Here is a 72,089-nt window from a genome sequence, read left to right as displayed (position 1 = left end):
TGAATTAACTAGCAGAAGCAAACAAATAAAGCAGCATTTTATATCTACCATTCTTCTTATTATTCAGCAATGTTCTTTAATGCACCTATAGAGAATAGAGTGACACCACATAGACAGGGAAGCAAAATAAGCACATGCCATTTATTCTAAACAGCTGCAGTTAATTTTTGACATGACAAATAAACACAATTAATTTATTATTTTTCACAAACAAGGAAATGCAACATGATGCACGTTTATGAGCACAGATGTTAGTATCCCACGTTTGTCTGGTGTAGATGCAACTTAAACTAGATTAAATTAATACATATACAATACAACTGTTAATTTTATTATTTTATTATGGAAGTGTGACTTCACGAGTCGAAATGAAAAACATTTCTGAATCTCGCTCCATCAACTCCCTCATCTGGTGATTAACCAATCACCACACCACACCCAAAAATTTGGTAAAATTTTTATCTCAAAAGAAAATGGTTCGATTTCATTCTGTTAGTATTTTCTAAAGACTAGTTTCAGCAAAATCTTTACAACTCTCATATTGAGCTCTGCGCAACTCCTTAAGCTCTATTTCCTTCTCTAGCTCCTTTTTCATTTTGTAAATCCTTCTCTTTTCCCTCATGTGTTTCTTTCTCTTGTGTAACATACACCTGATCTTTGTCAAAACTATCACGAAAATTATTACAAACAAAGGTGTTAGAATCTTGCCAAGAACTGATCCACCAATCTCTTGAAACCAGGTTTTGATTGCTTGGAATCTTTTTGAAAGTCGTTCTGAAAAATCATCTTCTTCTAAGGGGACTATTTCTGAATGCAACTCTGTGATGTTTCTAATGTACATTTCAATATTCTTACTCTCATCTGGAATGTAAGTACAGCAATGCTGTACATGTAGAATGCCACAGACTCCTCCTTCTTTTGCCAGGAGTATGTCTAAAGCAAGACGATTTTGCTTCGCCATTGATCTGACAGCAATGACCTCCACATCCACTAACTGAAAACCACCTGCTGTGTCAGTGGACAATCTGTCAACAATTGTGGACAACTTTCTGATTCTTCCTGCATTCAGGGTTATACCTACTAAGGGTATCACTGCTTCAAAGATGTCTCCCAAAATTTCTGAGAAACTTTCTCTTCTATATCTGTTTGCATGGCCACTGATTTCAAAAGAACCTTCTGCATTTCTGTCAACATGAAAAATCTTCTTGGGGAACAGAAGACCAACAAAACATGTCCCTTACCAATGGTCCGGAAGATTATAATAAGCCTTATCTCCACAGATAAAATAAATCCCAGGAAAAATTGGATCTCTGCCACCTTTGAATCCCCAACCCCCCATGATTTGGTAAGTGTCCTCACAGTGGCTAGCTCCTACAAAATAATTATCAAACAGTGTATTGTCTCTCCTAATGCAAAGCTTGCCACTAATTGGTTTGTCTATGTGAATTGCAACATTGTCTAAAGATTTGCCATTAAGCTTAGCATCCTCTTTCTGCCAAAACTTCGATTTGGTCTGTTTGACCATCTCATTTCTCTTATAAATTGCCCTTCTCTCCTCAACAAGGTTCAGGAAAGTCTTTTCCTCAGCTCTCAATTTGCAAGTTAAATTGTTTCTATAAGCATACTCGTAAGTCAACTCATTAGTTACTAAAAAGAAATCCCTCATCTGTTTAGCTTGTTTATGTTTATTTAAAGCATTCTCTATTTTCAGGTTAGCAAAGATCTCATCATAGTTGGAATAATAATACTCCAACCGACCAGTCTGGTAAAATAAGCTAGCTATCACACTGCATGTTATGCCATAAGTAAGAGGAAGCATATTGTATGTCACTCCCTCTGAAACAGAAGCGGGCAACTTCACACAAATATAACAATCCTTGACACCCATGACCTTAACGTACTCTCCCAAAAGCCTTGAAAAAGTATTGCTAGAAAAATCACCAACAGACCTGTCCTGATGAATATCTGGTCTGTGATCAATAACCTTGTTAGCTTTGTGTGTTGCACTATGTTTGTTTTGACTAACTGAAGCTTTGCTTGTCATATTGACCTTGTACCTCTCCTTATCGATCCCGAAAGGAAAGATGACAGCTAAAACTAACCAGAGCAGAATTAATATGAGCACACACACCAGAGTCATCTTACAACATTTCTTAAAAATGGAACATTTTGAAGTACTACGCGACATTACATAAGGCATCTCTTTTTTTTTTTTTTTTCAAAACTTATTTATAAAAGAGAAAACAAAAATTTTCACATTTTTTTTTCAAAACCTCACACCCCCCTTTTTTTTTTTTTTTTTTTAAACCCTCTAACAAATTTTCTTCGACCTTACGTCACAAGTTATTTTCCAACTAAATACAATTTCTTCAACCTTGTGTCACCTAACACAATTTCTTCAGCCTTATGCCAAAAACAGAAACCTAAACTTAATCCTAAATTCTAACAAGTTAGTACTTCAATCATTGTCACTAATTTCCTCCACTTCTTCTTCCTGACTACTGCTATTTATTTCAATCACAGGTGGTATTATTATATAAGCCCATTCAGGTGACTTATATTTCTGATTCGGTTTCAAAATTCTCTTTGTCTTTCTAGAAATTACTTCTATTTTCTTTCCTTTTTCAGCTTTCTTTTCAGGATCCCCTTGACTACTTATCTCATTCACCTGCTCCTTTGATCTTTTTACTAACCTGACTCTCAACCCTCCGTTTTCAGATAGCCAGGTTTCTCCTTTCCTCAGGATTTTTCTTTTTGGTTCAGACTCATTAGATTCTGTTTTCCATGATCTTTTCTTCACTCCTCCTTTTTGACATTCTGCATCACTTTCTCCAGAGTCACTGTCAGAAATTTCAATCGTTGTCCCAGAATCTTCTCTAATCGGCAACCTTACTCTGTTAGGAACAGCACTCCTTCTCCCATCACTGGTACTCGGTAATTCGTCTTCGTCCAATTCTTCAATCACCTTTAACTTCCCAGATTCGGAAATCTTGTTCCTGCTTTCAGAGCTCGTTATTTGCCTTTCGATACTCTTCTGGTCTTTCTTCTGAACTTGTTCAGATTCTTCTGGTGTCTCTTTTTCTTTTCTTGATTCTTTATCAGGCTCTCGCCCTTCACCTGCTTCTTTTTCTGTCACTTCTGCTGATTCATTATCTAATAGATTATTTTCATCTCCAGAATCTATTTCGATAATCTTTAATTCTTTTCCAATCAAATCTCCATTCACAGATGGTTTCTCCAGATGTCGACCACTCTGTCGATCTTCAATATCTGGATTTCTTTCTACTTCTTCTTCAGAGTCTGAATCATCTGTCGTATCACTCTCTTCATCAGAGTTATCAGGTGTAGGTATTGGAATAGTGTGACTTGGATGTATCCACCTCTTCAATCCTCTACACTTTACTGCATTTGTTGTAACAAGGATCACCTGTCTCGGTTTCTGCCACCTCGGGATCAAACAGTTCCTTCTTCGGTGAACTTTTGTTCTGACCCAATCTCCAGGTCTCAGATCATGTGTCTGCACTTTTTCTTTTGATTGTGCTTCAGTTCCCACCTGATTAGACACAGAAGTCACTACGTCAGATAGACGTTTGAAATACTCCAAAATAGCACTGTCATTAATGCTTAACAGTTTCCCTACAGGTACATAAGCTTGCCTCATCACTCTCCCCATAAGGATTTCGTGCGGACTCAGACCTGTCTTTTTATCTGGGGTACTTCTCAAAGTCATCAGAACAAGTGGAAGAGCATCTGTCCACTTTACACCTGTATCAAGACACATTTTTCCAATTCTATTTTTTATTGTTCCATTAATCTGCTCTACTACTCCAGATGCCTCTGGTCTGTATGCACAATGTATTTTCTGCTCAATGTGTAATGCTTCACAGATCAATTTCATCAGTTTGTTATCAAAATGTCCCCCTCCATCACTCTCAAGAGTGACTGGGAAACCGTACCTTGGTATTATCTCTCTAAGAAGCAACTTTGCCACTGTAATCGAATCACAATGACGTGTTGGAAATGCTTCCACCCATCTTGAAAACAAACACACAATCACCAAAACATATTTCAAACAATTGTGTATTGGCATCTCAATGAAATCCATTTGTAATCTGGTAAAGGGACCACCCTCCCGACCAATGACCCCCGTTCCCACCACTGATTTCCTGTTTGGGTTCATTTGTTGACAAGTCAAACACCTCTGACAAAGAGACTCTGCAATTGTTCTAAACTTGGTATTAAACCATGTCTCTTTGAAAAGCCTGATCATAGAGTCTTTTCCAATGTGACCTGGACCATGATACATTCTAGCCATGTCAGCAATCATGCAATTTGGTAAGACTACTCTGCTATCTTTGTAGGTCCAAACACCATCCTCATCTCGTGGCCTACATTCTGCTCTCAACCATGAGTTTTTCTCTTCATCATCAGCTTCATCTTGTAAGTCCCTAATTTCTTCCCATGTCTCAACAACAGATGTTAACATTACAGAAATTGAACCAAAATCTTTGTTTTTTCCCCTATTAAGTCCAAATTCTCTCTTTGCGCAGAATTTAGCCATTTCGTCTGCATAATTATTGCCTCTGGTGATAAAATCTTCACCTTTTTGATGTGCTGCACATTTTACTACAGCAATTTCCTTTGGCAATTGTATGCCATCAATTAATCTCTTAATAAATACTGCATTTTTGATTGGCGAACCTGCTGATGTCATGTAGCCTCTCTGAGACCAAAGTTGTCCATAATCATGCACAACTCCGAACCCATACTGGCTATCTGTTATTATTGTAACTCTCAAATCTTTCGCTATCTCAAAAGCACGAATCAAAGCAATTAATTCAGCCACCTGTGCTGAACGAATTCCTTCTAGACATGATGCTTCTTCAACATCTGCAACTGTGCAGACAGAGTATGCTGCCTTTAAAACACCTCCCTCTGATCTTAGACAGGAGCCATCCACAAAGAGGACAAGATCTGATTCGGGCAATGGCACATCTTTAATGTCCTGCCTTGGCTTGGTACAGTATTCCATGACATCCAAGCATTCATGCTCTACGTCATTTTCATCAATATTCTCAGTGTCAGGTAATAGTGTGGAAGGATTTAAATTCACACACCTTGCAATTGACACATTATCAGATCCCAAAATGATTTTCTCATATTTGGTCAGTCTACTGCTTGTCATGTGCTGCGTTTTTCTTCTTGTAAGAAGAATTTCAACTGAGTGAGGAACATAAACTTTCACAGGAAATCCCATTATTATTCCCTCACTTTGCTCCAGACTGACACTTGTTGCTGCAACTGCTTTTAAACAACCTGGTAATGCCTTCGCAACCGGATCAAGGACTGCTGAGAAGTAAGCAATAGGCTTTCTCATGTTACCATGTCTCTGAATTAACACAGACAAAGCACATCCTTCTCTTTCACTACAGTATAGTTCAAAACCCTTTTCATAATCTGGCATGCCCAGGGCTGGAGCTTCACATAAGCTTCTTTTTAATTTTTCAAAAGCTTCCAACTCAATATCGGTAAGAACAATTGGATCTTTCACATCTGATTTTGTTAACCTCTGTAGTGGCTTTGCAATTACTGAAAATCCACTAATCCATTGTCGACAGTAACCAACCATTCCCAGGAACATTCTCACCTGTCTTTGTGTTTTTGGAGATTGCATTCCGTGAATCATTTTTATTCTCTTGATTGTAACCTGCCTCAGTCCTTTTGCAATTCTATGACCAAGGTATTTTACTTCTTGTTTACAAAACTGCAACTTTGCAGGAGACACTTTGTGTCCTTCATCTGCCAAATGATTCAAAATTGTAATCGTGTCTGTCACACAATTATCTCTTGTCTTTGCCGCGATCAACAGATCGTCAATATACTGTACTAATGTAGATCTTCCTGGCAAACTCAAATCTTCCAAAGATCTCTTTAACAGTTCATTAAAGATAGAAGGACTTTCTGTATACCCCTGAGGAATTCTGCACCATGCGAGGGTCCTACTCTGGAATCGAAAAGCAAAGATTTCCTGGCTTTCTGGATGCAATGGGACAGTAAAGAACGCATTGCAAAGATCAATGACAGTATACCATTCTGCATCATGTGGAATCTGGTAAAGAATGACAGCAGGGTTTGGAACAACTGGGCAACAAGGAACGACAATCTGATTAATTTTCCTCAAATCCTGAACTATTCTGTACGTTCCATTTGGCTTTTTGATCCCCATAATCGGTGAATTACAAGGACTGCTCTCAATTTCTTTCAAAACACCTCGTTTGATGAATTTTTCAATTACAGGAATAACACCCTCAATTGTTTCTGCCTTCATTTTATATTGAGGAATGTTTGGGAAGTCTACTCCCTGCTTCACTGTGATTTTTACTGGATCGACATGTTTCATTAGACCCATCTCATTTCCAGTCAAATCCCAAATCTCAGATTTCACTGTCTCTTTCAATTCCTCTGGTAAATTTTCTTTATCAAAGGTAGGAAACAATTTTTCTTTTTCTGCCTCAATCATTAGCATAGTTAGTCTGTACAACCCATCTTCCTCCATTGTTTGTAACTCAATTCCACCAGGTGAACAATATATCCTGCAATTCATTTTGCACAAAATATCTCTGCCTAGTAAATTCACTGGACTGCTATTACAAACTACAAATCTGTGTTTGTCCTTAAAATTACCTATTTCCACATTCACAGGATCAGTAAGATCAGTCTTCATCTGTTGATTACTGACTCCGACTACTTGGATGGTATCCCCAGAGAGAGGTAGGTTTTCAATTTCCACTGATCTAACAGTAGAACGAGTCGCACCAGTGTCCACTAGGAAAGTGATCTCTACATCATTCACTTTTCCATTTACAAATGGACCAGACTGGTCAACTTCAAGAGTGGCTCCAATTACACACTCTTCCCCCTCTCTCGGGCACCGTCAGAAGCAATCTTCACAATCACTTCCTTTGTTTCCTGTTAACAAAAATTGTCCTGATGCACTTTTCAAATTTGGTCTTTGATTTCTTATTACCTGATCACATCCGCTGAAACCAATTTCTGGGTTGAATTTTTGACTTCCCTCGCAATTTGGAAAAGGGGGCAATGGAATCTGACTCTGCTGCTGGGTCAACTGCTGTTGTAGCTGTCGCTGAAGACTCAGTTCATTCATTTGACGCTGCAGCTGCAACTGTTGCTGCAGATCAACATCGCTCTGCATCTGTGGGTTAAATGATGCATTTTTAAACTTTCTCGGTGGATTTTTACACTCGTTTCTCCAGTGTCCAATCTCCCCGCAATTAAAGCAAGGCATCGTTTGTTTTAATTTTTCAATTTCTGGATTAAACTTTGGCTTATTTTGATTATTAAAATTACTTTTAAACTTTCCTTGACCCTGATTCTGGTTTTGCACGAAATTTCCATGTGGCACAAAATTTCCATTTTTATTTTCCAGGTTTGCTATTTGTTGTTCAGCTACTTTTACTTGTGCCCACATTGCCTTTTCCTTCAGCTTCTTTTGTTTTGCCTCTAACTCATCACTGCAGTATTTCGCTTTTCTCAAAATTTCATCAACTGAATTTGATTGCCATCCGACAATATTATTCCTGATCATATCTCCAATTTCTGGTCTAAGACCATATACGAATCTGTAAATAAAATGGCTCATATCTTTTTCATCTAATTTTTCATAACCACTGTATTGTTTAAAAACCAATAATAATCTTTCATAGAACGAATGAACTGATTCTTTCGACTCCTGGTTTGTCCTGTCAATTTTAACCCAATCCACTTCTTTTGGGGCGATTTTTTGTTTTAACCAGTAAATCACTTTTTCATAGAATTCCATGACCTCGGGTGCTGGAGCACCTGTCTCCTTAACTCTTTCTGGTTCAGCTTTTGGCCAACTTATAGCAATTTTGCATTCTGTCCATAGATCTGATGGGACAACTATGTCAAAAAAGCCATCCAGATCAATCCACAAAACTTTTGAAACCTTAATGAACCTGTCTACCTGTCGGTACCATTCCACAGGTTTTTCCCTCAGCCGAGGAAAATCATTTGTGAAAAGCAAAATGTCCTGTCTTGACCAGGGAACATGTACATATCCTCCGCCTGCGATTTCTCTCATTGGAAATTGTTTAGACAGGTTATCCAACCTATCCAACCTTTCGTCTTCCTTCTTTTTAGTCCATTTCACTCTCCATTTACTCAAGTCACCTAATTTTTTGATGTAAACAATCAATTCTTTTATGTGCAAAATTCTTCCTCCTGTATTGAAATTTTCAATATCTTTTTCTGTAAAATTTAATCTGTAATGCTTTCCCAAGTTTTTCTGTTTGTTCAAATCAATTTCTAACTCATCTGCCAGTTCTTCCAGCTGATCATATTTATTCTTTATTTTCCAATGCATGCTTTTGCTGATGAACAGGAGTTCATCGTCTCTGTAAAATTTTAAACTGTCAGGACCAATTGTGCCAATTATTAATTCCTCGAAAACTGCTTTTAATTCCTCTAAATCTGCTTTTAATTTTGCAACATCAGGTTTTGAAGTCGTTTCTCTCTTCTCAGGTGACTCAGAATCTGACTCTGCACCCACTGGTGTCTGGTTAAAAGAACCTTGATTAAAAGTCAGTTCAGGCATCGTTGATTTTTCGCGATTAATTTCAGATAAATCTGAATAAAATTTTTCAGCTACCTTTTGAATTTCTGCATTTAATGGAATCGTTAAACCTGGCTGTTTAATTTCCTTTTCATCGAAAACAGGTTGAACAGGACCAATTGTTACTGGAACCGTCACTGCTTCCATACCTTTGGTTATTGGCTGAATTAATTTTTCTTTCGATCGTAGGTACTCTGAAGTATTTTCAACTTCCTCAATCCTATCAGTTCTCATCACATTTCTAGGGGCTTCCCTTTCTATTGGAAAATTTCTGCTTTCATCATAGTCACTAGAATTAGTTCTTGTCTCAAACTGTTTTGGAGTTCCAAAAGATTCACAATTATTTGGGTACAATTTTGGAGAGTCATTTACTGGGGGTGCACTAGGAGTGGTTCCAGCAGAAACCATTGGAGTGGACCAAGAACGAGGCTGTCTCAAAGGGGCATTTTTATTATTCGTTGTATAAATTTCTTCTAAAACTGGATCCTCCGTTTCATTATCTATGACTATATTATTTTTCTTTTCAGTTCTTTTTTCACCTGGAGACCCCAGAACCATTTCCCTAATTAAATAGAGACCATCACACATATCTCCCTGTCTCCACATACGCATTCTATCTTCATGCGTTTCTCGTCTGAAACTCTGTGTTTTTGGAGGTCTCTTAATCCCATTCGCTTCTCTCTGAAGTTGAAACATCTCATCCTCCCATTCAACTAAAGCTTCAAATTGCGTTGGTCTAGGCCGTGGAACTAGAGCTGACATTTTCTCTCTCAGATTTCTCAAAACCTTAACATTAAATGAACCATCATCCGGCCAAGCCAATACGCCGTTGTCCTTTGTGTAATTTTTCCAAACATCAAACCACAGGACAGTATGGTAACCATATTCACCTTCCATATACGCTGCAGGTGTCTTGTACTTATGAAGTAATTTACCACCTCGCGTTTCAATTTTCTTGTCTGGTGAAAATAAATTCTTAAATTTTTGAAGTATCGAAGTCTTTTTCTCAACATGTTTAAAGTAATTTTTAAATCAAATCCGCTTAATCAGAAATGATCGTGAATGTTTTCCTGGTTGTTCCGTAACACCAGCCAATCCGTGCGCGAAACACAACAAGCCAATCAGGTTCGAGCTACGTCACCACCTTGCTCGACCAGTAAAAACAGAGCTTTCCACCAAAGCCAATCGGCGTTCAGCTCGACAAAATCACGTGAGCCAATCAGAGCACAGCCTGTGACGTACTGTACCCAATCCCTGCGCAGACCCTGTGACGTACACAACCGCTGCGGTTTCTCGCGTCTCACTCTCAGCGCTCACCCCTCCTTCACAAAAACTTTTCACAGCGCCATTTTAAAGACGCTTTTCTTAATGAAATTTCACTAATCGACAACAAAAAGAACAAACCATTTGTCTGTTTTTCTAAATAAGATGACAGTTTTTCATACACACAAGAGATTCTTTACGTGGAATAGACGACGCTATTCTCACAGAATATACATTTGCCGATAAAGTAAACCTTTACTCTACCCTTCACGCACGTAACAACGAACTCGCTTCCCTCTGAATGCACATAAAGTAGCAATTCAAAGTTTGACTCGAACAGAATTACAAGATCATTTACGCACTTTCAAACGGAAAGTATCCCTAACCACACACACATGAAATCTTGGCGGGACTCTAACCCTCCACCGATAACATAAATCATCAGTAAAATAAGCGACGTTATCCTACCCTTCATTCAAGTGGAATTAATTCTATTACTTTCTCCACAGAGAGGTTTACAATGGACACAATGTCCTTATACTCTAAGTTTCGATTTCTTAGAAAATCCTCACTAATCATACATTCTATCTTACACACCTATATCCCTAACACGTGCTGCGCGACGACAACACTTGTGATACACGACGATATCACAACAAACAGATCAAATGCACTGTGTGACTTGTGACTTTACACGCTGGTCACACTACTCTGTACCGGTACAACCAGGATTTTCCACGTCGGAAAAACCCTTTCGACTACACATAACACAATTGAACAAACTCAACATATGTTAATCATCGATCCTATGCAACTACCATGTAACATCTCGGTTACCATAGTAACCATCCAAATCTGCTACCAGAAAAATTGATCCAGCGGGCATTAGGAAATATGTCATAAGCAACACTACCCAACTCCACTATATACACCATCAATCAATGAACTCTCATAAGGCCCATAAATCTAACATGACATATTATAACCAACTGGATCATGTGACCTAATTAACCTATTCACAAATTATATACATTTATATACAACCATGATAAATGAATTCATCATACTATACAAACCTACAAGCTAATTAAGCCACTGTGGCGATAAGATCTAACTATGAATAACCTATACATATGAAAATAACAAGACCAGCTTGATTTCCAAAGTAAGATTTTTATTAGCTACTCATTTGGAAAATGTATTAGAGATTTTATTAAAGCATTTTTATTTGAATCATTGCAAATAGTTATGACAATTTTATTATGAATCAAAATTATTATTGTAAATGAGAATTATCAGTTTGGCATTTTTTTTAAAACCTAAGTCCCTAACTAAAACTAGCTATAAGGAAAAATTAAAAGTAAAGTCTATGAGGGCTCTTACGTGCTCCAAGAGAAGTCCAACAGCATAACGCCCTCATCAAAAGGTCTGCAAGGAGAAGCATAACTCTTCCACGGGGCAAGCGTTTTTATACCTTTCTACACTAAGCTAATCTAAAATTGTATATTTTTCTCTGCTGAAATGGAGTCCCATTGGCTCAAAAATGACAAGCGACATGTCACCAGATTTCAGAATTACAGTTCCGTCATCATTCTTAGAGACCATTGTCTCAGGCTTTCAAAAAACGCAGTTTCCTCCAGTTCGATACATTGGCAACAATTTTAAAGTTTTCAGCTTCCTCGGATGAAGCCTTTCGCCGGTTCCTGGCCTTGGCCTTGTTTGACAAAAAGAATGTCATTTCATCGAAACAAACTTTTCAGACGGAAAGAACTGAAGTCATCACAGACTTATTCTGGCTCCAAGCAGATTTTTGCAAGCACGGAAAGTTTTCACTAGGCCCAAAGCCTTTTTATTAACTAATGTATAAACAAACACAAGAAAATAATGAATGCGAGAAAAATAATTTGTTCTGTTGCCACCCTTTATTGCTAATAACCAACCCATTAGTTTGAATTAACTAGCAGAAGCAAACAAATAAAGCAGCATTTTATATCTACCATTCTTCTTATTATTCAGCAATGTTCTTTAATGCACCTATAGAGAATAGAGTGACACCACATAGACAGGGAAGCAAAATAAGCACATGCCATTTATTCTAAACAGCTGCAGTTAATTTTTGACATGACAAATAAACACGATTAATTTATTATTTTTCACAAACAAGGAACTGCAACATGATGCACGTTTATGAGCACAGATGTTAGTATCCCAAGTTTGTCTGGTGTAGATGCAACTTAAACTAGATTAAATTAATACATATACAATACAACTGTTAATTTTATTATTTTATTATGGAAGTGTGACTTCACGAGTCGAAATGAAAAACATTTCTGAATCTCGCTCCATCACGTTCCGGTTGTTGGCGAGTTTCTGCTTAATTTTGCGCTTCACATCATTCCAGCGCCTCTTGACCTCTTCCATTGACCTCTTCAGCACTCCGACTGCATTCACCTTGTCCACGATGGACTGCCATATTCCATTTTTTGTTGCCAATGACACAGTGGAGGTGACGAACAGTAGTTGATGGTGTTCTACCACCTCTATTATCAGGATCCTGTTTTTCTGCGGACTGAACCGCTTCTTCCTACTCTTCCTGTCCTTGCCCTTCCCGGACCCCGATGTCCCAGGCTGGTCCTCCGGGGGCTTTTGGGGTTCTGGTTCTCCTCTGTACTTGCTCTGGCTTCCTCCATTGTGCTTCGCTATTGTTTGGCTTTTGTTTGTATGTTTTTTCCCCTACTTTTATAGTCATTTTTCCCACCTGACGTGTGTGAATCGCAGGCCTGGGGAAGATTATCGCAGATTTTTTGATCGCGGTTGGGCCCAGCGCAACTTTTTTCGTGTTGGGGTTTACTTTTTTATCGACGTCCCGGTGACCGTATCACAGACGTTTGCTGCATTATCGTGAGACTATCGCATGGTACCGCCTTGTTGAGATACAACGTTTAAACAGTGTTATTTTCCTGCGATAGACTGCGATGTGAAGAGTTGCGTTAAGCTAATTATGCGATAATTATCACATGTTCTTGAGAATATCTCCCTTTGTTTTTCTGAGTGGCGGGAGGGGTTAGGGCTGAACGAATGACCTGTGAGGACGGACAAGGACATCCTCGCACTGCAAACATGAGCTTGACATGTGACAACAAAAGTGATGGGAGTGATGAGTGTTCATTTCGAACTGCATAATTCTTTTTGAGCATTCTTCTCAATGGCCAAGGATGTGTCTGGAGCAGTGCCAGTAAAGACAAGCATTTGCAGAGCAATAGGTCTTGCATTATAGAAAGTTTGACCTATTGGTATTGCAAATAATAATGGAACGCCAATATCTTAAACTTTCAGTAATGCGAGACCTAATGCAGGGTTAGATTAGGTTAGAAATCGGCCCGGGCACGCAAAAAAATGTCGACCATATTTGCAAAATTCCTTTCTGCAAAACACTGCTTCGGTGAAGTTTTATAAACGCCTGAAAACAAGTGGTGCAGACCATGGGCCCTGGATACAATTCCTCTGAGTCCCCAGAAGGGGACAGCGCGCATTCAGACATGTTTGACCCATCTGACATGTATCAACCTAGGTCAGCCGAGTGGACCCCAGACCAAAACAAAAAGTTGCAGAGTATGTCGGCAGCGAAATCCACCATCTTTTGGAGTAGGATGTCAGGGCGATACTCAGGAGGAGAGTGTCCAAGACTATCACTGAAAGCGAAGGTAGCGGCCTCCCCTGACATAGACGATAAACTATGCACCTTTTTTTGTAAATATATGAGAGACCCTAAGAAGGGCATTGATCGATCTTGGTGGGCCCGCCTGGATGAACTCTTAGATGTAATTATACCTATCACCCAAATCATTCAAATAGCAGAGTTTTCTAAGCAATTAGGGGTTCTTATGCCCAGAGAGATAGTGGCTGGCTGGGCACTGAGGGCTATCTGCTTGCTCGGTAACGCAAACTGCACACTGGCGGTGGAAAGAAGGAGATCTCTTCTCATTAAGATCGACCCGAAGCTGGGGAAACTGGCTAAGTCTGGGGCAAGGACCATAGCAGAAGGTAACCTATTCGGGAACCCTTTCATCAAGGAGCTATATAATTTTGTAAAAACTGAAGAACCGGGTCTTATGGGTCCGGCGGCGCAGGGCACGCCTTAAATCTCCGGGTTCACCTGCTTTGTCGGACAGAGACACGAGACACTCTGTTAGGCGTTGAAAACCAGGTTTATTAGCTGCAGCTAAGCACAGTTGTCCCAGAAGTACAGTGTAGGTTCTCAGGAGACTGCCACTTTACTTCGTGGGGCACAATCTTTTATAGCACACATATTTACAACATTTACTCCCAATACATACAATGCTGACCAATAGAAAAAGTTGGAAAACAAGCTATCGAGTGTCCCAAATACGCCCTTCTTTCAGACCCCGTGTGTTACCCCTCCCCACAAGTTAATCAGTGCTAGTGCCTACAATCCAATTTGCAGGTGGCAGGACGTATTCGGGTGCCTCAAAGGATAGTTGTGTAACAAGAGAATACACGAAGAGAATAGCAAAGGCCAGTCGGATAAGATAAAGTGAGGGAAGAATTGGGAAAGCCAAACAGTCAGTCGAGACAGGGATCAATCAGCCTAGACATGGATTAGTAGACTTGGCCAGACCCTGACATCGATTTCGTAAACAAGGGCAGGGAATTACTTGCAAACAGAAAAGACATGTAGCAACTGGGGAAGGCAAAAACACTTTGTTCGCCGTGTCGCCTGAGTCAGGGCAACACAAAATGGCGACAAGACACAAAATGGGGGCCGCATAAGGCGAAGTCGAAAACCGAAGAACCTCAGACCCTCCTTTTGCCATTACTCAGGCAAAACACAAAAGACTCAAGTTAATCTGAGTCGATGTCAACGGCCATGAGGTCGTCGAGCTGTTGCTGCAACATCATCTTAATGTTCTCTGTTTTCTGTGACACAGGCCTTGGGACACATATCGTGGCACAAAGACCGCAAATGGCAGGACCACACTGTAAAGAAAGACAACAAGAGAAAACGATAGCCAAAACCATTCCAAGGAAGGTTAATACCTTCCATCCCCATGCAGACAGTAGTCCCCAAAACCATCCCATAACGGACCTATCTCCTGCGTCCTGGTGAATTGACTCGGAAATTACGTGCAATTTAGATATGGCTTGGTATACTGTAGGGGCGTTATCAGGAATATAAATGCAGCAACTAGACCCGATCAATTTACAGTCTCCTACACGATCTGCAAGAACAATATCTAGAACCATCCGGTTCTGTAAAGTCATAAGGCGGTCCGCCTGAAGTTCGGCTTTTAGATTACTCAAGGCTCCAGAAATCACATTTATGGTAGCCTCAACAACACAAATCAACTGTCTAATGTTTCTGCTATTGGCCATTGGGCCCCAGAAAGGAAGGAACCCTTTGAGAAAGTCCCCTCCCTCCTGTCCTGCTGTGTCTTTGGAGTCAATAACCCCTCTGCCATATCTATTTCTGTGATGACCTGAAGGAGCAGTGTATGTCGGGGGGAGAAGAAAAGCAACATAACATGTTCCTGAAAGGTTGGTGGGGAGCCATGTATAGGCTCTGTCATGGCAGACAATGTTTGTGCCCTGAGATGGCACTAACGGTGAAGAAATATGGGATGAATAGATGTATGTACGAGAACAAACACTCTTTTCCTGTTTATTGTTAATATTTTGACCATTTATCTGTAAACACAGATTGCCTCGGTGGGGTATGGTCCAAATTGGTGGGGATCTCCCTCGTCTAGTCTTTTCTGTAAGGCTAGTAACATAATGGGTCACATTCCAACCATCATATGCTCGTTTCTCATCAATGGGGATCTTACCAATTTCAGCAATTCTAGCCATAGTCACTATTCCCTTTATCACCTAGCTATGACTGAAATCTGCTCCACCACCATATGAACCAACAAGGGGATGTCGGAGTTGATTCTGGTATGCATTGGAAAACATGGCCAAATAAGCCCAAGCGGAACCTTCGTAAGTAAACGGAAGGACTAAATATGGCATCCCTTTCTCTGTGTTATGGGGCACAAGTCCACAAACCCAACAGTCAGTAGTATTGACTGCCAGTTGGTGCTGATGCAACAGCTGGATGAATGAATTGTTAAAATATTCTGTTCTTCTAATTTGGTCGTGCTCTGGGAGTGTGTGGAACTGATGCGGGGAGACAGTAGCGGAAAAAGGCAAAGAAACAGAAGTAGGAACAGGTGCTCGCTGCGTGGTGTGGACAACCCAACCCACACCAGCCAAACGAATACGTGAACATATTAGAATGCACAATGTTACGCCACATCGACGAAACAATAATTTCTTATATTTATTTTTCATCTCTTGCTTTTTATTACTATTTTCCAATTTAATATCCATCCTCTAAGGCGTTGCTCTCGGTAATCTTCCTAGAACACTTAGTTGTGGTTATTAGCTGTCCTATGACACTGCAAGTACTGCAGACTTATGTCACTACTCAGGTCACAGTCTAAGACTCCTACCGTGACCCTGCAACTTGATGGATTACAAGATAAATGTCTCTTTAAGAGTACAACCAGAAAGAAGGAAGAAAGTTGTAATTGTTCTCTATTAGTCTGGATCTTAGATTGTATCGAGTCTTGTCAGTTACCGTTTGGTCTCGAAACAAAATCTCTGGATTTGTTGTGTTCAATCGTAGATGTGACGGTACAGCTTCTTGAAACACGTCGTCGTCTTCTTTTTCAGTTCTCATCAGATCCAGGCGTGCACTACTGAAACGTACAAGCTGAGGCACCCTTTCGCCTTCACTATCATTTACACCCTGGCAAACCCACTGATCGAAAGGCAAAGGCAAGGGTACCCTTTTACAGTGCACGCCATGGATCCAGTTCTTCTTTCCGGCGACCTTCACTGCTGTAAGTGTGACCAAAAGAACTTGTCGAGGCGGCCCCCAACGAGGTTCCAGATTCTTTTTCCGCTGAAAGTTCTTCAAGCAGACCCAGTCCCCGGGTTGGATGGAGTGACGTGGGTCTTTGGAGGCCTACGGCAAAGCGTCTTGAACTTGCTGGTGAAGAACACGCAGTTTAGTGGTGAGGTCATCAACATGGGATATGCAATGTCGGAGTACTTTTTAGGTCTGGGGACTCCCCAAACGTTAGCTGGGTGCCCAAAAACAACCTCATACGGGCTGAGTCCCAAACGAGAGTGTACAGTTGTTCTGGTAGATAGAAGCGCCAAAGGTAAAGCATCGGTCCAAACAAGACCCGTGCTGGCCTGAACTTTCGCCAATTTAAGCTTGAGAGTGCCATTGTAGCACTCTACCAAGCCCCTTGACTGAGGGTGGTTTGCTGCATGGAATTTCTGCCTGATACCAAGACCCACACACACCTTCTGCATAATTTGACCTACAAATTCACTTCCATTGTCACTCCAGACAATTCACGGCAAACCAAACCGCAGGAAGAATTCCTTCAAGAGGGCTTTGGCAGTTGACAAAGCAGTATTATCCTTTAAGGGGTAGGCCTCTATCCATCTGGAAAAGTCACATACCACCACCAGGACATACTTTAGGTTATTACAACGTTCCATATGAATGTAATCGATTTGTAATACCTCACAAGGATGTGTAGGGATAGCAAAATGACCTGCTGGAGTTGGGGTTCCCTTTCCTGGATTATGCATCAAACAAACGATACAATGTTTTACCACATTTTCCGCACATTTAGGGATTCCTTCATTCTGCCTTACTGGAGCCAGAAGTTTGCATATTCCTTTTGCACTGATGTGAGCTGGACCATGCGCCATAGTAACTACAGGCAGTACATAGGCGTCTGGTAACAACCAACGCTGGTGTTTCCGACAATTCCGTCCAGCACCCTGTCGCATCCAACATTCCCGTACTCTCTCTCCATTTACTCAATTCCTTCTCTGTAACTTCTTCTTGAATCATTCTCACACTTTCTATTGTGTCCTCACACATACCTCTTTCTCTGACCCATCTTGCAGGGCCTGCAACATACATGCGACTTGTAGCATCTCTCACTATTTCTTTCGCTACTTCGTCTGCAAAAGCATTTCCGCGACCCACATCATCAGTGATCCTTTTGTGTGCACTACACTTCACAATTGCTATCTGGGTAGGTAAAGCAAGTGATTCAAGAAGGTCAGTCACCAACGGACCATGCTGTATCTTAGCCCCATGGGAAGTAAAGAATCCTCTTTCCTTCCACAAACGGCCGAAACTATGGGCCACGCCAAACGCATACTGGCTATCGGTATAAACATTCACTCTCTTTCCTTCAGCCAATACACAAGCTTTAGTCAGAGCAATCAATTCAGCTGCCTGGGCTGAATTTTGCCTGATGCGTGCTGTTTCTACAACTGTAGGCAAAGCGGTAACATCATAAGCTGCAGTCGTTTCACCATTGGGGAGCTTGAAACAAGACCCATCCACCTATAGGATCCCATCCGGATCCACAAGTGGTGTATCTTTTAAGTCTATTCTGCCTTTAGTTTCCTCCTCTGTACGGAGAAAACAATCATGTTGTTCTAGGGTGTCTTTCTTTTCTGAAATAGGTAACAGTGTTGCCGGGTTCAAAGTATTACATCGCTTGATGTGTATATGACTAGCTAAGAGTGTCAGCTCATATCCAGACAAACGGGCACTTGTGAGATGTTGTGTTTTTGTTCTGTTCAATAGAGTATCCACTGCATGTGGTACCATAACAACGAGAGTATTATTCATTACCAATCCAGCAGATTGGCAAATGGAGATCGCTGCTGCTGCTGTAGCTTTGAGACAACTAGGCAATGCCTTGGCTACTGGGTCCAATGTAGCCGAAAAATAGGCACATGGCTGTTGTTTGACTCCAAATTGTTGTGTTAAGACTGACAACGCAAAACCTTCTCTTTCATGAACATAGAGTGTGAAAGGCTTGCTGTAATCCGGAGTACCTAACACAGGGGCAGAACACAAAGCCGTGCGTAAGTCAGAAAAACTCTTCTGACATTCGTCAGTCTAAGGAAGAGGTTGCGGTGTGTCTTTCAGAGTAAGTGCCAGCAGAGGTTTAGCCAACAAAGAAAACTTTGGAATCCACTGTCTACAGTAAGAGGTAATGTCCAGAAAGGCACGCACCTCTCTTTGTGTGGATGGTATAGATATTTTTGCGATTGCTTGAATACGTTCTGGGGTCAATCGTCTTCCCTCCTTCGACAAGAGATGACCTAAGTAGGTAACCTCTTGGCGACAATATTGCAGTTTAGAGGGTGACACCTTGTGGTGCAGGTCAGATAAATGACACAACAGTGAAACAGTCACATTCTTACAGACATCCTCTGTATCAGCAGCAACCAACAAATCATCCACATACTGAATAAGAGTGGCACCTGGAGGTAAAGTGAAAGCATCAAGCTGAGATTTCAAAGCCTGACTATAAATGGGGGACTCTCACAATAGCCTTGAGGTGCACGTTTAAATCGGAAGCTTCGGCCTCCCAGAGAGAAGCCAAAAATATCCCTACTCTGCTCAGCAATAGGAATGCTGGAGAAAGCATTCTTGAGATCGATAACCGAAAACCAGGCAGCCGAAGCAGGTATCATTGTAAGCAAGGTAGTGATATCTGGGACGATAGGAAACTGGGGTACGACTATCTTGTTAACCTCCCGAAGATCGATCACAAAACGATATGCAGGAGGCTGAGAAGAATCAGTTTGTTTGAGAACAGGTAGAACAGGACTATTGCAAACATTTCCTCTTGTTTCTTCAACCACACCTTTTTGAACTAAATCATGAATGATAGCTAACAAAGCTCTTTCACCATCACTAGAAATTTTATACTGAGGAATGCGTGGTAATTTAACATTCGGTTTGACAGTAACCACGTAAGGTGGAATTTGGAGCAAACCAACATCATTCGGACCTGTAGCCCAAAGCGTAGCAGGAAGAGAATGCAATTCAGGTGGAAATTGGTCCTTAGACAAATACATAGGAGAAACCAGTTTCTCGCCTAAAGTAAGATTTACACCAGAGGGGGAACAATACAATGTTGCATGAAGACGTTTCAATAAGTCCATACCCAACAAATTCTCACCGTAACCATTCGTTAAAATGAGCGGGGCCTCCAAATGATAAGGACCAATCGAGATCAGCAAAGGGCAAGAAACCGGGTTACGAACTGGGACGCCAGAGAATCCTACGGATACATTTGTTAAGCCAGACAAAGGTGCCCCAGGGAGTTTGGAGTGAATGATAGAACTTCTCATTGCACCAGTATCCATCCAAAAGAAATGGTTCTGCAACACCCAATGCAACAACTTCAACATAAGGCCCATTTTGATCCACTGGAACTGATAAGACTCCCTCGCTTTGTCCACGACTTTCCTGGCTAGTGTGAAAATCCTGACTCTCGTTTTCCCCGCAATAATTGTCATTGTAATATTGTGCAGACTGAGTATTTTGCTGATCAAAATAATTCATAGAATTTTGAGGGGGAAAGGAATGCTGACCTTGAGACAACGCACCTCGCCCTCTACCCATGAGATTGAAAACCACCACGGCCTCGCGGCCCTGGCAATCCACCATTACGCTGCAATAAAACCGGACAGCTATTCTTAAAATTACCTTCCTCTTTAAATTAGGCACATTGATTAGGACCTAGCAAAGGTCGCGGAACAAAAGGTTCAGGTTTCTGTAACAACCTCTGGAGCTGGGGAGGCTGTTGAGATTGACGCTGAGCAGAACGAGGGTGATAAGCCTGTTGCAAAAGAACCTTCGTCTTTAATTCTTTAGTCTTTTTCTCAAGTTTATCCTTTTTCTCCTTATCCCTGTTCTCATAATACTGAGCAGTGGCCAATATCCGGGCAGGCGAAGAAACAGCCCACGAACTCTCAGAATATTTCAATTTATGCGATAAATCTGGAAGCAAATTAAATACAAATTTATCCACAAATAATCGCTGTCCACCTTCAGTACTCATATCTTGACCACTGTGGTTGATAAATGTTTCCTCGAAACGGGTAAAGAAATCGGAGACACTCTCATCCTTCTTTTGTTTACACGCGGCTAACTTATCCCAGTTAACACGTAAGGCAAACATCATCGTCTTCATTAAAGTTATTATCCTACCAGGCAATTCTCTAGTCAAATCATCGGATTTAGCACCACCTATTTGTGCCGCATCCGTGGCAGTTATAGCAGCCCAATTACCGCCTAAAGCTTGTTCGTGGTCCTCCCTACGAATCCGAGCCCATAACGCTTGTGGGACTGCATTTCCCATCAGCATATCAATATCGGCCAAATTCATGATACACGCGTCAACAGTCTGGGACAGCTCTTTATAATATCTAGCGGGATTTTTATGAGGATCCGGCAAAGACTGTTTAAGCGCCAAGACTTCAGATCGTTTCCAAGGAACATGTACCCATATACGCTGGAAATGAACAGGAACGGCTTGAACAGCGCCTGCTTGTGGAATTGCATCTCTCCATATTGGGGAAACTTCTCGCATAGGGTAATGTTTCACTTTCTCACTATCTACAGGGTCAGAGTCAAGAAAATCCTGAGAAGAAAATAAAGACCTGAAAGTGACAAGTGTCATTACGGCGTCCTCTACCTCGGAACCCTCAATAAGTCCTTTATCAAATGTAGCCTGTACGTCTAACAGACCCTGAGGAGCTATACCCAAACCCATATCCTACCATCCTTTGACAAGAGTGTCACACATAACATTAAAAACATATCTCTGTCTAGGCGCATCCCACTGGTAAAAGGTGCTCATGATATCGCACACACTATACTGTGGACCACTCATGACCCATTTGCGAGCAAGATTGTTCAACACAATTTGCTCGTCGGGACCTGGGAGCTGACTACGGGATTGTCTCAGAGAAAAAGTAGGAGTCAAGTTAAAAGACCCGAAGAAGGGGGAGAGAAGGCCAGAAACAGTATTGGCCAATCGTTTGCGAGCTGTGGGAGAATCAGACGGTAGAACAGGAGATGAAGCACTACGCGAAGCAGGAGAGAGACTAACAGTCATAGGAAGAACCGAAGTTAAAGGAGACTGAGGTACAGGATTTTGAGGAACAGGAGTCGGTGGCAAAGGAGGCTGTGGCAAAGGATAGCGGGGGTGGAAATACTGGAAGGGGCAATTGTGGAGCCGGAACCAATATCGGGACAACAGACAGCTGAGCAAGTGGTAACAATGGGGGTGCATTAGCACCTTGTACATAGGGTGGAGGCAATCTCAACAAGTGGGACATTAAGGGATCTTCATCAAGATCCTTATTCTGTGGAGAAGTAGGCAACACAGGGTAACATTTATCTATTGCCATACGATGCTGTCGCTCGGAGACTTCATTCGCCTGATCAACCTGATTGTCTTTAAACTTCTGGGCAGCCTGTATAATCGTCATATCTTTCTCTTTATTATCTCTTTGCCTGCTTAATTTCTTTCTGTTTGGCTTCCTTACGCCAGAGGCGGAAAGAGTCAAACATTGACGGGCTTTTCTTTTTAACAAAATTGCTTCTAGATTATCTAATATGTCAGGCTCAAAGCTACCATTTTGTGGCCACTGCAGAACACCATCTTTCTTTGTATATCGGATCCATGCCTCGTTAAAGGCAATGGGGCCAACACCATCTTTCGAATAGAGCTCATAAGTGGGAGTTCCAACCGGAGGAATTGGACAAGAGTCCTCCAATCGGGAATACCTATTGCAACCAAACAAACAGAACTTCCTTAATTTGCTAAGACCAGGCATCTTGTATTCACTGGCCTGCTCACAAACTTCAAGGGGTGTAAAGCAAAGAACACAGCACAAACGTACTAACCCCTTGGTTTCGACCACTGCAATGGTCGAATAACAAAGCCCAAAAATATAAGAAAACAAAGACGTGGGCGCTACCCACGAATACTTAACTAAGTGTTTTTTTACGCCAATAGAGGTCCGTCTAACGTCTCGCAATACCAATCGTCACCAAAGGGCCAAAGCAAGGCGACAGTCAGGGCAGCAGTCGTCAGCAGCAGTCGGAGAGGAGTAGCCGCGCTGTAAAAGATCTTCGGTCCACTTCGACATACAGGGGTTGCTTGACGTGGTTCGCGAGTCCTCCGGAATTTTCTTGCAAGGCTCCTCACGTCCCTCGGGCTGAACCGCGACCGCTGGAGTCGCCCCACGTTGGACGCCAGTTGAAGAACCGGGCCTTATGGGTCTGGCGGCGCAGGGCACGCCTTAAATCTCCGGGTTCACCTGCTTTATCAGACAGAGACACGAGACACTCTGTTAGGGGTTGAAAACCAGGTTTATTAGCTGCAGCTAAGCACAGTTGTCCCAGAAGTACAGTGTAGGTTCTCAGGAGACTGCCACTTTACTTCGTGGCGTACAATCTTTTATAGCACACATATTTACAACATATACTCCCAATACATACAATGCTGACCAATAGAAAAAGTTGGAAAACAAGCTATCAAGTGTCCCAAATACACCCTTCTTTCAGACCCCGTGTGTTACCCCTCCCCACAAGTTAATCAGTGCTAGTGCCTACAATCCAATTTGCAGGTGGCAAGACGTATTCGGGTGCCTCAAAGGATAGTTGTGTAACAAGAGAATACACGAAGAGAATAGCGAAGGCCAGTCGGATAAGATAAAGTGAGGGAAGAATTGGGTAAGTCAAACAGTCAGTCGAGACAGGGATCAATCAGCCTAGACATGGATTAGTAGACTTGTCGAGACCCTGACATCGATTTCGTAAACAAGGGCAGGGGATTACTCTCAAACAGAAAAGACACGTAGCAGCTGGGGAAGGCAAAAAACACTTTGTTCGCCGTGTCGCCTGAGTGAGGGAAACACAAAATGGCAACAAGACACAAAATGGCGGGTGCATAAGGCAAAGTCGAAAACCGAAGAACCTCACAACCTTCTCTGCCCTCGACAAGGTGCAAGCCTCCATAAAAAAAATTATTTCTGGGAAGGTTTCTGCAGGGGCCAGAAAGAGACAGAGTCAGCTCCTCCGGCTGACTATACTACTGAGGTCCCTCTAGAGGTATGTTCAAGAGAAACAATGGTTGGAATGAAGGCCGACAGGGGACCTTCTACCCCAGCAGAGGCATCAAAAGAAGAAACAGCAACAGAGCAGCCAATGACATCTCAGAAGGAAACTCTGGTAAGCATAATGCCTCCATCCCCTAAAGATCTATGGGGGAAACTTCTGCAGTATGCACAGAATTGGTTGAAGATTACAAAGGACCATTGCGTCCTACAAACAGTGGGAGGATTCCACATAGAATTTTACGAACCCCCTGTTCAAGAGCTACGTCCAGGATCACTGGTTTTCTCAACCAAGGGCATGCAGCCAATAGACTCTGAGGTAGCAGAACTTCTGCAAAAAGGTGCCATTTGGAGGTCAGTACTTCACCCAAACCAGTTTCTGATCAACGGATTCCTCATGGAGAAAAAAGAAAAGGGCTTCAGGCCCATCACCATCATTAACTTGAAAGAGTTTAACGAGTGGCTGGTATATCACCACTTTAAATTGGAGGGTAGCCATCTGCTCAGGGATATTCTCCTTACAGGCGACTGGATAGTCAGGCTGGATATCAAGGATGACTACCTTTCCGTTACCATTTACCCACCACACCGGAGATTCTGCCAATTCAAATGGAAGGGACACATTTATGAGTTTTGGGCTCGCCCATTCAGTCCCTCATCGGACCCTTGGTGCTTCACCTAGTTAATGCGGCCATTGGCAGCAACCCTCTGCAGAAAAGGAGTACAAATGATTTTTTACATGGGCAACATCATACTCATTGACCAGTCTCCGATGCAACACAGACACCATCTGAACATGACTATTGCGCCACTTCAGGATCCATGCTTTGTCATCAACAAGCGGATGTCCGATCTGAAACCCACACAACAGATGATCTTCTTGGGGTTTCTCTTTAAATTGACTTTGACTTCGCTGAGCCTACCATCCTCAAAGGTATCCATAATCCAGAAGGAACTCAGAAAAGTCCTAAAATGGGACAGGACCTCCTTGCGGCAATTGGCCCAGATTGTAGGACTTCTATTGTCATCTATAGAAGCCAATCATTATCCCCGGCCCCCTGCAATACTGAACTCTACAGAGACTAAATACGATACACCTATGAAGAGAATTAACTTATTTGGAACTAATATCCCTGACACAAGAAGCCAGAACAGAACTCCAGTGGTGAATCGGCCACTGGATGCTTGGAACAGGAGAGCAACCTTTGGGATGACACCAGACATAGTCATGAAGTCAGACGCCAGCTGGCTGGGGAGCCAGATGTGGAGATGTGTCAAAGGGGGAATAATGGTCAGAGGAGTAGCTGCAGAAAAACATCAACTGCTTGGAACTCCTTGCTGGATCCTTTGTGGTCAAATCCCTTACCAGAGTCAGAGTCCTGTTGCATTCAGTTATTAATGGACAACATCTCAGCGATCCAGTACATCAATCAGCTGGGGGGCACCCCCACAAAGACACTATCAAATTTGACAAAGGATTTCTGGAACTACTGCCAATAGAATCAGATTTTGGTGATGACAGAGTACTTCCCAGGAGTACAGAATATGGTGGTGGATTGGAATTTCAGGAACTACTCGGACAGCAGCATCTGGCATCTGGATCACAAGATCTTCCTAGCACTGATGGACAGATTGGGTCCTTGCCATTAGGACATTTTTGCATCAGGGTTATACCATCAACTTCCACAATATGTGAGCTGGAGACCGGATCTGGAAATCGTATCAGTGGATGCCTTCCTCCAAGACTGGGCAAAGGATCTTCCGTAAGCCTTCCCACCATTCAAGATGACTCCCAGGGTAGCGGCTCAAGTCAGACGGCAGACACCATCTCTGGTGTTGCTCACACTGGATGGAGCTCTCGTGGGACCTACTGAAAAAACTGCCCTCATTACCTTGCCTTGGTACGCAGAGACCCGCAGCATTGCCTGCACCCTCTGGTCCTACAGGGACAACTCTCCCTCATGGCATGGAAGGTTTCCAGGGACCCTGAAAAGACAACCAACTTTCAGCAGATGCTGAAACCTTTATCCAGCAGGCGTGGGCATCAGGCACCATCAAGAGATATTGCTCGTCTTGGAGCCGATGGAATAGTTGATGTTTGGACAGACATCTGGATCCCTTGTGGGCAGAAGTTACTCACAATCACATTTTTTGGCAGAATTGTCACAGTCAGGGCTGGCATACCATACAGTCAATTCCTTTAGGTCAGCCATATCATCGGGACATAACATTATTGATAATAAACCTCCTGGAGAAAAGCCTTAGGTCTGTAAACTAACGAAGGGTATCAGACTCTCTAACCCCTTGGAGCTCAGATAGTCAGAAATATGGGACGTTAATGATGTCTTACAACTAATCCTTAGTTGGCAGGATAACCAGTGCTTGTCACGAAAGGAACACTCAGCAAAACTGCCCATATTCCTATACCTCATTTCATGAAAAGGGTGTCCGATGTGAGTACTTTGGATACCTAAGCTAGGGTTGTCACACCAGGAGGAGTCACGTTTACCATATGTAGGAGAACTAAGAAAAATACAATGTCGGTATCTTATCCTACCTTTTTGTAATGCCCCAAACTATGTGTAGTCAGATGCATTAAGGTATATGAAGAAATTACAGAGGATATCAGATCAACAGGTGAGAGGCAACTTCTGATTCCCACACAAAAGCCATTCATTCTATTGCCAGGTGGGTAAGGTGGATCATAGCCAAGGCCGGTGTGGACGTGCATACATTTGGGACCCAATCGAGAAGAGGGGTCATGGCATCCAAAGCCATACAGGTAGGTGGCAAACCTGAGTATTCCATGGCCATCCGAGTCAACCTTCAAGAAGTTTTACTTCAAACCATTTCGGAGGCCGCCACTCTGGTCGTAAGTAAGCTTTGAACATGCATAGTCATCGCCTCAGGTCCTCACAGAATTAAACATTTCCTAGGTAATGAGAAGAAAAATTGCAATTCTATTAAGGACAAGGAGGCGAGGATTATCCCACCCAGGGACATCATGAAATGATTTTCGGACCCACCCCATGTTACTTCGTTATCAGTAAGTAAACTTAATATCATATGTCTATTTAAGTGAATGTTCGTGGAATTGATTCAAATGTTTTGGGTCAGATTACTCCAACTAAGTGTCTCCGTTCTAAGAATTCCTCCTCTCTGTGAAGTGGGCGCCTATCCAAATTAAGGGTTAATTTAGCACCAATCTACTGTAGATGATCTAAAGAACCATGGGGCATATTATCAAGGAGGGCGTTAAAATGATCGTCTTTTTAGCGGCAGAAAACTGCAGCTAAAGCGGCGATAATGGGCTTGATAATATGCCCTGGAGAATTCCAATAGAAGCCCATGTTCACACCAGAACATGGGTTTCTATTGGAATTCACAAGCCCATATTATCAAGCCCATTATCGCTGCTTTAGCGGCAGTTTTCTGCCGCTAAAACAGCGATAATTTTTAACGACCTCCTTGATAATATGCCCCCATGTTTTCATCTATACTAATATAATAAAGACAGAGCCCAAACCTTTGAGGCGGGTAATCTCAGGAACTACAGCACCAATTACAACACCCAATACAGCGTTGGGAAGGGCAGGTGCAGCAGAAGGACATAGATATGCAGACGCCCACCATATACATTTAAAAGGTAAAAGAACGGGGCCAGCAAAGTAGTCCCTTGTGGGCGTGTCTGCGATGTGCTGTGGGCGTGTGCTGGGGGGCGTGAAAAACTCTGGGGGCATGTGGTACGTTCTGCCCTTCATGCCATGTCTCATATCGTGTGCTGTGGGTGTGTGCTGGGGGCGTGGGCGTGTGTGGGGTGTGGGATTACGGAAAAAAAAAGCGAGCGTTGTGTCCAATATTTCATTGTTTTTTCTTCCCAGGTTCTGTACATTCCAGCTCTGGGTGTCTACCTTCCTCACTTTAAATACCCCTGCACCCCATAATCATAACCCACCCTTACTCCTTAAAATACCCCAACACCCTTAAACACTAACCCATCTTAACCCTATAATTATACCCTGTACCCCAAATCCCAAACCATCCCTAAACCCCAAAAATACCACTGTACCCCATAACCCATACCTAGCCCTGAACCCTATAAATACACCTGTACCTCAAAACCTAAACCTACCCCTGAACCCTAAAAATACCCCTGTACCCCAAAACCCAAACCTAGCCCTGAACCCTAAAAATACCCCTGTACCCCAAATCCCAAACCTACCCCTGAACCCTAAAATACCCCTGTACCCCAAAACCCATACCTAGCCCTGAACCCTTAAAATACCCCTGTACACCAAAACCCAAACCTACCCCTGAACCCTAACAATACCCCTGAACCCCAAAACCCAAACCTAGCCCGAATTTCGTTGTAAATGAATGCATGGTAAAAGCATATAAAATGTAATGCCATGCTTTATAAAGGCATTGCGGAGTCATGGTACTTTCGTAATGAAAGTATGCGGAGTGATGGTATGCGAAAGAAAGTTGCGGAATAATGGGTGTTTAACCCCCCCGGTAAGTACATTGGTGGCACGGCGGCCCACATCTCCAACAATATACTCATAGTTTTTCACCACCGATTTGAAAAATGCACAGGTTTCTCTCATTGATGGCCAGCACCGGCATACACTTTTAGACACACCTCCCGCCACAAGTTCTAGAATTGCAAACTTTAGAGCTGGGGAGCCTCGTTCGAATCTCTGCATCAGCTCAACATCCTGGGATTCCAGGCAAATCGCTTTGTCTCCCCGTGCCTACCACAAATGAATGTGTTCTTCAGTAATGTAAAATGTGCTCATGCCATGTTGTCGAGTTTGCGCTATATAATATTACAAGGAAAAATAAAGTAGGGAAACTCGAGTTCACACACTACTGAACGCGCACTCTTAAGTGCATCAGCAGTGCACTGTGCATCGGAGCATTTCACAAAAAGAAATGCTATCAAAACGAAATCCTACAAAACAATATACTACTGGCCGGCAGCAATTCATACCCGGACAATGTCGGGACGGGCTGCTAGTGTTTCTGTAAAACAGCGCTACTGAGTGCTGCATCCTTAGCTCCAACGGCACTTGGGGCAAAATGGGTAAGTGCCTTCTGTGAATACGAAAATGGTAGTAAGTTTAGGATTTTGTCTTAAGTTAGTTCAGTGAATCAGGCCCTTGGTTCCAAGCTTTTGCTGCTAAAATGCTAAAGGATCTGCCGCCTGAGCGGGCCTTTTGAATTTTTGGCACTGTCAGCTTTGCAGTACCTGCAGACGTAATATTCCAAATAGGTCTGTAGGGGGTGAGTAGGGGCCAAAGATATCTAGGCCCCTTCTCGTTCAGAATCCTATGGCAAAAGCCCAAAGCTTTAAAAGATACTCTGTCCTGCACCGGTAACCAGCGTAGTTCCCTTAGGGCCACTCCCACAGGGGCTAATCCTGGGATATTCAATAATATCCGGGCTGTAGCATTTTGAACTTTCTGCAGCATTCTCATATTGCTTTTGGTGACCTCTAAAGAGAGAATGTTGCAGTAATCCTAATCAAGATCTAATCAACGCCTGAATAATGGTCTTTTTTGCTCGCAAGGTAGATGGTCTAAGATTTTCCGTATCATCCTTAAAAGGGCAAAACAGATGCCGGACAGAGCTGATATCTGTTCGTGAACAAAAGGGTGTTATCACACCATACTCCCAATATTTTAATCTTAGATTTAGGAAACGGGGTCGGCCCTCATTCCTCCGGCTATCGGATATGAGACCAGATGGAAGGCTGTTTACTAACTACCATGATGTCAGTCTTGCCTGCATTTAATTGCAGGCGACTGAGATTCATCCAGTTAGCCAAGTCAATTAAGCAAACTTTAAATTTAGGCGCAGCCCCTACATCCTTATGTTCTGACGTGATGATCAGCTGTGTGTCATCAGCATACGACACCAGTCTCATCCCATGTTTCACGACTATATCTGCTAATGGACGCATATAAACGTTAAATAACGTTGGACTCAGGGCAGAGCTCTGTGGCACCCCTTGCAACAGGGGACAGATTTCCGATTTAAAGGACCGTTACTGGACGTGAAAGGATCTGTCTTGTAGGAAATGCTTAATCCATTCCCATTTGCGGCCTCTGATCCCAGCATCCCCCAACCATTCCAAAAGAGGGCCTTGGGATACCGTATCAAAAACTGCACTCAAATCCAGCAGGATCAATGCTGCTGTCCTACCTTCATCCGCTGCTATTTTTAATGGTTTGGAGACTAGAAGTAGATCCGATTCTTTGCTGTATAAGGCCCTAAAACCAGACTGAGTTTTGTAAAGTAACTGGTTTTCTTCCATATATTTGGTTAGTTGTAGTTAAGAAATTTCTCTGCTATTTTAGCACAAACGGTATCAATGATACTGGGCTCAAATTTTCTGGGAGCGCAGGGTCCAAGGACAGTTTCTCCAATAGAGGAACCAGCATTGCTTGTTTCCAATTAGTAGGGACTTGGCCCGAGCTGAAAGATAAATTCAGCAGGCTTGTAAGCACCAGTGCAATAGCTTCCTTCCCTCGTAGCAGAATGTTTGGAGGGATATTATCCATGGGAGCACCCGATTTTACTACTGACATACGCTGTAGTATATCTCTTTCGGCTGGTGGTTGGAAAGGGAACATTCCCGCATGAGTTGTTTCACTCTTTGGGGAACTAAAAGTAAAATTCCTACAAGTTGTTGGAAAGGTGGTGTAGATCTTCTCTATTTTTTCCAAAAAGAAATTAGCTACGTTATTACAATACTCCACTGATGCCGACATCACTGCTGTAACTCGCTCTAAGGAGGTAAGTTATTTGACAATGCAAAAGATGTCTTTGGGGGCGTTCTTAACTGATTCAATTTTATGAGTATAAAATTCCTGACATGTTTTCCTGAGCTGTTTATGGTAGTGTTTTAGCGCTACAAGATATTTCAACTTCTGGCAGATAATTTCACCTACAGCAATGTTCAAGACGTTTACATTCCTTTTTAAGCATTGCTAATTCCTCTGAAAACCATTCCGCTGAAGGATTCAAGCGGAAACTATTACATAGTTTCAGGGGCGTTAAGGAGTCAACTGCCTCCTTAATCCAAGAAGAGATTTTTTGCCAGCTATCTGGGTGGAGGACACCAGTTCCTGAGTGCTGGAAGACAGTTTGACCGTGAAAGAGTCAGGGGTTAGTAGGAACCATTTCTGAGTCCATTTTGACTTCAAAGGCTGTATCAATTGGCAAGAGACTTTCCTAGGATTCTTGATCTTAAATGAAAGAATCGAATGGTCAGGCCATACCACAGGCACACATGGCAAAGCTTCCACCTGAGCACTATTAGAGAAGATATCACCCAGTGTATGACCCCTAATGTGCGTAGGGGCATGAACTAACTGCTCTAGACCTAAGGCCTGTAAACCAGTTGTAAGCTCAAAAATTCCTTGACTACCCTTGTTATCAAAATGTAAATTTAGGTCCCCAAAAACTACAAAGGTTGAATAACGGATAGCATAAGGAGGCAATATTTCCACTAAATCATTAACAAACGCTCTCACCGGGCTCAGGTGCCTAGAGATTAGGAGTCCAGCTACTGTTCAATCGCTGTTTAGTGACATGGTAAAAAATGCCACTTCACACCGCAAAATCCGCATTTTCGTGATTTTCACCTGGTAGTCTGTTTTTTAAAAATCAATGCTAGACCCCGCCCTTCTGCTCAGGTTTAGCTATTCTCAAAATGGCATATCCCTTTGATAATGCCTCCAAAATGTCCGACGCTGACTCTCCATGCAGCCAGGTTTCAACTAAAAACAGCCGTACGTGCTCCTGATCCGCTAATAGCTCACAGATTCCTGACTATGTTTGCTTAGAGACCTACAGTTTAAAAGCAGGCAAATAAAGAATCATTTACGGGCTCTAGGACCCTCGTGATATTCCCTCCCTTTGCTGCAGTATTAAAAGAGAAATGCATCTCCCTCAGCCATTAGCTCCAGTACCTACTTCGGATCACTGATTTAATATCTACGGACAAAATATATATTACCAAAAATATCGTTGAGAAATTATCGACACCCATAATATCGATTCCTAATACCTATTTAAGAAACCACCAAAATATAGAGTGCAAAATATAGTCACTTTTAAATATCGAAGGACAAAATATCGAAAGACAAAATATAGAAAGACATAATATGGTCAATCACTAAAATAAACAGCACTCAGCTAAAATATCGACAACTAAAATATAGTTAGTACAAACATCGAAAAATAAATAATATTGACTATGTAAAAATGTACCAAAATATATATTCTTAAGAAATATATATATATCTATTTATTAAATAATACACTCTACGATAAATATCTAACTTATAATACCAATTAAATAACCAACAAACAAACAAAAGTACACTGTAACACGAAAAACTCACAAAAACACGTAAATTAAATGTATAATACATAACATAATTCCAACAAACAATGTAAAAAATAATATAACATATATTTTAACAATAAATACACTCTAAGTATGTTTTCACAATATTTAGTAACTTACTAGCACTTACTCTACACAAATAAACCCAATTAACGAAAAAAAAAATCAAAAGTGCCACTGAAAAGCTCCCAATCTTCATTAAACCAATCAAACACAAAAACTAATGAATAACACAGTATAAAAGGAAACACTTTCAAGCATTACTTCCTACTTCTAACTCTAAAGAAGAAGGTGCCACGCTGCCCAACTTTCTCCAGAAAGAAGTACTCTTCCTGAGAAGAATATTACAGACATACACAAAGTAAGTAAACCTATTTTTAATCTTTACCAAGCTAAAAGGTTAGAATCCGATTTATTTTATCAAACACTGTATCTCACATTTGTTTCAAACCATTTATATCTAGTCTACAGACACCTCCAAAATACAGCACTAAACCTTTCATATCTTATTAGAAAAAATAAGTATTGTGTTGCATTTTTAAAGAAACAAACGACGATTATTTAAAAGCAAAATTATAATGCAAATATCTTTTGTGTTCTACCTCCTTAACAGAACATTTATACACGCCCAACAAGAAAATTTTCCAAATAAAGAACAACACAAGTTAACAATGTAAGTATATATTTTACTGACTACTAAAACATAATAACGACCTTTTTTCAATATTAAATTGTAATGCAAATTTTATTTCTTTTCAATCTCCTTCACAGAAACTTTGTAAAAAGCCAAAACATAATACTTTCTATTACAGAACTCTACAAATTGCCTAAGTAAGTATAAATGTTGAATATCCGGAAACAGACCAAATGCATTTTTAAAACTAAATTGTAATGCACATTTTATTCTTGTTATATCTCCTTAACAGAAAATCTATACACACCCAAAACCTATTAAAATTAAAGAACTCTACAAATTACCCACATAAGTATATATTTTAAATAATACTAAACCACACAAACTCCTTTCTTTAATGCTAAGTTGTAATATATATTTTATTTCTCTACTTTTTCCTTAACAGAAAATTTATAAATACCCTAAACCTACTGCCTTCCAATTATTTACTCCACAAATATCCTAAGTAAGTATAGATTTTGAATAATGGAAAACAAACCTACTACATTTTTAAACACAAATTCTAATTCACATTTTAATATTATTCTATCTCCTTAAAAGAAATTGTATACACCCCCCAAAACCTACTCCTTCGAATTAAAGACCTCTACAAAATATCAAAGTAAGTATATATTTTAAATAATACCAAAACACAACTAATGTACTTTTTACTATTTCCTTAACAGATAATTTATACATACTCATAACCAACTTGTTACAACCTATTGGTTCATTCCGTCCACCCCTGCTCCCTGACCCCTGTTGGATTTGCCCGCTGTGAAGTTTGTTGTAGAATGTTGAGAATGTTCTCCAGTGAGGAGAGTGGATGGCCAATAAACGAGTTGTACTTTCTCCAGCTGTGTCCTGTTTCTTCAGTACTTCTCAACTTCCAACACTGGCGACGGAACTGTGCAGGGGGCAGTTGTGGCCATCTCCCCTTTGTGTGCTCTCTCCACACAGAAACGTACAAGGTCTTTGAAGTAAGGGAATATATGTATTGGAAGAAGACGAACAAGATTATGGTGGAATGAGATCGCTATGGAGCGGTGAATGTAATTGACCTTCAATGTGCTTCGGTGCTTACGGTGGGAGAAGTGAGTCGGAAGAGATTGAAGTGGGTCTTTCGAGAAGCCGTTTTGAGGAGTGGAGCGTGTGAAATTCCTGACGCGTAAGCACCTTAAACACCTGTTATTTCACTTACCTTGCTGTTGAAGAAGGCTGGCGTGAGCAGATTGACAGCAGGCAGAGGAGGTTTTCTGGTTGCGACCGCTACAGCTTGTAGGCGGGAGTCCATCTGGGCGTTCCTTGCATGTCCAAGTCCCATACGCAGTTTATCCTGTGGCGTCTGCGAGAGAAAATTCCTGCTCCACTGGGCAGTGCCTGGGCATAGCGGCGCTTCGGAAGCTAAATCAGTTGACTGGTTAATCCTGAGGCCGATTGCGCATAGGCGTTGGTGTGAGGAATCTGTGCCGAAGAAGCAGTGTCTGCGCACAGCGACGCCTCGGAGTTTCCAGCCCGCCCACCCCTGTCAGCGTGTCAGGAGGCCATCTACATCCGGGGTTTGGCGGAGTCTCCCGACGGCGCTTGCGTAGTTTCATCAGTTTCCCTTTCTGAGGAAGAAAAGTGTGTTGGAGTACCGAGTTTCCGTCAGGGGAGCTTTGCCGGCGCACCATGTGCAAAGGGCCGGTTTCCCTCAAGTCAACCCTGTGATAGCGCTAACTTCCGGATGCTAGTTTCCGCTAGAGAACTCGTAGAAGAATCAACAACTGACTCGCCCAGCTCAAGTATAACTAGAATCACCACAGATGTCTGCTGAGAGTGAAGTCATGAGGAAGTGAACATTAGTAAGAGCTGCGCATCGCTGGCAAATTTGTCTGACTGTGGGTGTTCGCCCCATTTTAAAAGCGTCTGGCTGAAGTTTTCAATAGCTGGTGAACCCACCCAAACTTTCCAATATCCTTTTTATCCGCAGTGATTTACTGTTCATGTATTGGTCACAATCTATAAGGGGGTTGTGTGCATTTCCTAGGGTGTATTTTAACTCTTTGTGCTAAGAGATTTTGGTCAACTTTCCTAGCCCACCATGGCAGCAGCAAGCATGAACCCACCCCCGCCTTTTCTAAATGACATAGGGGAACCCGAGATAAGCTGGAAGGAATGGGTGAAGCTTTTTGAGTATTACCTTATAGCAATTCGGGGACAAAGGTTCAACTCTATAAGGAAACAACATATCCTACTCCACAATCTGGGTGTCCAAGGGCGTAAAGTATATGAAAATCTACCTGTACCAGAGCAAATGCGGTGGGGGAAGTGGATGTGTTTGTGCAGACCATGGAAAAATTAGAGAAACATTTTGGGGATAGAATCAATGTGGTCCTGGTGCACCATAAATTCTTTAAAAGATGTCAAGGGAAACAGGAGTCAGTACAGAATTATATTGCAGTTCTGTGGGGACTGACTCAGCTATGTGAATTTGGGGATCTCACCGACTCCCTAATAAGAGATCAATTGGTGAGGTGTACCAATAATCCACGTATCCAGGAGAAGTTGTTGGCTAAGAATCCAGGGCTTAAGGAATCTGTTGAAATAGCAAAGTCAGTGGAGCATACAGCAAGGTGTGTCAAAGAGATGAGGCCAGAAGGGGAGGTAGTGGCTACCATAAGTGATACTGAGGAGAGATTAGATATGTACAAGATGAGGTTTAAGGAAATGCTAGTACCAAGGTAGAGCACAGAGAGAAGAGCCCTAAGTGTTACCGGTGTGGCAGTAACAACCATTTTGCTACCTATTTCCAATGCCCAGCCAGGTATGTCACTTGCAAGAAATGCAATAGAAGGGGGCATTTTGCCAGGGTGTGCCGCGATGGCAAGTTACACTCAAGAGAAAACGAAAAAGGTATTGAAAGGGGTGCAAATAGAGAAGTAAAATGTATTGAACAGAAAATGGAAAAGTTTATTTTGCAGGTAAAGGACATTGATGACACTGAATTCTATATATCCTAAATGTGATGTATTAGTTAATGATGAACGCATTGAAATGTTTGCTGATTCCTGTTCTCCGTTCACCTTGATTAATAAGGATGACTATGTTTCCATGGGGGAAAATAAGATTAGTGATCTAAAGAACCCTGATATTTCTCCTTCAGGATACAATAAGGGCAATATACCCCTGCTGGGAATGAAGGATGTGCAGATCCAATTCAAAGATAGGAAAACTTATGGGACAAAATATGTAGTCAAGTCTGGCTCAAACCTTTTGGGATGGGTTCATCAAAAGGAGTTGGGAATCATATTGGCCCCTAATAGTCCAGAACAAGTTTTGCTTACTGAAAATTTCCCGGGAAGTGAAAAGATCTGTGATGAATTCAACCCGCTTTTCAAAGAGGAGCTAGGATGCCTGCACAACTTCCAACATAGAATTAAGCTAAAACAAAATGCCAAACCCGTGGTGCACGGCCTGCGCACCGTGCCCCTCAAACTGAAAGAGCCCCTAGAAAATGAACTGCGCAAGTTGTGCGATTTGGACATTATTCAACCAGTTGGCTGTTCTGAGTGGTTGGCCCCTATTGTTCTTGCAGCCAAATCCAATGGGGAAGGCATCCGCCTCTGTGTGGATTTGCGCAGTTTGAATGACTGTATCTGGGTGGAGAGACACCCTTTGCCAGTCATAAATGAGATGCTAAGCACCATGGGCCCTGCAGGATATTTCAGTGTAATAGATCTATCCATGGCATACCACCAGATCGAATTGCATCCGGACTCAAAGCCACTCACGGCGTTTATTACGCCGTTTGGAGCTTTTATGTTTAAAAGAATGCCGTTTGGCCTTGCGGCAGCGGCAGCCATTTTCCAAAGAGTCATGCAGAAGATCCTCGAAGGAGTAGAACACACTATGTGTTTCCAAGATGACATCTTGGTATATGGTAAAGACTCAGAAGAACACGATAATGTACTAAGGCAAGTTTAAAAAAAACTCATGGATGCAGGACTAACTGTCAAGAAGGATAAGTGCAGGATTAAAGTGAAACAAGTCGAATATCTGGGCCATTCCATCACAGAACAAGGTTTCAGACCAAAAGGAAGTTTAATTCGTGCAGTGAAGGAGGCTCCGAGTCCACGTAACAAAGAAGAACTCAAATCGTTTTTGGGGCTCATGGAGTACATGTCTAAGTATGTGGACAATTTTGCAACAAAGTGCGAGCCAATGAGAGAGATGTTAAAAAAGGACAAGGATTTTGTGTGGAGTGAGGAGCAAGAGGCTGTTGCTAACGCTCTAAAGGAGGATCTAATCAACTCCCCAGCGCTTGGTACGTTTGATCCAACCAAAAAAACCATTCTCGCAACAGATGCATCAAACTACGGTTTGGGTGCCACACTAGTCCAGAAGGATGGTAGTGAAGAAAAGGTAATTGCCTATGCGTCCAGGAGCCTTTCTCCACCGGAGAAAAACTACTCTGTAATTAAACGAGAAGCCCTGGCGTGTTTTTGGGCGGTCAGACATTTCAAGTTTTTTTTATGGGGTGTGAGGTTCACGATACGGACGGATCACAAGCCCCTCATATATGTTTTTTCGGTGAAAGGTCTGGAAAATTGTACCCCACGCATCAGCAGGTGGATTCTGGGATTAGAACATTATAATTTCAAGGTCGAACACGTGCCAGGCAAGGAAAATACAATTGCAGATTTTCTCTCGAGATCACCGTTACCAGAGGAGGAAGAACCTGAGGAGGCTCTAGTTAGCCCAATAATGATGATGAATTTTCCTGCCATCACAGAGAAAGAGTGGGAAGACAGTATGAGGGAAGATAAAGAACTTAAGGTGCTAATGGAGCAGATCAAGGAAGGATGGCCTAACAAGAAAAGGGATGTTGAAGCAGAGCTAGAAGAGTTCTGGGAAGTACGGAATGAATTGAGTGCCATTGGAGGGAAAGTGTACCGAAATAACAGAGTAATTCCGCCCAGAGATTTACGGAAGAGAGTCATAGACTTGGCGCACGAAGGTCACCTTGGGCATAGTGCCACAAAAGCTAGAGTGAGAACGAATTTCTGGTTTCCCAAAATGGACAACATGACGGAGGAAGCTGTGAAGGAATGTGGGGCATGCGCTAAGAGTGACAAGTCTAAAACAATACACAAGTCTCCACTTTCTCCAGTAGGTGTTCCAACCAAGCCATGGAGCAAGTTGGCATTAGACATCATTGGACCTATGCAAATTCTTGGTGTGCAAAAAAAGTTCATGTTGGTTCTGTTTGACTACACCTCTCACTGGGTGAAGCAAAAATTTGTGCACAACATCAACACCAGATCAGTAATCCAATTTCTCAAAGAAGTGTTTTGTGAAGAAGGTATACCCTCCACATTAGTTACCGACAATGGGGTACAATTCACCTCCGAGGAAATGCAGAGTTTCCTGGAGATTTCAGGCATCAGACATGAGACCACAGCTCTTTACTGCCCCAAAGCTAATGGCATGGTGGAGAGAGCAAATAGGGTCATCAAAGAGAATATCCAGCTGGCCACTGTTAATGGACAAGATGTTGAAAATTGTTTGAGGGAATGTCTGTGGGCTTACCACACGGCGCCCAATAAAATAACTGGGGTCTCTCCTTTTGTGTCTTTACGTGGAAGGGAGCCTAGTACCAAGTTTAACCCCTGTTGGTTAAATTGGGGCGATGTCAGGGATGTAGATTGGGAGGAGGCAGGAGAGAAAGTCAAACAACACCAAACCAAGTACAAACAGTGGTACGATAAGAAACATGGTGTGAAGTTTCAAAGGTGGGAAGTGGGGGACATGGCGCAAGCCAGAAGGAACACTAAATTGGGAACTGACATCAGCAAGTTCTACTCCCCCAGCAGGATTGTCAAAGTGTTAAAAAATGTTGTACAGTTTGAAAATGGTCAATGGTGGAGTTTTGACCACATTGTAAAAGTGCAGCCATAACCCTTTTCTTTGCAGGAACATTTTGTTATCCCCTTCGGGGAGCCGTCCTAGATGTTGCGATCTCGTACCTGTTGGTACGCCCCGTGGGTACTCATTATAAGGAAGGGAGATGTGTTACAACCTATTGGTTCATTCCGTCCACCCCTGCTCCCTGACCCCTGTTGGATTTGCCCGCTGTGAAGTTTGTTGTAGAATTTTGAGAATGTTCTCCAGTGAGGAGAGTGGATGGCCAATAAACGAGTTGTACTTTCTCCAGCTGTGTCCTGTTTCTTCAGTACTTCTCAACTTCCCACACAACTCCTGAAAAATAAAGACATTCATAAATTGCCTAAGTAAGTATGCATTTTTTTTTATAATTTAACAAATTAAAATGGTAACTGCAAAAGATGTTGCCTTCTAAAACAATCTCAAAATTACATAAAAAAATTCAAGAACTAAATAATATTTTTCTTCCACCAACAGAAAATACATCATCAAAATACAAGAAAAAGCTGTAGAAAATATACTGAACATTTGACATTGCACCAAATATAAATAGTAAGCATAATAATTTAAAAAAAATGCTTTTAATAAATTGTTAACATCATTTATACTTAAAAACTGTTTCTTTCTACTCTTTCATAGCACAACCAATACAAACATGACTGAAGGTGCAGAGTTTGTCATGTCTCAAAAAACCAAACTTTTACTATGTTATATGGGGTATGTCTATAATCAGGAAAGACAGACAGGATTCAAAGTATTTTGGAAATGCACTAACTACTATTCCAATAAATGCTATGGCAGGGATATAACTGAAGAAGCCAGAGTACTAAGTACAAGAGAACATAATCACCCCCCCCCCCAATATCACTGAAATAGAAATAAGAGATGCCCTTGAAAGCATAAAAGAAGCAAGTACGAGCACTGACAAACCTACAACCCAAATATTAAAAGAGGAACTCTTAAAAGTTCCTCAGCACGCCTCAGGACAACTACCCTCTATTGACTCCCTTAAAAAAGTAATTCAAAGACAAAAAAGAGTAACTCGTACAAGTCTACCAAATCCTAAAACCCTACAAGAAGTTGTCATACGCCCTGAATTGAGTATAACTCACAATAAAGACCAATGTTTGCTTTATGACAACAAAGACCCTACAAACAGAATTATAATGTTTGCTACTGGTAACTATATTAGAAAATTACAAGACTGCCACCACTGGATGATGGATGGGACTTTTAAAACATGCCCAAAGCCATTTTACCAACTTTACACCATACATGGATTATACCATCATTCCAATATACCTTTCATATATTGCCTTTTACCAAACAAACAACAGAATACCTACATAGAGGTACTAAACACAATTAAACAGGAAACTAATAATTATTTTCCCAGAAAGAATTATTGATTTCGAATTAGCCATGATTAATTCCATTCTAAAAACTTATCCACACACAGCAATACAGGGTTGTTATTATCACTTCAACCAAAGCATTTGGAGACACCTCCAAATATCTACATTAAGCATCCAATATGCTACAGATCGCACATTTGCTTACCAAGTGAAAAAATTAATTGCTCTAGCATATGTCCCTGTCACCGATGTAGCGGAACATTATAATACATTAATAGATAGCCCATACTACAAAAAAAATGAGGAAAAACTATCACCTCTCCTCGACTACTTTGAAGATACATGGGTGAGAAGGTTACACCGCTCAGGACATAGACGCCAACCAAAATTTCACATTGCTTGGTGGAATGTATATATTAAGCACACTTAACCAAGAAGCAAGAACTAACAACAGCGTAGAAGGATGGCACAATGCCTTCCAGGCAACCAGTAGCAGAGGAAAACCTACTGTCCAAAAACCACTAGAAGCTTTACAAAAAGAACAGAGCTACCAAGAACTACGCAAACACCAATAAATAACTCAATTAGGACCTAAAGTAACAAAACAAAGTAAACAAATGTTTAGACAACTTCAAATTCAGGTTACCTTATATCCTTCTACAAAAGGTCTAGACTATCTGTCTCTCAAGCCTCCTGTAAATTTCATCTACACAGATAAAAATACTCAATATAATACAATAAAATCATTAAACCGACATAATTATATTTTAAAAATATTATATAATTGTCATACATATTTATTTCCATGCAGTAAATGTATGAACAATTAAATAATATTTTTTTTAAATAGACAAAAAATAGAACACAATTACTTAAACATTTCCCACCCAAATAAATGTCCAAAAAATCAACTTACAATTCATGTAGCAGTCCAAGATGTAATCCATCAACTGGTAATCCACGAACTCCAGAGGTAATCCAATATGAATCCAAAGTATAGAAACTCTCAAAATCCCGAAAAATAGTCAAAATGTAAAAAAACGCTCCAGGAAATCCCGAGAAAAAAAAAGTGTGGTAACTTTATTAAGTAAAGAATAAAACACACACTTTTAATTGAACAAAAACGCTCTTCTCCAACATGAAATCGAAACCCTTAAAAACCCGAAAATAAGTTTAAAAAGTAAAAATCGCTCCAGGAAAACACGAGAAAAAAAAGTGTGTACACCTAAAAAAATACATAACATATACACACTTTTAGTATTAAAAAAACGCATGTTCATCTGCAACATCAGTCGGAAACACTTAAAAACAGAAAATAAATGTAAAAAAATAATAACAGATCCAGAAACGCCGAACAACGGGAAGAGAGTGTAAAAATATTAGTTTAATAAAGTACTACACTCTTCTCTGTAAAAAAAAACGCATCCTTCCCCGAAACAGAACAGCGAAAACTAGGAACCTGTAAACAAATAACAGAAACAAACCCTCCCACACAAAACACCCAAAACATTTCAGAACACATATAAACATTAATATATCTTGATGCGGCGGGAGTCCCAGGAGACCCTATGGCGGCCTTGTTCCTTGACGCGGAAAAGGCGTTTGATAGGGTCTCTTGGGACTATCTGTGGGCAGCAATGAGGTGGTATGGTATTGGAGAGGGCTACATAAAGGCTATTCAGACCTTGTACAGAGAATGAACCGCTAGGATTAGGGTTAATAGAGGGTATTCAACGGCGGTCAGTATTCATAGAGGGACTAGACAAGGCTGTCCCTCCTCCCGCCTGTTGTTCGCTCTATACCTGGATCCCTTGCTGCGTAGCCTAGAAGCTAATCCGGCAATTCCTCCAAAAAGGATAAATGGCAGGGAGGTAAAAACATTGGCTTACGCTGATGATGTGGCCATCTTAACATCTAACCCAACCATAGCCATCATGGAGGTGGAAGCTGAAGCTCAGTATTTCGGTGAGGTCTCAGGTTATAGGCTCAACAGAACTAAGACCCAGATAGTTAAAAATACCTACACATTCTGCAGTGATACACGGGTCACTATCTCCGCAATATATCTGGGGGTTGAGATCTCGGCAGATTTGGATGAGGTGGTCGAGAGCAATATGACTCCGTTAATTGCCAGAGTAAGGGCAGATTTAGAGAGACTTAATAATTTACATCTATCTCTTGTGGGCTGTACCAACGTTATCAAGATGTTGGTTCTGCCTAAATTTCTTAATTTTTTTAGAGCCATTCCTTTATATTTTGAGGCTAAATGGTTTAACGCTTTAGAATTAATTCTCAATAGATTTATCTGGGCCCATGGCAAAATAACGGCGGGCATATAGGTTCATTTCCCTCCACAGAGATAGAGGTGGGTGGAGCGCTCCGGATTTTAGGTTATATTACTAGGCGGCGGCTCTACAATATATGCAGGGGTTGATCGGTGGGGGTGGTATAGATCAAAGGATCACTAATAATTCCACAGAGGTATATGCAACGGTTTTTGGGGTGGAGGTGGAGAATTGCTTTTTTAAATTGCACTGATTTTGTATATTATAAGAGGACGAGGTTTAAGACGGTTAGTGCCGCTATCAGAATCTGAACTGCCTTTTTGAAAAAATTTGGTTTAGGCAGATATAATAGATACACGAGACTGTATAAAAATAGATCATTCCCAGAGGCGATCTTCGCGGATTTAACCATGGCAGGCTGGGCTGATAATGGGATAGTACAGATTGGTGATATCATGGACTTGGACGGGATGGTGCAATTCACTGAACTAAAAGATAAATATGGCATAGACACTATGGGGTCGATTCCGAATCGGGAAAAACCGCTCCGAATAGCCGTTGGGAGCGTTTTTCCCGTACAAATCGTACCCTGCAACGTCCCCCATACGTTCGACAAAGTACGATTTGTACCAGGAGCCGTTCTCCGTACGAGTCGTACAGAGACTGTACGACTCTAATCTCCGTACGATTCTCCCTTGGGACCCGCTGTACGCGACATCTGTACAGTTCGTGACTGGTTTTTATGACCCAGCAAGTACGGTACGTGTTGGGTACGCACCGTACGACTCTTTTTCTACGGGAGCTGAAAATACCCGTAAAAGCAGAGTTTGCGCCGAAACAGGAGCCGTACCCCATGTACGATGGGTGTACGAGCCGTACCCCCATTGTACGATGGGTGTATGAGCCGTACCCCCATCGTACCATGGGTGTACGAGCCGTACCCCCATCGTACCATGGGGGTACAGCTCGTACACCCATGGGCTACGGCTCGTACACCCATCGTACATGGGGTACGGCTCGTACACCCATCGTACAATGGGGGTACGGGTCGTACACCCATCGTACAATGGGGGTACGGCTCGTACACCCATCGTACATGGGGTACGGCTAGTACACCCCATGATCGCAGGGGTACGGTGCGTACCCCTGCGATCATGCAGTGTACGGACTGTACGGTGTGTATGCCCTTACCTGATGTGGACCGTACGAATCGCGTCCTCATACCCCGTCCCGGATCGTACTCGTCGGGTCGTACGGCATGTGTACGAGTCGTACGGCATGTGTACGAGTCCTACGATTCACGGTTTCAGCCTTGCAATATGTACGGATCGCGATGATTCGGACGGATTCACGGAATACGGATTGTACTACGCGACTCGAACGGACGGGTACGATTCCTACGGAGAGGGCTCCAGATACAAATCGTTCGGACGGTTTTTTCCCAAATCGGAATTGACCCCTAGGAGTTTTTTTAAATACCTACAGGTTAGGAGCTTCTTGAACGCTAAACAGGGTGGCCCTGCAGGGTTTGGTAGGAATGGAATACTGGATAAAATAGGGAAAGGGGGTGACTGTACGATCCGTAGCTTTTATGCAATCTTAGCGGCAGGGAAACCAGATGCTATAGATAAATACAGAACTAAATGGGCTGAGAAATTGAGCATCGAAATACACTGGTTCCAGGAGTCGCTGGATTTGGGGCGTACAATCCTTTGTTCAGCACCTTTGCAGGCGCAGCATTACAAAACATTATATTCTCTGTATTTTACCCCATCAAGGATAGCAAAGTGGGGCGGTACCTCGGGGATTTCCTGCCCCCGCTACACTCTCCTGGAAGCAGATATCGTACACATTTTTGCTACTTGTCCCCAATTACACACTTTTATCAGAGACATAGAGCTATTCTTAGCTGGATCAATAGGCATCCAGATAACACTTACACCAACCTGGATATTATTGGGTATTAGCCCAGATGTTGACATTTCACAGAGGGATTTTATGTTTGTAGCTATGGCAGTCTACAGATTATGCACAGCCAGGGCCTGGTTGGATAAAAGCCCCCAGTACTACAAAGTTGGCTGGCAAACCTCTTGGCTGCATATAACTTGGAAAAATCAATATATGCACGGAAAGGTAGGAGAGGGAGGCAGCTTGGGCGGAAAATATGGGATCCTATTAGGAGATGGAAAGAGGGATTGGCGCTGCCCTGAGTGAAGGAATAATTGAACTAATTGGTATTTTTCATCCTTTTCCTGTTTTTTTTTGCTTCTATAAAATATAGTAAATGTGTTCCCAGGCTGGAGTGCTTGATCCCTTTTGGATAACATAGATAACTTAAATCATCGTAGTATAATGCAATGAAGCTCAATTGCAATATGTATGTACTGTATAAAAGCATCGACGGTTTAGATATACTGTATACTGTGCTTTGATGTAAAAGTTTTGGAGTATAGATATGAAAAACTTTTAATAAAAAATATTTAAAAAATACATTAATATATCATCTACAAAGAAACATAACTTTAATGAAAGAAACGAAACACACTAGGCCTAAAACACTCCGTCACGACACTTCCGTTAAAAACAACGAATACCTAAAACATTCCGAAACCACTACTAAATAATTAAACTAATACTAAGCACATCCCAACTACAGTCAAACATTAGTAATCTCTAACAAATAGTAGTTAAAAATAATCTTACCTTTCCCAACGCGACGCAGCATCGAACCGCGAGCTTCTCCAATCCTGAATAAAGCACAATAACATTACGCGGTTAGAAAGTAGTCCCTGCAAAACAAAAACATTAACTTAAACATATTAAATACAATTGTATACAAAATATAAAACATAATACTACACTCTAAAAATCCGAAATATTTTTGTGTGCCTTTATAAATTACTATATGTTTAATTATCCTTTGTAAATTAATAATAATAAATAATAATGTATTATAAATTATTATTAATACTTAGTTTAATCTGTAAAAATACACCCCCCAAAAAAATTACAAATGACATATCAGTGTATATATAATTTACATTTTAATTTAACATTAAATATGACTATATAATAATTGAACATTTGTAAATTAATAATACTTATTAATAAAAATATTAATAATTATTATTAATAATATATTTAATATGTATAACTTAAAAAACAATATATATAAAAATTAGAGTTCAATATGTATATTATTAGTAATTATTCGATACTTTAAGAATTACTACAACTGATGTACCTTTATATATTAATAATATTAATTAATACCAAATATTAATTATTATTATTAATAATTGTTATAATGTATATAAAGATTGGAAAAATAGATATCAAGCATTATACCTGACTGTATGCATTCAATTCATTTTTCTATGAGTGTTAAAAATTCTTTACAATGATCTAACATTTGCAAATTAATAATATTTAAAAAATCAATAATTATTATTATTAATACATTCTATATATGTAAATGTGTATAATATATATTAAAAATGAGACATATTATAAATAAACTTACTTGTTTTTTATTGTTATTAATATAATTATAATAATATATAATTAATAAAAATAATATACATTATATATTAATATTATTGATTAAATATTTAAACGAAAACATCAGCAAATATATGTAACACTGTTAATGATTGTTTTACAAAATTATAAATGTTATAAAATCTGTAAAATGCAAACTAAACTGTATGTATATCTCAAAAATGCAATGTAATAAAAAAATATTGTATTTCAAATAACAAACATTTATGAATAAAAATAAATGTATTGTGAAAACTTTGTTTTACCATAAACTTTAACATAAACAAAACATTCTTTAATTATCCTATGTACTTTCACAAATATTAATAAATCATGTAAATAAAAAATATTCATACTAATTTTTTTCGATCCAACATAATTGTGATGTCTCTTTTCATACTTATATATTTAAATGTTATATTGTATTTACTAACTTTTAAAAAGCATTTTTGATTTATCAAAACAAATGTTGTATCAATATTTGTCTCATTTAAACATAAAAAACATATAACTTACAATTCTCACTCAAAAAACCTGAAAATATGCTGGACACTGACCTAACATAATTTACTATTCCAACTCCAGTCAAGTGAAAGTCAGGGAATGTGCTGGACAGTGACCCAATATAATTTACTATTCCAACTCAAGTCAGGTGAAAGTCAGGGAAGGTGCTTGACAGTGACCCAATATAATTTACTATTCCAGCTCCAGTCAGGTGAAAATCAGGGAAGGTCCTGGACAGTGACCCAATATAACTTAATATTCCAACTCCAGTCAGGTGAAAATCAGGGAAGGTGCTGGACAGTGACCCAATATAATTTACTATTCCAACTCCAGTCAGGTGAAAGTCAGGAAAGCTGCTGGACAGCGGTGGCTTCCGCCGGCCCGGAGGATGCGGGAAAACCGCGATCCTAATCAGGCCCAAAATATTTATTTGATTATCAATAATTATACTAATATTATTACTAATTTGTAAATATTAAATATTATAAAATGTATATTAAATTATATATATTTTCGATATTTTATACATTAGATATTATGTCTTTCGATATTTTAAACAGTCTATATATTACAATTCGATATTTCTAACAACACTCACAAAACAATATTTTGGTACAACGATATTCTAAACTCGATATAAAGGCCAACGATATTTATTACTTAATATTATAAACAATATTTTTATTGTCGATATACTCAGTCGATATTGTGGGAGTCTTGATATTCTGACTTCGATATAACGTACAGTCGATGCTCCAGATTTGATATTTTGTCCATTTACCACCTACTTCTATGGAATGAAGGCATTCCTTAACCACTGCCGCTCTGAAAGTTAAAATCTTAGAGGAGGAGTAACAAACTGCTCCCCTAGAGTAACGGGCAGGGTTCCTAGTCCCTGGCGCCATCCAGGCGCGGACAGGCGCAGGCGGGCTTACCTTTGGCGCGGCCATGTAGCTGCCATGATTTGTAGCCCACCTCTAGGGGCGTGGCTAAACTGTGGCCAACAATGTAAAGAAATATAGGTGTTAAAACCATAGTTGTGAATAAAGAATCGTATAATATTATAAAGAACTGGATAACGTTAGTTACCTCTCTGTGGTAGAGAATGATCAGAAAATTGAATGGGACAAGCGTTCAAGGTTAACTTCCTCCAGTGAAGAAGAACAGGAAGCGACGTCATACAGTTACACTGGATTGGACTATGATTGGACTATGGTTACTATGGAGACTCATCCCCCTATGGTTCCTGGGATATATAGTCTGTGTTGTTTTTTTATTTCATATGTTCTTTAAAGGCTGCTGATTTAATAAAGTGAAGAAACTAATGCATAATCCTCGCCTCCTTCTTTTTAATAGAAGTGAAACGTTCCTTCACGTTAGCTAGGACATTTTTAATTATGCAGCTCAGGAAGCGTCTCTGTAAAACCCTGAATGGCACCAGTTTATTTATAGAGCCTTCCCAGCAGGCAATTCTAGTTTCCAGACAGTGAATTCTAAATTCTGGTTGCGCTTCCCTTCTTTCCTTTGCTACCAGCGAAAAACAGAACCTGAATCTGGAATTCACTGCTTCCATTTCTGCACATAATTCTAATACACGACCGGAGGCTCCGATTATGCTTCTCTTTCTTTACGCCTTATTTACAGCAGCCAATCAAGTAAAATTGTATTAAAACACACCCATACACATGACCACATACAGTCACATGACTAACCATAGAGCCCCAGCCCCTATATAACCTTCTCACAGCCAAACAGCTTCCACTTCCTTTGTTGCTTCTCAGCCAGTTACGTACACTACTTTAATATTGACTGCAGTAATTGCGTATTGCGTGCAAATCATTGATGTCCATTATGCTTTCACATTGCCTCTTTATATTGTTATTTGTGAATTCACATTACTTTCAGATATTGCGTTCTGGCCGTACACGGGGGTTCTTTACCATGCTTAAACCACGTAAATTGTTTCATGTTTTTGTGTTCATGAGCCGTGCAGACTCTAGGGTGCGTTTAGCCTCCCTGCAGGGCGAATGGCCGTCCCCGCTTTGCCGATCCGGCACTTCTGGGCTCTAGGGCCCGATTCACAGAATGAACTTAAGACTCATTCCTAAACTTACTACTATTTTGGTATTCACAGAATGCACTTACTACTTTAGGCATTCACAGAATAAACTTACTACTTTTGATATTCACAAAAGTTAGGATTTTGTCTTAAGTTTGTCTTAAGACAAACTTAAGAGAAACTTAAGACAGACTTAAGACAATTGTGACAATTGGTTCTCAGTGTATTTGCGTGCAAGTGCAATATGCAATATATACAGATGCCAATATCCTTTGACGGGGAAGGGAATGGGAAATGGGAGTGTGACCATTATTATACAATTGCTAAGAGTGTTCTGTAAACCACAATAGTCAGTTTCATGTACAGAATCCTTAGAAAGATGGTCCACTGTTATGTTTTGTCGATGTTTCAACCCTAATGTATGTAGCGCTCTTGGGGCGTCTGCGCGGGTCTTCATCAGGACTGAGTGTGGGGGGTAGGGATGCGTGTGGCAGCCTAATGGTTAAAAAGTGACTGTCAGGTTTAGATTCACAATCATTAGATCATTTTGCCACATTGGGTGCATAATGCTGACAACTCACCTCCAAGTAGACCCAGCCGGGCTTTCCTTTGGAGTATGTTGTGTGCCATATGGATGATTAATAAATAAACGATTCCTTTGGTGTAGAATTCTGTTAAGGAGGATTTTAGCCTAATTAGATAATCCTTAATTGCATAATTTCGAATGTCACAATAGGTGCATGAATGCTGGCAACTCACCTCCAAGTAGACCCAGCCGGGCTATCCTGTGGAGTATGTTGTTTGGCGTATGACAATTAATAGAAGATTCCTTAAATGCAGAGTTATGTTGGGGAGGACATTACCTAATTAGATACTCCTCAATGTTCATGTAAGGTTATAGTGTTAAGCAGCGATCCTGTCGCTTACACACATATTCATATGTCCAACTTATGTCTTCTTCTAATGATTTAGCCTGTATTATATTATCTCGCACTAATGATTTTTGAACATGCACTTTATGTTTCGTTGATAATTGTATGCCACACCCATCCCTACCCCCCACACTCAGTCCTGATGAAGACCCGCGCAGACGCCCCCAAATGGGGTGTTCCAGCCACATCTGGAGTGTACCTAAAGTATATGGTTAATGTAGGGCACATAGAAGTTGCAAAACATCATTTTTTTAATGATTGTTTATGTGTAGGAAAAGACACCTTCCTGCCCATAAACAATCAATGGCGTTTTGCTGTTTCTATGTGTGCTGCACAACGCAGCACACATGGAAACAGCAAGGAGAAATTAAACATTTCTCCTTGTTGCACCAGATAAGACCAGGTTTTTCCTGGTCTTAATTTTGGCGCGCCCCATATTTATGCCACCCTTGAAAATATGGGGCAGCGTCAAAATCAATGGGTGTTGTGGTGAAATTTCCACCACAACACCCATTGCCCACCTCTTTTATGCTAAGTACAGCGTGAAAGGGTGCCATATTTATAAGGCAGTGTTAAGCCACATTCAGTGGCTTAACGCTGCCTTGTAAATGATGTGAAGCCCCTATCATCACTACAACGCTGTGAAAAGTGACGTTGTGGTTGCAATAGGGGCCTGTAAATATGCCCTGTTGTGTGTTGCGAGTTAACAATGATGGAACCCTTTTGACTCCTGGTGGACTCCGTAGAGATGTGACTTAAGTTTTAGAGTGGAATGCAATGAACGCTGATTTAGAATGTTGAGTTTGCAGATACATACAGACGAGTAAATACATGGAATACTAAGCTCTGTGTGTGGCGTGGTCATTGGTGGGTACGCAGGCTGGGGAGGACACTACAAACATGTGATAAGACTCGGAAGCCACAGCAGTCAGGCTGCTTTATGGGGACAACACGGGGAGACCAGATGATTCAGAAGGGAACGAGGCCTCAGCAATGCATGTCTTCTCACAACAATCTATGCATTGGCTTCTTCACTATTCATGCTTACCTTGTGCTGCACAGGAACAATCATCTTTTTAGGGGTCATATTGGAGCCTTGCTCTCTGTTATCAGTGATACTGGTTGGTCAGGCAGCAGATACAAGTCTCATATCTTGTCACACTGCACAGGTATTAGTTCCTCCTGGGCACTTGCATTTTAGACGGATCAGAATACAGGATTGGCTGGTGGACTGTGAGCCTATCAGCTTTGTGGTTGGTCTGCAGGAGTGGCCCTTGAGTTCAGTCATTTGTTCAGTTACCTCAGCTTTCAAGCCACAGGCTGTCCTGCTGTAATTTTCTTTATCCTGTAAAGGGATCACAAATAGCTTGTTTAGATCCTTTGCAAGTTATGTGGATCCAAACCAGACACATCTGCTTTACTTTAGAAAGGCTGCAATTGAGAGGGAATGAACGAGATGAGCTGCATAGAGGTGTATGCCTGGATTGAGAGACAACAGAGTTCATACTACCACAAAACATGTGAGGTACACTATAACCTTTGACGCTACATACACTCAGGGGAAGCCAACTTGGGGCACCCCGTCTGTGTTAAAGCAAAACCCTCTGTCACATGGAATAGGTTGGTTATTCCCTGTGATATGAGTGTGAAGACATATTCCCAACAATCGTAGCACAAGTGCCTCCACCCATCAGTCGTGTCATAATCTGGTCATGAGACAATCAGTGCTACCACCACAGTCTCAATAACAAGCGCCCAGGAATAATGCCCATGATTTCCACACTCAGCAACTACCAGCAGTGGCAGTACATGGGCATCTGTCCTAACCCATAGCAGTGTTTGAATCACTGGGGGAACTAGTGCCCAATCGTAGCTGTGAGTTCTGCCCTGGCGGCATCATTAACCAACAGTAGCGGCGTGTGATGCCGTAGGAACAGCTACACTAGCAATAGCAGTCAACTCTGCCACAGCGTTGTGCCATGCCTTTGGGGCACCGGTCACAAATTAACACATTTTGTGCTCTCATGGGGACAGAAGGCTCCATTTACTGTCACCAGCTATCCCATTCATCACAGTGCATGCTTTCTTGGGTGGGTGTGGAATTCACCAGTCATGCTGCTCTGGGTGGGGACGCCAAAGCAGTCACAGTAGGGCTGCAGGGTCGCTGTTCTGTACATGTGTCTTCTGGAACAGGACCCCTGGGGCAACCCAAATCAGGGCCCCTCAGGCATAACCAGAATAGGATGTGACATAGACTTGTCCAAGCCACCTCCTCCTCAAGTGTTTGATACAATCTTCCCACTTTGTGTCTCCTGAAGAAATGCTATAGCCACCCCATATCTCCTGAGGTATGCATGCACCATATTCCTTTTCCAGATCTAGTTAGCCCTCTCACATTCCAAGTAGGGAATTTGTATTTAGTCCCCATGCCTGCCATATTGGCCCCGTGTATCTGGTCTGGACCTTCCCAAGCATGGCAGTGACCAGTATTCTGTCTCGTAGTACCAGCAGGTGATTGAAGCTCTCTAACAGATCAGAACAACACATTGCTACATTACCCAAGTGGTTCCACTCCACATCCTCCCTTAGACAGAACATACAGAATCCCCCGACTCAACCTGTGGTCAAAGGGGTCTGAACACCGCCTCTTCCACTACCAACTAAAGAACTATAACAAACCTGGGTGTGGATACTGCCCAAGTCGTCAAGACTCTACGAATCGCAAGACTAGGGAAGGCACTCAGCAATCCCGAGGAAGTTGGGCTCCTGACCTCTCCCAGTCATGAAGTACAAAGACATTTTTAACAGAATGTTCACATACAAGTTTAATAATAATAGTAAAAATAATGAAGGAGCCCCAACAAACAGGAGACAGTGGATCTGCCCTCCTCAACAAACCATACAGTAATCTATTTAGTCTTAACCTGGTATCAGTACAAACCCATCAGTCACAGCTGGATCTCGTTTGTCTACCCTGCATCAGTACTATCACTTAGTGTATCTGGTACCATGCATAATTGGGAAAAGGAGTTCTGAGTTACCAAATCCATCGGTTCATTTAGAAATGTCCCCTCTGGGCAAACCAGAATATGTGCACCTCCCTCTGTATTAGGAGTCTCAGAAAGATTTGCCGATCACACCTTGTTTCTATTTGAGCGGCTCACACCTCGCTGTCTTAGCTCTCACCAGTCAAGACTCTGACTTTCTCGACTCAGTCCCAAGGACTTGAGCCAGTACGCTGCTGCTTGTGGTGATTCACAAAACTGAACCCGACCTTCATGTTGGATCCAGAGTTTAGCCAGAAATATCAGACTGTACTTAATATTGTGTTCTTGTAACAATTTTTTAATCAGCAGAAAGTTATTTGGAAGATCCTGAACCCTCTGTGTATAGTCAGGGAAAACGAGTACCTGTATGTCCTCAAATCTGGGAGGGCAATGCGTGCGTACATGTTGTAGGATCACATGCCAATCCATGCAATTAAACAGTCGGGCTATTAGCTCGGGGGGGCCCCGTCGTGGGGCAGCCGCCAAAGCTCTGTGCGTACATTCGATAATAAAGAATTTGGAGAGTCGTTTGGGCTTTAACGTATTAACGATCCTCCACGAAAAGCTCCGCTGAGAGATCTTCTGCCCATTCCAGGAATCCTATGAGGCACATGTTGTTTCTTCAGGAATGTCCCTCAGCTTCCTCTATGTACGCCTCCATTTGTTTAAAAAACAACTTTTTATTAGTTGAAATAAACAGATAAGTCACATTTCTAGGTTTGTATACATTTCTTCGTACATTTAATAGGGATCAGTAGTAAATCAGTCATTCATTCCCATATTCTTTCCACATTTTTTCCTCATCTCCATCTCCTTGGTAGGTGAGATACACAGTTCACCTCGATACCTATTCCGCTTATTCCACTTTTTATCGCATTTTTTAGGACAACCACTGGATTGGAACACCTTTTTGTAGTATTTGCTCAAGGAATGAACATGTAGAGGTTTGAATACTGAGTTTATTCAGCTCAAGAGAAATATAGCGACAAAAGGCAGGAACAGAAATCAACTGCCAAAACACTCACATTCTGAGATAAAGCCTAGAACATCAAGAAGTGAAGGTTCTACATAGAGGTGCCTGAAAGGCACAACACTGAGAATACAACATTATCCTCTTTTCTATACAACGAAGGATAAAACTAAGATAGGGAAAAGAAAGAACAAAAAGAAGAAGAAGAAAATACAGGCGAGAAAGAAAAGGAAAGAAAAGAAAAGGAAAAGAAACATGGAAAGGAAAAGTAGCAGGGCATAACTGAGAACAGAACATAACTTAAAAGGTCATCTGAACCTGGCAGGAATCCTACAGACTCTAAGACTCCTGCGAGGCTCTGGCACAACAGTTACATCAATTTTACTACTATTACTTCCATTCCCATCTTTAGCAACAGAACTTAAACTACCATCGTAGGAAACAGAACTGGGACTTGACGAAGGGTGATTAGAGGAAGCATCATCTCTACCGACCTTAACAACTTTACAAATGTTCCACCAATTCTTGTTGTTCACCCGCACTGCATTACCGCAAACCTTATCAACCACTAATGGCTCAGAGAATTTGCTCCTCCCCTTGGTGACAGGAACAGGATTTTTAATGCGAACAACATCACCAGCACAAATATTGTGAGGGACAGATTTTTTCCTTTCATCAAAATAAATCTATTGCTTATTCTGAGCATCAGAAACATTTTCCCTCACAAAACCATCAATGCCATCCATCACATTCATCTTCACCCATTTAGACATCCAACCTGGACAAATTTTCGTAGAAGGTTTCCTTCCCCTCAAAAGTTCAAAGGGAGAAACCCCAGTTGAAGAATGCGCAGTGGTACGGTAAAACCACAACATGGAACGCACAGCATTCTCAACCACGCACTTACTAGCAATGGCCCACTGGACACAGTTATTGAGCACACGATTCATCCTTTCAACAAGGCCATTGGCCTGGGGGTGATAGAGGGAACTCCTTTTATGAGTAACACCACCCTGTTTAAGAAAACATTCAAATTCAGAACTAACAAACTGCACACCATTGTCCGTCATGACAACCGAAGGAAAACCCTCTCTCAAAAAGATGTCTTTCAAAAAAAGAATAACATTAGCAGAGGAAGGTTCACTGATAAAACGAATCTCCGGCCATTTGGAGTAATAATCAATGGCAACGATAGCAAAACGAGAACAAGAGGGTAAAAGATAGAAAGGACCCACTAAATCAACTCCAATCCTTTCCCACGCTCTTTCCGGAAATTGAATAGGTTCCAAAGGGGGAGACCTAACCCTGTGACTTTTGTCTGAAGACTTGCAAATGACACAATTATCAACCAAGGTATCAACACAAACATTCATTTGCGGCCACCAAAACACATCTCTCAACCTACGCTTCGTGAAAGTTTTCCCTAAATGTCCTTCATGTGCACCGTCAACCAGACGTTTCCGCAAGATCTCAGGAGGAATAAGCCTTCCACAACGCATAAGAACACCATCTTCGACAGTGAGTTCATCAGCCACCTTAACATAGGTTTGGAAAAGTCCAGAAACATTCTTTTCTTTTGGCCAATCAGATCTCAAATAATTTACAACCTGAAGAAGTACTTCATCCTTTAACAACTCCTTTTTCCACTCAACTTCATTGATAGCACACATCCCTTCAAGATCCAAAGCGGCAACAAAACAATCTTCTAGATCATCTTCCTTTTCAAAATCACAATCGTTTGCAGTTAAAGGAAAACGTGAAAAATAATCTGCCCTGACATTCTTCGAACAAGGCAGATAAACAACCTCAAAGTCATATTGTAGTAGCTTCGTAGACAATCTAGCAATCCTAGGGGTATGCTCCTTAATCTTCTCACCAGACAAAATAGAGACAAGAGGATTATGATCCGTACGAATTATAAAATGTCTACCCCAAAGATAAGGGTTGAACTTCCTGACCGCCCACCAGAAAGCTAAAAGCTCCTTCTCAATGACAGAGAAGTTCACCTCGGCTCCACGCAAAACCCTCGAAGCATATGCAATGGTATTGTCAAATTGACCATTCCTTTGAGTGAGCACAGCCCCAAGACCAAAACCACTCGCATCCACAGTCACAACACATTCTTTGTTAGGGTCAAAAGGTTTAAGTACACTGTCACCCACTAACTTTAATCCACTTGAAAATTTCTTGACAGTTCTTATCCCAAACAAATGGGACATTCTTCTTCAACATTTTGGTCAGGGGTTGAACTTTAGACGCATAATCTTTGATAAATCTGGAATAAAATTCACTGAGCCCAATGAATGACTTTAAACCAGATTTATCGACAGGAGGGGAAGCATCCACAATGGCTTTCACCAAACTAGGTCGTGGTTCCACAAGTACAATGCCTTTATCTTGCATGATTCCCAAAACTCGATTCAAAGAAAAGTCATGATCCTCTTTGTTATCCCAAAAATCAAAACATCATCCTGGAAAACAATTACTCCAGGAGTATCTTTAAACATTTGACTCATCAATCTTTGGAAAACTGCAGCCGCTGACGCAAGGCCGAACGGCATCCTGCAGTATTGAAAACTCCCGAAAGGAGAGACAAATGCCGTCAAATGTCTAGAAGATTGACTCAACACCACCTGGTGGTAAGCGGAGGCCAAATCCAACTTTGTGAACCACCTTGCACCTCTGGTAAGAGACAATAAATCTGTGATTTTTGGCAAGGGGTGTGAATCAATCCAGATGTTTTTATTGAGACTGCGCAAGTCCACACAGATGCGCAAATCACCATTCCTCTTCCTGGCGACAACAAGAGGAGACAACCACAGGGACGACTCTATAGGTTCTATGACCCCTTTCCTGCACAACCCATTCAACTCCTTTTCCAAATCATCCCTTACGCTGAAAGGAACACTCCTGACCTTATGTTTTACAGGGGTAGCCCCATCTTTAACCCTAATCTCGTGGTTAAAACCTTTAATCATACCAAGACTGTTCCCAAAGACAGTAGGAAACTTAATTTCTCAATATAGTCATTACAGTCTATGGCTGCTAATCTTTCAATATAATCGCAAGATTCCGCGATACTAATCTGTTCTTTTGTACCAGGTCTAAGGATCATCTTAAACAATCCCTGGTGGAACCACCCCAAGATGTTTAATCCCTTTATTGAAACGTATATTTTGCCAAAGATTTTCCTTCCCCTGAACTGAATGATGTCTTCAAAAAAACCAAGAAGAGCTATCCTGCGTCCTTCATAAGAGACAGGAGCTCTATCAGGTGGCAAGAGGTTCCTTTCAGGCCAGGTCACATCAAACAATTCTTGGGTGATCATAGTTACTTTAGCGCCTGAATCTACTAACAAGGAAATGACTTTGTCACCCACACCGAAATCTTCATAAGGATCAACACATTCTGAGGGGTCCCCAGTAATAACACCATCATCCCGTACCACCACAACCATGTCCCTAAGGTCGTCTTGGATACTGTTGATAGGATCCGAGTCCCTTCCGGTACTTTCATAAAACTCTGAAACATTTCCTACTGCATTAACAGTGCTCTGACACTGAGATTTATTGTTGAAAGTAGAGATTTCCTGTTTTGAGACTTGACACATTTTTGCAAAGTGACCAAACTTTCCACAATTCCGACAGGTAGAGTTCCTGGCAGGACAAAACTTGTTGTTCTTGTTATGCGAAGGATTACCACATCTATATCAAATGTCACTTCTAGAAAAGGCATTTTTCTCAAAGTGTTGTGAACTGGGAAAATTGTTTTTTTCAAAACGTTGTTGACCAAAAGTCGCTTTATTGTTCTCCTTAGTTCTAATTATAGAAATTGCTTCTTCACACTTCTTCTCAAGTTCCTTTACTTCTTTTTTAGACAGCTCTATACTCTTGGCCACGCGGATAGTCTCTTCAAGAGTTGGATTTCCCAGCGTAAGTAATTTTTGTTGAATAGACTTGTCAGAACACTTACAAACATATTGATCTCTAATTAATTGTTCTCTAAAACCCTCAAATTCACATTCTGCACTCAGCTGTCTTAAACTAGAAACATAAGTCTCAACATCCTCTCCTGGTAGCTGTTCCCTTTTGAAAAATCTGTGTCTAATAACAACTAGACTGGGCTTGACGTCAAATCTCAACTCCAGTCTCATTCTAGTCTCAGTGTATTCGTCTACATCTTCTTCTGCGTTGTTTCTTGTCAAGGGGGGTAAATGTTTATAGATCTCTCTCCCTTCAAAACCTAAAGAATGTAATAATAGGCATTTCTTCCTTTCTGCACGATATCTTGACGCCTCCTATAGCACCTAAATAAGTTTTGAAAGCATCGAACCATTTTTTCCAAGTTATGGGAGGATTTCCTGGGGTTTCCAGAAAAGGAGGTGGAGGAGAAACTGATTGCATGTTGAGAAAATGTGGTTTTATACTCTCAAAACAGTGCCAGTTAATTGCAAATCCTCATTGACTTGCTTTCTAAATATTTATAAATGTGCCCTGTCGCTGATCCATTTACACTACTTTTTCTTTGTATTGATAGTCTCTGTGCTTTGTTTTCCTCTTTTTTTTTATTTTTTTTATGGCTCCAGCGTGTAAAATTTGACAAAAAGCGCAGCGTTGGTGTTGTTATGTCTGCTTACACGAACATGTGCAAAGCGGCAATTATTCAGGTTTTGGCATACGTAGTCAAGGTGACAGATTTGCCGTGCCTTTGACGTTGCTAACGATTGGCCATCCGTGCTTTTAATACTGCCAAGGATTGTCATGAAAAGCAAACAGGATTCGCCGTACGCGCTTGGATAAACAACGTTGCCTTGGTAACGCTTCTAAAATGGCTGAGACAAACGTCAGTTGCGTGTTGACGCGCTGCCAGCCAAACGCGTCAGAATCCACAAAGCGCGGCTACATTGCCAATCACCTACGCGCTGAAGACAAGCCGATGACGTCAATTCCCGAAATGCGCGTAAGTTTTTTTTTTTTTTTAAACGGAAAACGCTCTAAATGCGCTGGGAATAAAGCGGAAACACTTATCTCGCTTATCCTCGACGTCTGACTGCTGAAAGGTGTTTAGAAAGCTGCTTGTCTCCGTACTCCCACGACGTTTATGCAGAAACGCTGCAACTTGAGAAAAGTCGATGTAAGGCAGGTTCTTTACTTTCTCCTGAGTATCGTCGCCAACAATTTTGTAGTATTTGCTCAAGAAATGAACATGTAGAGGTTTGAATACTGAGTTTATTCAGCTCAAGAGAAATATAGCGACAAAAGGCAGGAACAGAAATCAACTGCCAAAACACTCACATTCTGAGATAAAGCCTAGAACATCAAGAAGTGAAGGTTCTACATATAGGTGTCTGAAAAGCACAACACTGAGAATACTACTTTTTTTCTGCTATCATACATTTGATTAATTCCTTAGCCCAACCCTTCGGTGATGGCTTCTCTTCCACCCCCCACTTCATTGCAATTGCGCGTTTCACTTGTGTGTATCCCAGAGTGGTCATTTGTTGTTCCACTTCTGTAAGGTCTGTCGCTTCCCCGTTGGGGTGCTCAAATAATCTCTTTCCCTAGTGCTCTCTGCATGTGTGTTGTAGCCTTCTCTTATAGAGTTTGTACATGGGGACACTCCCATATTGTGTGGTAGAATGTGGCTTCGTGATTGCATTGGCGGAGACACTGCGCATCTTGTCTCTTCCCTATCTTCCCTAACATTACACCTGTAAAATATGTTCTATGTAGGATTTTCAATTGGATAAGGTGAAGCCTAAGGGGGATGGCTGCTTCTCCCTGGGATATTGTGAGAAGTTGGCTATAGTGGGCACCTTGTACCAGTCCAAACAACCCTTTTTTTTTTAACTTTTTACTCATTTTCAGTGTTTCAACAAAATGAGTCAGTCGTTACATAAGAAAGCATCATAGCACCACACTTCATTGGTACATAGTTTAACAAGTAGCACAAATGCACAGTTTTGCCAGCTGGCAGTAGTTAAAATCAAGCTCTGTCCCGCCACCCAAAGCATCTCACCCTTCATCCGTCTCTGAGTCATCATCCTCTCTATCTGACGGTGGATCACAAATACCCCCCTGTATTCATTCCATGTCCCCCAGATTTTAGTCTATTTTTTGGGGCATCCTCTACTACTAAACACCGCCCTTTCGGTTATCATGGCTGCAAGAGACGACACCTCCACCCCACCCCACTTTTGTGCTATATCCCTCTTAGCTATCATAATTCCTAGCGTAACCCAACTCTGCCCATATCGTGTGAGATCATTTGGCTCCCATATATTTATCAGGCATCTGCGTGGTTCTGGTATGAGCGACACCCCCTCTGATTGTGACATAGTGCGCAAGACTTGTGTCCAGTACGCTGCTATTCTGGGACATTCTCATATAGTATGAAAGAGGTTCCCTCTTCTCCACAACCCCGGAGACAGAAGGGGTGTTGTCTTCGTCCCATCTTGTACACAACAAGTCTGGTGTAGTATGATCGGTGCAAGATTCTGAGCTGCACAAGTCTAAGGCGCGAGGGTAAGCCCACCTCCCTTTGGGCCGCCAACGCTTCTTGCCATTCTGAGTCATCCATATCACCTACGTTTTGCGACCATTTAGCTCTCAGGGGTCCTGTTGGGTCGGGCAGGTTGTCCACTAATTTGCGGTAAGTAAAAGAGGTGACTTTCTTCTGCATGTGATCAGTTAGTAACCTATCATCCATACGAAATGCCTCCGGGACTTCGGAGCCGGGTGGCAGCGTCGTCATCAGGGCATGTCTAATTTGCGTGTATCTAAATCAGGGGTACTCATAGTATGGCCCGTGGGCCGCCAGCGGCCCGGCAAGCCTTCCTTGGCGGCACGCGGACCTTGCAGACAATCGTACCTGTGCTTAAAAAGATTTTTTTATTAGTGTTAGCAAACACCGCCGCAGCAGCGCTTGACTCAGAGGACTCAGAGACTGATAATCACTGCTCCCCCGGCCCCCTCAGACAGAGGCTTTGTTGTATTTCACCTCTTAGCGCCCCTGCATCTCCACTCTGACAATCACTTCTCCCCTGGCCCCCACAGAGCAGAGTGGAGATGCAGGGGCGCTAAGATGTGAAATACGACAAAGCCTCTGCTCTGTGGGGCCGGGCGAGCGGTGATTGTCAGAGTGGAGATGCAGGGGCGCTACAACAAAGCCTCAAAAACATGTAAATGGTCTTTTAAAGACCTGCAAAGTACTTTGGTGCGGCTGTCTGTGTGTGCGCGCTGAGGAAGCTGTCTCAGCCCGGGCTTAAGGCTGACACAGACAGACACACGCACAGTGAGATGACAGAGGGGGAGGGAGAGGGAGGGCAGGAGGGAGAGAGAGGGCAGGAGGGAGAGAGAGATGCAGAGGGAGGGCAGGAGGGAGAGAGAGATGGAGAGGGAGGGAGAGAGCAGGAGGGAGAGAGAGGGCAGGAGGGAGAAGGAGGGCATGAGGGAGAGGGAGGCCAGGAGGGAGAGGGAGGGCAGGAGGGAGAGAGAGATGGAGAGGGAGGGCAGAAGGGAGAGAGAGAGAGAGATGGAGAGGGAGAGAGAGGGCAGGAGGGCGAGAGAGGGCAGGAGGGAGAGTGAGGGCAGGAGGGAGAGGGAGGGAAGGAGGGAGAAAGAGGGCAGGAGGGAGAGAGAGGGAAGGAGGGAGAGAGAGATGGAGAGGGAGGGCAGGAGAGAGAGAGAGGGCAGGAGGGAGAGAGGGCAGAAGGGAGAGGGAGGGCAGGAGGCAGATAGAGATGGAGAGGGAAGGCAGGAGGGAGAGAGAGATGGAAAGGGTGAAAGAGGGCAGGAGGGAGAGGGAGAGGGAGGGCAGGAGGGAGAGAGAGGCCAGAAGGGAGAGGGAGGGCAGAAGGGAGAGGGAGGGCAGGAGGGAGGGCAGGAGGGAGAGGGAGAGGGAGGGCAGGATGCAGAGGGAGGGAGAGGGAGGGCAGGATGGAGAGGGAGAGCAGGAGGGAGAGGGAGGGGAGGAGAGAGAGGGAGGGAGAGGGAGGGCAGGATGGAGAGAGAGATGGAGAGGGAGGGCAGGAGGGAGAGAGAGATAGAGAGGGAGGGCAGGAGGGAGATAGATGTATGTATGCTGGGTCTGGTAGCTCAGTGGTTGAAGGCATCTGCTGCAGGGACCTGTGTGCAACCTCATGGTCACAAGTTTTCGTTTTGCTTTAGCTCCGCCCCTCCCCCTCCACCCCGCCCCCACCAGTACGGCACTCGGCCACAAACCACACTGTAAATTTGGCCCCCCAGAGAAAGTTTGTGAGTACCTATGATCTAAATACTTCAGAGGGCGCCAATTCGTAGAGGTGTTGAAGACGCTCAAATGACACTATTTCACCTCCCTGCCACAAATCACCCACTGTTGAAGCCCCGTAGTTCGGACGTTATTTCGACAGGAGCGCCCTTCCTGACGTCTAGTTTTGCTGCCATACGTTTGTTCTCTTCCTCTAATCGCGTCACTTTCTTGATCAGGAGTGTAGAATCTTTGGAGAGAGCCGTTGTCACCTGTGCCACCTCTGCGACCCTGGCGGACATTTTCTGAAAGGCTCCGCGCAGGAATGTGACATCCGCTGATATGGAGCCTACCGTAGTTTGCATATTGTGGAGGGCCGCCATGATATCTTCCAATGTGACCTTAGGGCCAGTCCCTTCTTCCTTGTCTTTGTTCAGTTGGCCTCTATTGTCCGGCAAAGGAGGGAAGTCTTTAGTGTAGGTAAATTTATCCAATTTACTCTGCTGGTTCACTCGGGTCCCTCTGCCACTCATTGTCTATTCCCTAGGGGCACCTGTCACTCCACGTTGAATCTGCGAATGTCGTTGCGGGAGGCCTTCAACAGTTATTCACTGGGAGATCCCACCCTCAACACTGCGCGTCGATGGTGTGTTTTTCTCTGTCCTGCGTCACATCAGCAGTGCCTTGGGGGGGAGGGAGTACAAGATATCCTCAGGTCTTCTCTGTCGTCTTTATTACACCCCAGTTGCACCTCCCGTTGGCTTAGTAGGGCTTCTGTACGTCAGTACCCTCCAATTATGTGCATCTCAGACACTGTTCAGCGAGGTTGAGGGCGTGCTTTCTGTCTCTTCATAGCCACTAATGGGCTTGTCTACTGTTTGCCCCTTACTGCTCCTTGATTGGGCTTGCAAGCACCTCAATGCCCAAGTTTAATTATTTGGCCTACAGTCCTCTCAGTTGCAGCCACGCGGAGATCTCAGGCGCCCCCACCGGGTGTCTCATACGTTCGGCAGTGCGCTCACCGTTGCCAATGCGCTGTCCCCTTCCTCCGCATTCGGGCGGCTGTAAAATGGCGGCTCAGTCTCCTCTCGGCAGCCCGGCCTGTCTGCTCGTTAATGGTCGCAGCCCCTGCTTACTTGTGGGGAGTGCGACGTTCAATGTCCACTGGTCTGGAGGCGGCAGGCAGTGCCTCCACCATGCGCGCCCGCCGACAATCGTCACGCCAGTCTCCGCCTCTCCCGCCGCAGCCCACTCCGCCGATCCTGGTGCAGTCACCCGGGCTTGCCGATGTAATTTAGTCCCCAGCTTCCGCTCAGGCCATAGGCCCTCACCCTCTACCTTCTTTAGCTCGTGTTGTCAGGCACGCACTGTCCCCAGCGCCGAATCATTTAGCGCTGCTCCATCTCCGGTATTGAAATGCCGGCTCTGGGTATAATTTTACATCTGGATTAATAGTCGGATTTCTGGGGAATCGATCTTATTCCCTGAGCTCCTTTAGGCTGCGGCCATTTCCCCCCGGCTGCCAGCCAACCCCCCCAAACGCCCCTTATTGCTGATAGGTTAAAGACAAGCTTTATTGAAAGCTATCCTAGGGGTAGCTATGGAGAGCAGCCTTCAGGCTAAGTCTTGAAGGAATGTAAAGCAGCTTGTTTTACCAGTCTATAATCTCTTGAATGATCAAATGAAAGGAGAACCACACCAGGTATATATATAAAATATATGCATTTATTACTGGACACTCCTAACTAATCTCTTTATAAGATTAGAGGTCAAAGCACATAAATTACAATCAAGTTCTCACAGTAAATTAGCACAATATACGACAGGCCCGGGGGGGGCCGAACCATATACTAAAAAAGTGGTATAAGAACCACAACGTGACTAGACAAAAGGCCTAGAGCCTGTAGAATCGCTGGGACCACAAGGAACCACTCAAGGTAGTGATACAGAGGACACTTAGGAGAGGACTTTGAGCAAACCACTTTAGACTTAAGTGGATCTAAGGCCAACTCCCACAGGAGCATGGGAGTACTCGAGTTACCTCACCCAGGGAAGCCGGGTGGATAGGTAACTTTTGGTGTCAGGAATCGTCCTTGATTTCAATGGCAATCTGCTGCAAAGTGCTGCTGCCGTCGAGGAGAGAAGTGTCCAGTGTGATCCAAGCCTGGATCAAAGATGTGAGGAACCTGAAAGCAGAGGGGACAGAGTCTGGGTCACTATCCAGTGACCAGGGGCACGGTAGAATAATGCCCACCGATGTCGGCTGCTTCAGGTGTGAAGAGGTGCTTCTTGACTCTACATCCACGAGGACCAGGAGGCGTCGATGACAACCAGCAGCTGGATCTGAGCTGTACCACAAAGGATGTCGAGTGCTGCGGTATTGGTGCTCGGATTGGGCCCAACAAACCTTGGCAACAGCATCCCACACAGGAGAAGAAAAGAGGCTACGGTTCAAACCTGAAAGGTCCAGTGGACTCCCCAAGTGATGGAGAGTCAAGGCACGTCTGAAGCAACAAGGGAAGCCCAATCAAAGTTAGTGTTACCTTCACAGGGACCCACCAGTCGATGGACCAGGGATCGGGAAGGGACCTCAAGCGCAAACACAAAGGGCCAGCTCATGGAACACTCATCAAGTGTAGGCTGGCAATCTTCAGTGCAAAGATTGCTCGGGGTTGGGGCTACAAGTAATCCAAAGCTCAGCTGCATATGTTGCCTCAAAGCTGATGCTTCTGCAAATGGTTGCGGTGTCCAGGGGTTCGGTTACACAGTCTCAACAAGGGATACAGGCCTCAGAGTTTCTGAGCGTGCAGATCGACCTCAGAGACCACAGGAACTCACCTCCTGTGTTGCAAAATTCTTCAAAGTCCCCAGGAGCTTTGGAGATGCAAACCGGACCATTGCGTTTTCGGTGCCTGCCAAGCAGGGGATTAACTCCTTTACTCCAAGGGAGATTCTTCAGTCATCTGGCATTGAACAAATCATCGAAGTTCCAGGATTCAGTTTCAGAGTTTCGTCCAGGAATATCTAAGGTCCTTTAACCAGGGGTTCCTACTTTATATCCAAGGAAGGGGTTGGACAAACTCGCGGGGACCCACCTATGGGAGGGTTAGGAAAGAGAGGTGGCTACACCCATTTCCTTTATCCAGTTTTGTGCCACAACCGGTTTGAACTGAACTATGCACAGGGACACCAACATTTGCCTCCAGTGCAGGACTTCAAAGCACTGTTGGAGTGCACCCACCCAGCCCTAATACACTAAGCCTGTCTGGGAGGTGGTGACACCTCCCTGTGACAGGAAACCTATTGTCCAGGCTTCCCCTGCCGGAGTTTCATCCAGCAGCAGGAGGCCAGACTTGTGTCAGTGGCTGGCAGCATCCATTTTGTGGTTCTCCGGTTCTGGTTTAGCTGGTACCGGTGTACCGGTGTAGTCAGGTTTCTCCTTCTAGTAGGGTGGAATTATACCTACCATGCCAGTTACTGGCAGGGTGGTATGATTCGAAAGTGTTTGACACCAAACACGACATGTTTCTGTGCAGCCATTCCAAGGTTAGCATTTACCGCAAGGTTATAATGCACTTAAGAGTATATGGTCTGGGTACATCACATACTACCCCAGAGAAACTAATAGGAATGCTGCAGAGGGGCTCTGGTCATGCATGGGCACTCTCTCACATGAAAACCAAGCACTCTGCCTTCAGGATTGTTAAGGCCTGCCATAGGGGTGATAGGTTTATATGTGTGTGATCAGAAGAGATATAGTGAACCTATATCTCAGTAAGGGGTACATGCACCACCTTACCCAGGCTGCAGTAGCAGACCCCTAGTGTCATTTTGGAAGGCTTCCCAGGGGTGGCATAATACATGCTGCAGCCCCTGGTAGGCATCTGGGGTACCTATGCCCTGGGTACATAGTATACCATATACTAGGGACTTATAAGGGTATCCCAGAATCCAATCTGGAGTGTACCTAAAGTACATGGAATCAATTTTAGAGTGAAAGCAGATAGGCTGGTGTCCTGATTAGCAGTACCCCAGCCATACTAAGTTGAAAAAGAGTGAAACATCAGCAAAAAGTGGGGGTAAGTATAAGAAGCAGATCCTACTGTCCTACAGACATCAGTGCTGTTTGCCAGTCATCCTCTTTAAGTTGCCCTATATCGGCCTGCCATCTCTCTCGCAGTGTGTGAAACAGATCTTGCAGGTTGTTACATAGCTTTTTATATGTTACAGATACAGCTTTCTCTAGTATAGGTTCCGAGAGTAATCGGTCTTCCGGAATGGATGATTCCGGTATACTTGCCATGTTTGAGAGTGCAGCCTGAAGGGCATGCCGTACCTGTAGGTAACGGAAGGCATCTCCCTGCGCTAAGTTATATTGCTCCCTTAGTTCCGCAAATGTTAGTATCTTCCGCTTTTTCACTAAGTGGCCTATTGTGGAGATTCTTGTAGTGTCCCATCTATCAAAGCCGAGTTGATTACAGAGTATTCCAAGCTTTTGGGTGGACCACAGTGGGGTGGCTTGAGTCAGTACGTCTCACCAGCTGAGACGTCCGTTAGCCTGGCGCCAATCACTCCTCCATTTGTGTTGCACTACCTTTGAGGCCCGCTACTGGGGCTTTAAGCAACTTGATTTCCTTCCTGAGGGTGGTGATGTCCTCCTCAGTATTCGTGACTCCTTCTGCAACTTTATGGAGGTCCAAGTGGAGGTGGTTGACGGTGATGGCTATCATTTCCATGTTAGTCTCTAGTGTGGCTCTGGACTCCTGTATAGCAGCCAGGATTTGCTCTGTGGCCATTGTCTGTGCCCCAGGCATTTGAGTTGGATTGCTCCCCCAGTATCGACCCCTGTAGACACTAGCCAGGTATGACGTATTAGTCAATTTTATTTGGCTGTGCAGCTTCAGCATCTGCTAGTCTCCAAGCTGATGTCGGTTGCGCAGTCGGATAGGGGGACTCTAACAACACTGGCCACCTCTACACCATTGGGTTCCCCACCATTGGTCACACAATAAGGTCCTTAAGGGCTGTGGCCTAACAACAGGGGCATGACCCCTACAGCATGTCGTTGTTATGCTCAAGGAGCACCTGTGGCCTACTCCCCGGGGTCTAGCCTAAAAGAAAAAAGGGGAGGGCAACCACTACACAGTGTCTTGCACTGCCACTTACACCCCTTCAGATAAAGTGACATCAGTGTCAAAAATCCAGTCTATATGGCCTATACCCCGGTAAGTACAATCCGGGGGGAGGGAGGAGAAGGAGTTGAATTGGAGAAAGAAATAAGCTCAGTGCTCAGGCCTCTCACCACAGTTTCTCAATATTTGTAGGCTCATGTAGCAGTGCAGCGCAATGTCTCACTGGCGTTAAGGATGTAATGAGATGCCTGCCATACTTGTTACTCTCAGTGTATTGGAGTACAGAGGCCTCTGCATCAGCAACTTATTTTGTGTACCCACTTATAGGAAAGCACGCCAAGGCAGCAGGACCGGCAGACACATTTCAACGATATCGATCCTCCGGCACTCAGGGCTGCACCTCTCACCAATCGTCAAGGTCCGGAGCAGTGTATGCGCATTTGGTCCAGGGGGTTAGATCAGCATATTAAGGAGCTCCCACTCCCTTTAACACAATCACTGCACAGCCTCACAAACCAGGGGGCATATTAGCTAGAAGTGGGAATAGTAATTTGTATTTCCGCGGCGTCACCTTGCTGCACTCTGCGGTGATCACCGGGGAGGAGAGCAGAGTGCAGCTATGTGACACCGTGTAAAGCGCACCTTGGCGAAGGTTTAACTACAGGGGCTTTCCTTTACTCCCCCTCCCATGGAGTACATAGGGTAAAGGCTGTGGGGTACCAAAGGCCCCAAGACAGTGGAGAGTGACAAAGGTCACCCCACCGTAGGTCTAACCACAGTGTTGGTAAGAGTGGAGCCCTCAATTCATTTAAATACTTAGGTCCTGATGAATGCCATGTACCATTGTTGACACAAGGCAGAAACATGTCGACCCGATTATATATGGCGAGGGTGTAATAACTCTCACCGGTTCGCCGCTCACTTGTTTTTATACACCATACAGTCACCTAGTACATTCGAATTTAGTGCGGTATCTGTAGTAGCTTTTAATTTCACTCACTCACTTTGGGCCCCCTCATAGTTAGAAGTGCATCCTTGTCATCAGGTGTATGTCCGCCCTCTATCAATCCACTATCAGACCAAGGGCAATGTTAGCAAGAACTTGCGATATTTATCGCAAAACGTGCTTAGCCCGTTTATTTTTATCGCTGCCTATCGCTGGATATTTTAGCGGAGAAAACATGCTATTAGCAACGTTTTTCTACACTGTGATCAAATATCCAGCGATAGCAGCGAAATGCCTGAATATCGCTGGAAATCCAGCGATATTCACGCATTAACGCCATGGTGAATTTAGCCTGATAATCCACCTCCCATTGAGGAATACAGGTAAGTCAGGTTTACAGCAGATATTAATTACTAGCGATAATCGTGCTTACCGTGACTTATTTTATCGCTTCGCCTGCGTTGCTAATAGGCGATAGCTGTGTTAGTTACTGCTTGCAGTCGCTGCCAGTTTGGGTACACCCACTTTGCATGTCATTAGCGATAAATATCGCTGACATGCAAAGCAGGCCCAAAACCATTCGCTATTGCCTGGAAGCTGTCGCTAACTGCTGTTAGCGACAGCTTGCTGATAGGGCGATAAAAATATTGTTGCTTTAGCGGCAAAAAGTGCAGCTAAAGTGGCGATACTGCCCTTGCTAATATGCCCCCAAGTTTTTAGAGGGCGAGGACTGGCCAATGATGAAGCATGACACCAGGTGGTGTGTGAGGTCAGTCCTAAACTTTTTGTGAGATGTCCACACTCACACACACATAACACTCCTGAGCACCTTTTAGGTCATTCTGGTGGGAGCGGCCCTATTTGTGTGTAACAATAGTTATTTTTACCCCTTTGCTGTCCAACAATTTCCCTACTGTTGCATTGATTGTATTTTAAAATGTAAGATTTTTTTTAAAAATAGTTTAATGGTTTAATTTATTATAGATTTTGGTTTTTTATATTTTATATTATTTTTAACTTTTAATATAAATTAAAAGTAATAGTTTAGTATTTGTTTTAAAGTAAATATATATGCATAAATTATTGTTTGTGTGTTTATCTTTTTTTATTATATTTATTTGTTATCTTTTATTAAAATGTATATTAAATGTATTTAATTGTGTTAATATTATATTTAATATATAATATATTTAATATATAATATTTTATTTTAGATTTATATAAAAGTCGATATTTTATACATCTATATTTTTGACATCAATATTTTTTCCATCGATATTGTGTCAGTGAACCCTGTAAAATGTAAATCCACATTTGTAAAGCGCACAATTACCCATAAGGGTCTCTAGGCGCTGGGGGCAATCAGGAAGATTAAGCAAGCTATTGCCCAGAGTCACATGGTGCTGGGCTAATCTGCCGCCGGTGCTGGGGATCGAACCGTGATCCCCAGATTCCGGAGTCAGTCTCCCTGGCCGCGGCGCCACACCTCTTCCCTGTACAGTGATAGGTGTATTTCTAGCAGCAGCTAAGCTCGGAACTCTGTTGTTTCTGTCTGCCGAGGCAGGGCTGAGTTTCGCCTCTCCTAGAGTTGGTTGGGTTACAGCAGAACCATCAGAGCTGTCCAATTGGGAACAGTTATGAAGGTAATGGAAGAGCAGGTGCCCACAGCAAGGACCTCTTTTTGAAGTCAGTAGAATTGCAGTACTTACTATGCATGTTTACGATGGCCTCACTTGAGATTTCCTGCAATGTCGAATCTGTCATACTCTCGGTTACATACATACCATCAAATGCCGAAAAACTTGGAGAGTGGCACAATTCTGCTCTCTCCGTGCTCTGGCGCACTCTGTGCTGCCTTGCATCAATGCGGGTACCCTTGCGCCATAGTTCATGCATGTTTGCGTTATGGTCAGGATAGTTTTTGTGCAGGAAGGAACGCCTTCCTGCAAAAAAACTATACTTTGAGGCTTCTTGCTATAAGAAAAGCCTCTGCAGCTTTTTTCAAATGCAGCACACGTGCAAACAGGAAATAACAAGAAGAAATAAAGACTGGGGGGCAGATTTATGTTAACTGGCGCATCCTCAGGGATGCGCCAGTTAACTTGCGCCACAGTGCGCCACAGCTCCGCCACCCACGGTGCGCCGCATTTATGATGCGGCGCACCATGGGGCAAAAACGGCACAGATGCGTGACGCATCTGTGCCGTAAAGGTGACGCATTGCTGGAGTTGCGTCGCAAGCGCGAAGCAGCTCCAGCAAGGCTCGGGGGGTGCCCCATCTCCACAATGCTGCGTCAAGACCTACGCCTGCTTCAAGCAGGCGCAGGCTTTTGACGCAGCATTGGCCTGAAAGTGACTGAGTGAAATCTTATAGATTTCACTCAGCCACTTTTGCGAGGCGCACCTGCCCCGGAACGCCCACCCTGCGCCGGAACGCCCACAAGCGGCGCAGGGCTTTACAACGTGACGCATCTGCCTAGATGTGTCACGTTGTAAATTGTTCGTAGGGATGCGCCACGTTTACGCCGCCTTGCGTGACGCAACAGCGGCGTAAACGTGGCGCAAGTGCCTCATAAATCTGCCCCATTGCTCCTCGTTACTCCAGCCTCAGGCGGGCACAGAATTTCGGTGCAAATCGGTGTCTACAAGTCTTTGTATATATGGACTTGCATCACAAAACATGGATGGGTGCACAGGAATACACATGCACCACCCGTAGAACGCCTCCCTGATTCAAAATAACGCAAGGCAGCGCAATGCGCTACTTTTAGTTACTTTTATTTTCAAAGCAATGCAAATAGCCATTTGCGTTACTTTGTAAATACCAAAAAGGATTATGCATCGGGTCTGCATTAAAAATGTAATGCAAACGCAATGCAAAACCTTTATAAATCTGGGCCCAAATGCATTGGCTGCACGTACGCAACTGTCGCCACAGAGAAAGATAGTTGTCGCTAATTATTGGAAAATGATTTTGTATTTCTCCGATAGAACACGGGCTAACATTTCTCGGCCATGTTTGGGATTATTGCACATTGATGCCCTGATTGCTGTCTGCCAAATAATCCCCTAGTGCCCCTCCTCTTCCTGATTTATACCAAAGCTCATCCCTGTGGTCTGGACCGGTATGAGTTCAGACAGCAGGAAATCCAGGACTAATGAGGAAGATCTGGACACACGGAGTTATTAATGTACATGGACAGAAGATGAGGAAAGTAGAAGAAATTAAAACAATGATGATGTGACTATCATAAGTAACTGTCAAGAGCCCATAGAAAAACTTTGAAAAACATGTTTGACGAAACAAAAATCAAAAACACCAGCACAATAACTACGTGTCCAGCCAAACACCTACAAACCATAATTCAAGGAAGTAATGAAGATTGTAATCTTTACAAAGAGAATAATTTGAAAACCATGTTATGTTGTGGAAACAAGTCCAATAGATAAAGCATGGGCCCTTAATGTCGAAGTCAGGACTCTATGCTGGATTTGCCAATGCTTGTTTTCAAAGTTTCTATTTAAGATTGCAAAATAGACTAAAGGCTGCAATGTCACTGGCGGCCGATAGAGGCCCTTATAGGCGTTACATTGTCACCTTAGGGCTGTGACTCCTCCTGCACCAGTCAGAATAAGACTTTATTGAACTATTTATTGGTTCTTTGTTAGTGCCAGAAGCGAGTAGAGCCCGGGGGTTCATGGGAAATGTAGGAGTGTTTCATTTACATGAGCGTGATGATATTTTTAGGGTGCCATATTTCTATTTGATTTACAACAGACCTTAAATTAACTTTCTGAGTACACCTTCATTAAAACAAATGATCCAAATTGATAATAAAATGAATAGCCAACAAGCGTCCTGAAACCCATGAATAATAAAAACGCAAAAATGAACTTTTTGCATGTGCTCATCAAATCTTATTTCCTATATGAGAGCTTCCAGAAATTCTATGTCAGGTCCAGAGGCGAGGATTATGCATTTCTTTCTTCACTTTATTAATTAGCAGTCACCTTCAAAGAACATCTTTAATAAAAAAATAAACATAAGAACTACAACCCGCATGGTGTCAGGTATGGGGTTGGAGGGGATAGGGTGGGGCATGTTTCTTTGTAGTTGGGAATGGCCT

The sequence above is a fragment of the Lissotriton helveticus genome, chromosome 8 (assembly GCF_964261635.1).
Source record: "Lissotriton helveticus chromosome 8, aLisHel1.1, whole genome shotgun sequence".
Lineage (NCBI taxonomy): Eukaryota > Metazoa > Chordata > Amphibia > Caudata > Salamandridae > Lissotriton > Lissotriton helveticus.
Note: the sequence above shows the minus strand (reverse complement) of the source record.